The sequence below is a fragment of the Lissotriton vulgaris genome, chromosome 8 (assembly GCF_964263255.1).
Source record: "Lissotriton vulgaris chromosome 8, aLisVul1.2, whole genome shotgun sequence".
In the NCBI taxonomy this organism is placed as follows: Eukaryota; Metazoa; Chordata; class Amphibia; order Caudata; family Salamandridae; genus Lissotriton; species Lissotriton vulgaris.
The window spans coordinates 1,423,703,784-1,423,775,872 of record NC_141696.1 but is presented as its reverse complement, the minus strand read 5'-3'; the positions used below and the strand labels follow the sequence as shown (position 1 = coordinate 1,423,775,872).

Below are 72,089 nucleotides of genomic sequence, written 5' to 3'. Positions count from 1 at the left end.
TTCTGGGGTTTCCTTCCCACAGCGGACCCGGAGCCAGCACCCTTTCCCGAAGCTCTCTGGTCTCTCGGTGCCCCGAGCTTCGTAACCTCGTGGGAGAGAGTTTAGCACCCAGGACGAGGAAGGCATATGAAGGGGCGTTCCTTTCCTATTTAGCCTTTTTGGGGACTGCTAGAGGGGACCTTTGGGAGCAGGAGGAATGGGTAGTGAACTTTTTGATGTCTTTACATCGGGCAGGGAAATCGGTGGCCACGGCCCAGAGGCATCGGGCTGCCATTTCTTTTGTTGCTAGGGCTCATGGGATACAGGACCCGACAGCGTCTTTCACTGTGCAAAAAGCGCTACGAGGGTGGCAACGCCTTGAGGGTCGCAGAGTAGACGAGAGGCGCCCGATAGGTTTGGACAGGTTAGCACAGTTATTATCCAGACTCCCTACAACATGTTCATCTCACTTTGAGACAGTGTTATTCCGAGCTGCTTTTACGCTAGCATTTCATGGAGCTATGCGGGTAAGCGAATTAGTGGCGAGGAACAAGCAGGATGTTACGGGAGGGTTGTGCGCAGAGCACGTTCAAATCAGAGGGGAGACGATGACTGTCTCTTTTGTAAGGTCCAAGACCGATCAAAGCGGGATGGGCGACTGCATAATTATACACAGGATTCCCGGGTCGTCCATGTGCCCAGTGAAGTGTTTAGAGGATTATTTGACACAAAGGGTGGCATCATGGGGGGGGGACCTTGTTGAGACACGCAGACGCCGCCCCACTGACAAGGTTTCAGTTTCAGCGGGTGCTTGCGATGTCAATTACAGCTGCGGGCTTGAACCCGGGCGAGTTTGGGACCCATTCCTTTCGGATAGGGGCTGCTACAGAGGCTACAGCCAGGGGTCTGAATATGGAACAAGTTAAACGTGTGGGGCGTTGGTCCTCCAATTGTTATAAAAGGTATGTGCGTTTGCACATGTTGTGAAGCTGTAATGATGTACTCACGCTTCTTGTTTTTGTTTGGTTTTCAGTTACGCAAGCCTACGAGGCGGGGCGGACTATGCAGTCGACCCTACACCGGGCCAGCGGTCAGACATCACCGGCTGTTAAAAAGGAGGTGTGGGTCGTGGGCCACTCATACGTGAGGCGTGCCGCGGACGTATTCAAGGCAGGTGACATGGTGCACGTGGCTGGGGAATACGGGTACAGTGTGTCCTTCTACGGAAAGGGCGGTCTCTGTATTGACCAGTTTCAATCATTTTTCGAGGGTTTTCTAGGGCGGACGAGGTCACCGCCGTCTGTAGTCATAGTACATCTTGGGGGCAATGATTTGGTCACCACTGGTAGACGACTTCTCCTGGAGGCGATGCTTTCCACTGTAAGTTGGTTAGCGAGGAGAGTTCCAGGGTGCACAATTGGGTGGTCCCATATGATCCCACGAAAAGTGTGGCGGGGGGCTTTTTCTGTTTCTGCTGTAAATCACTCTGTGAGGAAAATTAATAAAAAAGTAAGTAGGTTGTTCCGTTCCAATGCACTGCATTCTATCGCGCATGGATGTATTAATGATGACAGTATGTACTTGGGGGACGGTGTTCATTTGTCTCGGATGGGGAATGAGTTACTCATAGGAGACTTCATAGCTTGGCTGAAGACGTTAAAACATGACCTTTAGGTAGGAGTGTGGTGGGGGGTCCGGATAGCCGGTCAACTATCCGAACCTGTGGCGGTAAGGTCATGATCGGTGAGCACTAATTGGAAGATCCCTATGAGTGGGCGTCACCCATTACGGATGGGGGCGCTCGGGGGAGGTGGCCATTGGCCCCTCAACGGGGAGGCGGTCCCTTCTAAGGATGGGTCGCCGAAAGGAAAGGGAAGGCGGTCAAGGCCCCTTCATGGGTAGGAGGGGTTACAGCCCCCTCCTGGGGAATTTCCCGGGGCCAGGACGTCTGCGACGGCAGATGTGGTAAGTTGTGTGGGGTTTGGGGGGGGTCTACGCTACCTTCTAGATACCTCACACGAGTCCTCGTACGACCTTTAAGTGGCGTCGAGTTTTATTGGGGCCCCGTCAAGTCAAGGGAAATTGGTAGTTGCACTTGAGGTATGCCTCCGTGCCGCCCCTCTCAAGTGAGGGGGATATGTCTGGGTTAGGGATCTTGACACCGGTTACGACCTTGCCGTTGGCCCTTAAACGTTAGGATGTACAATTTCAAAAGTTAAGTAAATGTTTGGTAGGATGTTAGTTCGGCTAGGAGAACCTTTGTATTAGAGGATATGTTAAGGTTAGCCAAACATCACAATGTGGTAATGAAATTGTACATAATATGAAACTGTTGATTTAATGTTTTAATTTTGTTTCATATTTTAATAAATACGGCCCGGGAGGGTCACTCCCTCCCGTCTCCAAAAAACTTCAGAACTGTTTCCGGTTTCCCATCCTTGGGGATTGTGTTGAGAGTGGGTGGCGGGTATCTCAGCCATATTACAACGCATGTTTGTCAACACAAAGATATTATTAAGATTGTGTGTTTAACATGTGTGGTAAATGCATACTAGTTGTAAAAGCAAGTGTGGTAAAGACATATGCATACTAATGGCTTTGTTGTGACGATCACACGTGGTTATGACCGCGTTGTAATGGCTGTTTCCCCCCAGGACACTGCAGGAACCGGGTCTGGGCGTGGTGGACTCCAGGGCACCAGGCAGAGGGCACGCAGTCCCTCTCATACAATATAGAAATTTTTGTGGGGTGATTGTTTCTGTGGTTTGAGAGACGTCATTGAGACCCACACTAAGGGCCTTATTAGGATCGCGGTTTTCCCGCATCCTCCGGACCGGTGGAAGCCACCGCCGGCCCGGAGGATGCGGGAAAACCGCTGCGGAGGCACAGAAGCCCCACCGCCAAATTAGGATGGCGGTGGGTCTCAAAATCCGTCCGCTGCTTTTCCGCCGCTGTCGCCTTCCGACCCCGGCGGAAAAGCTCTAACACCGCCAGCCATATTAGGATAGCGGAAAACAAATGCTTTTCCACGGCGGCTTTTCCGCCGTGGAAAAGCATACAGAGATTGCCTTCGGGGACCCTTTGCGGGCCCCCTTGGTGACGGGGGTTGGGGGTACACATGGGGGGTACCTATGGTACCCCCCTGCATTTGCGTGGACAAAGCGGCGGGCACCGCGTGGTGCCTGCTGCTTTGTGCACGCAAATGCCGTGCATGCTTTTTTAACATTGCGGCGGGTGCAGCTTGAAGCTGCACCCGCCGCAATGTTGAAGATTGAGGATGTGACCGCCACACTGGCGGTCACATCCTAATCTGCACGGAGGGACCTCCGCAGCCCCTGCGGACGGTCGCTCCTACTCTATGGTGGCGGACGGACTCAGGTCCATCCGCCATCATGATCGGCCCCTTAATTTTGTAGGGTGGTAGGTTTGCATGGGAAAATGTCGCAAGAGGTTTGTAAATGCGGTACACATTGTTTCGTATTAGTTTGATTTCTTTACCATGTTGTAGTGTGCCCAGAGAAAATATAAGTCAGTACTTTTCAATCTTACCCTTGAACATCTTACTATAGTACTTGAACATTATAAATATTATTTTTATTGTGGACCGTCAACCCCCCCCCAAAAAAAAGAAGTATGTAGTTTTTTTAATTAACTTTTATTAAAAGAATATCTGTAAACAAAACTTAATGATAACTATATTATAAAGAACTAGAAAAATAACTTTAAAAAAAAATATTATAAACAAATTGTGAAGTGGACTCCAAAGGACGTTGAATTGGTAATCTGCAAAATAAAAAAGAAAATTTGAGTTTAGAAATATGTAGATGTGAGTAAATGAGATGAAGCATAGCAAGTCAAGGTAACAGTACAATTTTACGTGTGCAGTGTGCCTGGTACATTTTACTTCTGTTATAGTGCCGCGTTCAAGTGATGTCTATATGGAAGTGCCTACTGCGTCACTGACACAAAAGTGGCACAACAGGATTGTAAATATGGCGACTTATTTCTAATGCATTGTAATGAAGGCATTTATTATCTAGGCCTCTGTGCTTATCGTTGTATAAACACTGCGGCCAGTGGAATTCAAAACTTGAAGACTTCTTTGCTTTTGTATGTGAAAGCAGACAGCATTTTCTATATCTTTAAAAGAGAAAGAGAAATGATGTCACAGAGAGTAAGAGAGAGAAAACAACATTAAAACTGTCTTGCAGAGTCTGGAGTTGAGATTTTTTCTTGAGAAGTTAGACGTAGATTTACAAGCTTCTTGCGTCACTTTTCCCATGTTCAAAGTGACACAAAAGAGGTGAAATAAGCTTGTAGATCTGTTTGTCAGACTGTTGTAACCTATCTGTTGTCACTGCTCGGAGGTAATTATACATTTTAGACAGTGAAGCTGCTGTACACTACCCACTGTCTCCTTTCACAAATGAAGGTAACACTACAGTTTTACGTGTGTAGTGTGCCTAGTACATTTCAGTTCTGTTACAGTGCCGCGATCAAGTGGTGTCTGTATGGAAGTGCCTACTGCGTTACTGACACAAAAGTGGCAGAACGGTATTGTAAATATGCAAACTTATTTATAATGCATTGTAATGAAGGCATTGTATATCTAGGCCTCTGTGCTTACCGTTGAATAAACACTGTTGCCACCGGAGTTCACAACTTGAATTCAACTGTTGTTCTAGACGTCAAAGCAGACAGCAGTGTCTATAAGTTTAAAAGAGAAAGAGAAGAGAAATGATGTCACAGAGAGTGAGAGAGAGAAAGAAAGAGAGAAAACAACATTAAAACTGTCTCGCAGAGGCTGGAGTTGAGATTTTTTCTTGAAGTAGATTTACAAGCTCCTTGCGTCACTTTTCCTATGTCAAAAGTGGCGTAATAAGCTTGTAGATCTGTTTGTCAGACTTGTAATCTATGTGTTGTCACTGTTTGGAGCTAATTTATCCTTTTAGACAGTGAAGCTGGTGCACACTACCCACTCACTCCTCTCACAGATAATTTGTTGTTGTTTCGGAAACAAAATTGTTTGTCACCTAGTGCCATTGGCGTGATTGAAACATGGTGCTCTACGTGTGGAAGAAGCCTTCACTGTAATCAAGAGAGTTAATCATTTTAATTTAGATAAGGTTGTATACAGCAGAGTGGAGATATCAGCATCCAAATCTTTAAAAAATAAAGAGAAATGATGTGAGAGAGTAAGAAAGAGAAAGGGAAAAAAGGATATTAAAACGTGGGATAGACACACACGACAGGGGAGGGGTATGTGAAGCCAGAGGCGCAACCAGTCAAAAATAACGGGGGTTGGGGATAGAAAAAATTTGGGGTCGGGACTTAAGTTCAAGCAAAAAGAAGAGTGGAGCTACAGGGGCTGTAAGCGGGGGGGATTATCAAAGCCTCATTAACAAGCAAAATGTCTTTAAAAGTCCTACCAGCTATCTCATCCTTGCTGAAGCCCCGTTAGCCCAATGGTTTTTTTTGCGCCTGCTGAATACTACATATTCTCTCCTTTGACAGATAACTTGTCGTTGTTTCAGAAACAAGCTTGTTTGCTCACCTTGTGCTATTGCTGTTGTCCGTGTTACATAATCCATCCTGAAGCTGTACATCTAAAAGATATTAAAAGAAAGATGTTATGATTGGTAATTTTTGCTATATCAATTTGGAGTTTGATAATATCGCGCTTTTATAGACGTTTGATTGTCAGATTTCTACGAACTGTGTGTATTGTGAATATATTCTGGACATTTCAGCGATTATAAAAATGTTACTGCTATTGGGGAATAAAATTAAACATGTAAATTAATACATTATGTAGGAGTGTGTTTGTCTAAAATGCTAAGTCGCATTTTTGTATGTAGTTAGCTACAACCCTTTGACTCATTCCGATGCGTACTGAAGCCTCACTGCTCACCTTTTAGTGGAAAAGACACCTTCTTCATGAGGTAGTTCCGATCTCCAACAAAGAAGTCTCATATATGATGCCGAGTCTTGAAATCTCTATGGCTAACGACATATTTGTGATCCTATCATCATCATCACAGGTTCTTCACCCGCTCAGTGCTTCGGTCACCACTAACTCAGTGACAAAAGAGGCCACGCATGTGGTAGTGGGCCCCTTGTTCGGTGCTTTGGGAACAACTCTAAAATGATGTAGAACATGTGCGCCTTGTCTTTTTTATACATAGGGTCACGTGTGTAGTGACTGATGTGCTGGATAGATGTGGTGTGGGTGTATACCAGCCATGAGAGAGTGTGTGTCGATCTGACAACTAGACCTGCAACTAAGAAATCACTACAATGGAAATCTGGGCTTTGTACTGTTGTTGTGTTTTTCTGTTAGCGTAAGAGTGGACTGTACTAACGTATTCAGTCTCGATTAATTTATCACCTCCCCCAGGGGCTTTTAAATGTTGGGAGAGGGGTCAATATTTGTGTTGACTTTTCTTCTTTAGTGTGCAGTGCTATATTGTTTTATAAAATGTATAAGTCTTCAAACTATCTTTACTCTTACGATGTACGTGTGATATTTCGGTAATTGACTTTAAAAGTAATATACGCTTTTTTACAGTTTTAAAAAACTATTTTTATGATTATCCCAGATAATGTCTTCTCTTAATATGTACATTAAATACATAAATATATGTTTTTGAATAATTAGAATCTTACATGGAGTACGTGTATGGGGCGCCGTATATGACGTCACGCGAGATATTTTTTTTATTAAAAAAACGCAGGGTATGCGTTTTGGATGAAAAAGAAAAAAAAATGTTAAGCCCGCTTTATTGTTAATTAGCCTCCGGGGGGGGTCAAATCTCCGGAGCTATTTGTTTTTCATAATGGGGGGCCTAGAGGGTCTCACCTGCGTGGGGATCGCTACCCCCCCGGATGTTTAACTATATGTATGCGGGTGGACTAATGGCCTCCCGGAGTTCCGGGGACCGCTTTCTCCTGCACTCGATTCCCTCCTCCCTCCCCCACTTCCGGGTCCTCTTTTTATAAAAAAAAACTGTGCAAAGGTGTTGCAAATGTGGTATTTTGGTTTTGTTTCTGTCTTGTAGAGGATCCAAGAGAAATATAACGTTTTTTTGTACAGCCACTACTTTTCTGCCTGTTACTATAGTAACAGTTAATGGATCAGTTGTGTGAGTACAGAGGTTAGAAGTTCACTACAATATGTTGGTAATTGAAATACTTACTGTGCTGGAGATTTATATTTATTTTTTTCATAGGAACCGTTAGTCGTAGAAGAAGTTTGTGGAAAAGGTTTATTAAGGATTCCTGTTCGGGGAGTATTAGGGTAACGTGCTCCAAGCGGGACTTTACGAAGTTTAATGTTCATTGGCTGTAAAGTATAAAAAGTAGAAGGCTTAGCAGTCATTCCTTGCTCGTCTTTGGAGAACATGGACATTTTATTAGCTAAAGTGTTCCGAACACAAGTTTGCTCCTTATTGGGTGGGAACGGTTCACTGTTGTCAGTGATATTGTGATGCATTTTCCAAAGGAGTATGGGGAAAGAAAGTAGTAGAGGGTAGGTTAGGAAAACTATTAGCTGTGTACAATGCCCATAAGGTGGTGGAGAGGAATTATGAGGTAAACTATTTTTTATATATGTTTCAAGGGCCATTTATATCATTGCTGTGTGGTGTATAAATCACGGCGGAAAAATTACAGTGTTTTGCGCTGTTTTCTTTTATCAAGTTTGTAAGTGATATACTTCTTAGTACTAATGTGGTGTTTACTTTCATGATAGTCAGGTGTGGTTGTGCAGCAAAAAATTCAGTCTAGGTTTGAAACAGTTTTTATTAAGCAAATACAAATAAACTTTCTTCAGAAACTGTTGCAGTATATATGAAAGGGGTGACAATTAAAAATGGAATTTCATAAAATATCAGTTAAGCGTGGCTATATAGTTCATTTTTGTGCTACAGTTTGTAAAAGTGTTGCCCCACAATCTTGTTGATGTAAGAGGGCATCAGTTACTTTTAGATAAAGAATAGAAGTGCTACAACAAACACTACCGCACTACAGTATCTCAGATCAAGAGCACAAGTAAAACATTAAAATCTAAATTGTTTAATATTACATAGAAATGCATGCATTATTATTTTTAAAATTTGTATTCTGTACAATTCAGAAACATGCTGTCGTAGTGTTTACAAGTTGCAGGCTGTTCTGCTAGTAAATCACATACTCACCAAAGAATATATAGAATGTTACTCTTATAATATATAGTACAGGTCCTATATATTATTTAGGGAGAAGGTGAATAGGAATCGCAAATAAGAATAGAAATTAGAAAATAACATTCAGAAATGTAGGGTTTATTAAATATTTAAAATAACAAAGTATGCATGATAGCTATGTTTTAATATATGTAAAAATATCTGATCAAGTTTTTAAAAATATTTGATAATTATATTACAGATGGCTCTGAAAAATCTCCCATTCCTGTTCTGTAGCAATAGGACAATCTATTATAATATAACGATTGATACCATTGTTTCAGTGAAAAGAAAAGGAAAATAAAGTTATGTATTTAACAGAACATCCATAATGAAATAGTTTCGAGCGGTAATTATTTACTGAACTTCTTATCTCCGGGAGGTGAAAACATTAGATCTTCATGGCGACGGGTCATAAACTCCTCTGAGATCATGACGTTGATAATAATAATATGAATATATTCTCACAGCATATGATCACAAGGGGAAAATAGACTGAAAGCCGCAAGCCGGTAACGTTGCTTACTTATCGTTACTGTTTGTGACGATGGATTGTGAATTCCGCTAGGATCACTAAGACTGTTGATGTTATAATGTACATATTAACAGTATGTGATCTCTAGGGGAAAACATAATAACAAGTGTATCATTGTCACGTTGATTGTAAATGTTTAGGGTTTGCGTCGACGGGTTAGCAACAGCTCTCGAGCGAAGTACAGTATCAATATTATAATATAAAAAGTCACTATATATAAGATAAAAGGAGCCAGAAAAGGAGTAATATTTGTTATAACATATCTGTTTCTAAGAACAAGCTGCTGACGTTACAGAGAAAAAGGGAAAAACATGCAATAACATTTTTTTCTACATATAAATGTTTAAATATTGACAAATAGTCACAATTTATAACCAAGTACTATGCCTATGCCATCTTGATACAACTTACAACTCCGGAATATGTTTGTTGATGCAAAAAGAGAATCTGATGCTGGAGAACTGAACCTGCAACAGAGATTGGCGATTCAGAAATAGTTTTTTGTTGTTTAGTAGTCTATGGAAGGAAGATGTGGCTCCGCCTATGTAGATGGCACATTTTGCAGTTTACACGTGGTCACGTTTTAACAGTTTTTCGTCTGCACCTGTTTGGAAAAGTTTCAAACTGGGAAGTTGTAAAGATTTCGATTTTGATAGTAACACGTATAAGGTATTATTATCTACATACGTTGGAGAGTTTAAAAGTGTTATTCAGTAAACTGTGTTCTTTGCATTCTCATGATGAAAAGCATCTAAATAGAAGATGTATAAAACAATAGCGTTATCATTAGAAGACAAAAAAGGTTTAATATTTGTTATTTTTATGGTTCTTAATATAAAAAATGCTAGCATTTGTAGATCGTAATCCTACCCTCGGAAAGGTGTGCTGGCGCTTGGGGCTTTGGGAAGGTTATTAAATAATAAATGCCCTTTTCTATGCACCTGTAGACTTGGCTTTTAAACTTTCAATTGCCTAGTCTGTATATTTACACTTCCTCCAAACATTTTGGTACTGCTATTTTAGTATTGCAGTGAGCCATTCAGCAGTATGTGTTTATGTATACACTGTTCTAAATGTGAAGCTGCTGGACATTTTGCCAGACACTGTCCTTGCAGAATTGTAATAATTCAGCCAGTACCCAAGTAGTCATGGTGCAAAGTGGACCTTAGGGCATGGACTGCTTCAAAGTCCTATACTCTATGCATGCACTCTTCTATGCACGGGCAAACTTGTCTTTTATAGCTTTTATTATCCAGTCTATATTCTTACACTTCCAGCAAACTCTTTGTTATTGCTGATTCAGTATTGTAGTGAGCTATTCAGCAGGGTGCCCTTATGTATGCACTGTGCTAAAAATGAAGCTCTTTTAAATTCAGACAGACACTCTAATTTCAGAACTGTAATTATCCAGTCAGTACTCAAGTAATCATGGTGCAAAATAGGCCTTAGGCCATGCTTTAAACCTGTATAAACTATGCATGCAGTCTTCTATGTAGCTGCACATTTGTGTTTTATACATTCAATTCCCCAATCTGTATCATTAGACTTTCACAATCACTCTCTCTCTACTGTTTCAATATTGTAGTGAGCCATTCAGTAGTATTTCCTCATATATGTATGGTGGTAAAACTGAAGCTCTTATAAATTCAGTCATGCACTCTCTTTGCAGAACTGTAACCATGCAGTCAGTACCCAAGTAATTATGGAGCAAAGTAGGCATTAGTATATGGACTGTTAAAACTCCTATTTACTATGCATGTACTGTTCTATGCACCTCCAAATTTACCTTTTATATTTTGAATTCCTCAGTCTTTATCTTTACACTTCCACCAAGCACTCTGTCATTCCTGTTATAGTTTTGTAGTGACTCATTGATCAGTGTGTAGTAATCCATTCACTACATTCAAACAGTAATCAGCAGATGTACAATGAGTGGTACATCCCTAGAGATATGCCAGTTATTGTGCACTGTGATATCACCACATAGGCTGCACCATATTTACAATTTGGTGTATTATAGAGCAAAAACAGCACAGATATGTTATGTATTTGTGTTGTGAAGATGGTGCATTGCTTGACTTGCATTCCAAGCGCAAAGCAGCTCCAGCAATGCTCGGTTCTATGCTCACAATGCTGTGTCAATCCTTACACCTGTTTCAAGCAGGTGCAGGGTTTTGACGTAGCATAGGCCTAAAAGTGACTGAATGAAATCTTAAATATTTCACTCAGTCACTTTTAGGAGGCGTTCCTATGCCAGAACACCTCCACTCCCTTCCCCTCCCCCCCCCACTCTCTGCGCAGGAAAGCCTCTTTTTGGTGCAGGGCTTTAGAATGTGATGCGCCTTCCATATGCATCACATTGTAATTATTAGACACCATGGCACATCTTTTGCACCACCACTGCATCACAAAAGTGATGAAAAAGATGTGTAAAAGAGGCACAAGGGGGTTGTAAATCCGCTCCTAACACATACAAATTTACCCAGGCAGTTTCACTAGCAGTGCAAATTGAAGTATAGACTTCTAACATATGGATGTGTTACATTGAAGTGCTTTGGAGGCACTACAGTAAAGTATAGGTAAACACCTTATACATTTATGCTATAGCACTCGCTTATAGTTTTGCACTTTCACATTCACCATACACTACTAATTCATTCATTCATTTATGCACTACACATTCATTCTGACAAACTTTTACATACTAATGTAGAAATATAGTTCTTTCTTAAGCCAGTGGAGGTAGTTCTGAACAGTACTGGTTTTTTTCTTTTTTGTACTTTTTCAGCAAGTTTTTAGTTGTTTTTTTTAAACCAAAGAAATGAAACTGGAAACAAAAAAACAGTGGAACAGGAACAAAAAAGAAAAAAAATATTATTGTTTTGGGCAACGGTGCTCTTCTTTCCTCTTTACAATGAGGTGAATAGACTGCTCACCGTAACAAAGGAGTTCTCTGCAAAATTTACAATGAATTGTAAGTTCCGCAAACTGAGGCACAATAATAGGATGCGGACTGCTCGGAGGAGGTGGTGGTGCAGTTGATGTAGAAGGAACTGCTGGTTGAGGGTTCTCCTGGAACCTTTGTGTTGCCATCTTTGCATAATTATTTGGATGCAAATTTTTGACATGGCAAACCATTGAGGCTGTCCCGAAAGAGTACTTTTTAGTGGGGTCACCCCCAGAAAGTGTAACCTCACAGATCTTGAACGTTACTTTCGGCGCATTCACCTTTTTCTGTCCCTCCGGATATGAAAAAAACTTCCAAATGAAAGCTTCTTTTCTCTTTTTCTGAGTTCTAAAAGACTACAGCTCCACTGAATAGATGTTTCTCCTGGGAAAGTCCAAGTAGGATGATCAAAATGAGAGGGGTCTTTCAACAGTTGGAACAGGAAGTATTATGAACCAATCAAAACTCTCCTTTTATGGTCACGTGACTTTGCGTACGCTTGCAGTGCTCTTACGGTGCTCTTAAGATGCGAGTCTGTATGACATGCCTCTGCGATTTGCGTAATTGCTTTTAAAAGTAATAATCGCTTATTAAAAGTTAAAAAAAACTATTTTCATGATTCTCCTAGATAATGTCTTCCCTTAATATGTACATTAAATACATAAATATATGTTTTTGAACAATTAGAGACTTTCACGCCGTACGCTTACGGGGCGCCATACATGACGTCACGCAGAAGCGTTGATGGGATGCGCAAGGTCAAAGCGTATCTGTAACGAGTGCGCGGCTACGCGCAGAGGACCATTTACCGTACAAAGTGTGGTACGATAACTTGCGATTACCCAAAAAAATTGACATTTCACTCATACAAAACCATTGAAATTCCCCCGTTATAGTTAGTTCAGCTAACTATAACTTGCGTGCCCGCAATGCACTGCTGATGACGTCATATACTACATCACTCATGACATGGTCAGTGACATCACTCATGACATCACTGATGACATCTCAAATGACATCACTGATGACCTCACTGATGACATCATCCTTGTGAAAGAGTGGCAGACCTCCTCGCACCCTAATATTACCTTTGATACACAAATTCAAAAGTAGAACCTAAAATTTTCAAAAAAATGGATACCAATACCAGTTAGAACAATCTATTCAGTAATTCCTAAAATCTACATACACATCCACTCATTTACCAATAGTTCTATATAGTCACTCATACATGTACTCACTCATCATATGTACTCATGCACCTATACATCATGTAACTCACACCTACACTTATACGTAGAGTTATTCACACATATACTCACACATGCAAATAAACTACCAAACATCCATTTACTTGCATATACAGCTCTACACACACTACTACACTTATTTCTACAGAAACGTACGCATACTTACTCTTTTAAACAATCAGTTATAAAAACACATACTTATTTATACAGGAACTCTTCCAATCTGTCACTGTCATATATCCTTACTTATATATCAATACTCACATATACTAGTTTAAAACATATGTACTTACTCATAAAGACAACATTGAGGCAGTCATTCACTCACTAACACACCCATACACACAATCATCCACCCATACAGTCCTGCACACATGCTGTCTTCAAAACACATACAAACAGTGAGTCAGTCATTCATGCATCTGTGTGCTAAGTAATACCCCCACCAAACCATACAGACACTCATTCTGATACTCAAAAAACCAACTAATAACCCATATAGACACTCATGTAGCTACTCACTCACCCTTGCAGCCACTTATACACAAAGTGAGACACTGATACAGATATTTACATATTTAAACATTACTCGCTAATACATGTATTCACTAAGATATACTTAATAAGTCAGTTATATAATCAATTTTACGAAAAAAACCATTTAGACACTTATTTACCCATTTATTCTTCCATCGACCTTGACATATACATATCTAAAACATATTTAAATTTCAGAAAAACACACATTCACTGGGTGATGTTAACAGTGATGTCATCAGTGATGTCATTTGAGATGTCATCAGTGATGTCATGAGTGATGTCACTGACCATGGCATGAGTGATGTAGTATGTGACATCATCAGCAGTGCATTGCTGGCGCGCGAGTTATAGTTAGCTGAACTAACTATAATGGGGGAATTTCAATGGTTTTGTATGAGTGAAATGTCCAACTAACTATAACATGTGTGAAACCTTTGGTTTTTTCAGTGAATTTCTATGGTTTTTTAAATGCTAATTCCTAACTATAACGTGGCTGAAACTTATGTTTTTTTCAGTGAATATATATATATATATATATATATATATATATATATATATATATATATATATATATATATATATATATATATATATATATTCACTGAAAAAACCATAGGTTAGAGACCATATATAGTTAGCTGGACATTTTATTGACATAAAACCAATGAAATTCCATATATAGTTAGTTGCACTAACTATATATCGCGCACCCGCAATCCACTGCTGATGATGTCACATATTACATCATTCATGACATGGTCAGTGACATCACTGATGACATCACTGATGACATCTCAAATGACATCACTGATGACATCACTGATGACATCTCAAATGACATCACTGATGACATCATCTAGTGTCTGTGTGTTTTTGTAAAGTTTAAATATGTTTTACATATTGAAGAATGAGTGGATGTATGGAAGACTGAGTGTGTGTGTGGCTGGCTGGGAGGTGTGTGACTCTGTGCATATCAATGTGTACTTGTATCAGTGATTGTATAAGAGAGTAAGTATGTGTTAGTATATGTGTGAAAAGTATGGTGTTCTGTGTTTAACTGTATAGATGAGGAAATCGAAGTGTGATTGATTCTTCACAGGACTGACTAGGTGTATGAGTGCATATGATAGTGTTGTAATAATGAGTGACTGTATGTATGAGTGATTGTATGGGTGAATGAGTGAATGTGTGTGTAGACGTAGGAATCAGTGAGTGCGTATGTAGTAACTGGTATTGGTGTGTCATGATGTCATCAGTGATGTCATTTGAGATGTCATCAGTGATGTCATTTGAGATGTCATCAGTGATGTCATCAGTGATGTCACTGAAGTATGGTGTTCTGTGTTTAACTGTATAGATGAGGAAATGGAAGTGTGATTGATTCTTTACAGGACTGACTAGGTGTGTGAGTAACTCCATGGATGAGTGGCAGTGTGTGAGTGTCTGCATAGGTGTATGAGTGCATATGATAGTGTTGTAATAATGAGTGACTGTATGTATGAGTGATTGTATGGGTGAATGAGTGAATGTGTGTGTAGACGTAGGAATCAGTGAGTGCGTATGTAGTAACTGGTATTGGTGTGTCATGATGTCATCACTGATGTCATTTGAGATGTCATCAGTGATGTCATCAGTGATGTCATTTGAGATGTCATCAGTGATGTCATCAGTGATGTCACTGACCATGTCATGAATGATGTAATATGTGACATCATCAGCAGTGGATTGCGGGTGCGCGATATATAGTTAGTGCAACTAACTATATATGGAATTTCATTGGTTTTATGTCAATAAAATGTCCAGCTAACTATATATGGTCTCTAACCTATGGTTTTTTCAGTGAATTTTCAAGGTTTTGTAAATGCAAATTCCTAACTATATATGGTCTATAACCTATGGTTTTTTCAGTGAATTTCATTGGTTTTTTAAAAGCTAATATCTATAGCTGTAAAATATATTCTTTATTACGTGACGTATCACGTAGCCACGTGAGACGCCTCATGACGCGTCGCATAACCGTGACGTATCGGTTCTGCAGCGCAAACAAAACCCGTAACGTAAGCGTGCCGGAGCACGCTTACAGATATATATATTTTTTTTAACCTTAATTAGACAAAATCCACACGTGCACATATCTTGAGGCCTTGCAAAGGCACATCAAACAAACAGTCCCAACAATTTTGCCAAGTTTGCTGGAAATCTATTCCCTTAATTTTTTTTTTTATGTTTCTCTTGGTTTTCCCCTTGTTACGCTTACCGGGACGCTACCCGGTACGCGAACCGGACGCTCCAAAAACACAAGATGGCGGACTCCCGTTACGCTGCCCGTTAGCTGCCCGGTTCGCGTACCGGGAAGCGCCTCTACCGCGAAAAATCGCGGGGGACTTTAATATCCCCCTCATCAATCCTAGGGGGTCAGGAGGGGTTTACCTTGCCCCCTTTCCTTCATTTCCCCCTTCTTTTTTCACCACATCTTGTCTCTCGAACCTACCGAGAGACAAGATGGCGGCCGCTCCGGACTGTTTACAATGTTGACAGCTACGCTGCCGGTTAGCTGCCCGGTTAGCTGCCCGGTGAGCTGCCCGGTTCGCGTACCGGGACGCGCCTCTACGGCGTAAAATCGCAAAATTTTTTGCCCCGCGGGGCACTTTAATATCCCCCTCATCAATCCTAGGGGGTCAGGAGTGGTCTACCTTGCCCCCTTTCCTTCATTTCCCTTCATTTTCATATATATATCTGTGAGCGCTGTCACAGATATATATATTTTTTTAAACGTTAATTTCTCAAAATCCACTGGAGCACATATATTGAGACATAGCAAAGGCACGTCGGGCAAACCATATCTACAATTTTGCCAAGTTTCATGTAAATCTATTCAGCCGTTCGAGCTAAAAGTGAGTCCAACCGCCCTATGGAAAAATGAATGGGAAAAACGCGTTTTGGGACCCCCTTTGTTCTCGGCCCCCCCTTGACGAAACCCCACCAAATTATTAGGGGCTGCTCAGAAAAAAAATGTGCCATTTTCCTGAAAATTTCAGCCAATTCCGTCCACAAACGCCAAAGTTATTAGACATAGAATTTTCAGAAATCCCATAGAGAAAAAATCCTAACTATATATACCCACTGGCTATCGCCAGTAGGTAATATACATATATAAACATATGTAATCTGCATATCTATATAAATATAAATGCATGCATACATATACATATATGCATACATATGCATGTTATTTACATGAAAGTTTTAAAAACACTAATAAAAGCAAAGCTAAAAAGCCACCTCATTACAAACAGAATGGCTTTAACTTAAACGAGGGCGAGATCTATTGCATTTTCAATGCTTGTTTACTTTGGTTCTATCAAGAAGGCATTCAGATGTGTCACACATTTGCCATAAATTCTGAATGTTAGCACTCTAGTTGCTCATTAGATCACTGTAGTAAAGCTAGTGCTCACCAGGGAAGTCTGCTGCTAATCATGGTTTGCAGCCATTTTCCCGCATTTTTTATCCCGCAGACTTTCAGTCTGCATACCATTATCCCGCAAGGTAATTGAGCTCGCATACCATTATCCCGCATTTTTTCAAAACGCATGTGCATTTATCGCGCATGCCTTTACAAAGAATTACGTTTTAAAGGCATGTATGGTAAATGCATTTGCGTTGTGAAAACCACGATGACGAGAGAGGTAAGTGAGTTTGTGTTAATTTTTTCGTGGGTTAGTGATTGTGTAGTGTAGTGTAGTGTTGTGTAGTGTAGTGTTGTGTTAGTGTAGTGTAGAGTTGTGGTGGTTGTTTAGTGTAGGGTCATGCTGGGGGTAGTGTTTTAGGGTTTAGGGTTGTGTTGTAGTGTTTGCGTAGTGTAGGGTCATGCTGGGGGTAGTGTTTTAGGGTTCAGGGTAGTGTTGTAGTGTTTGCGTAGTGTAGGGTCATGCTGGGGGTAGTGTTTTAGGGTTTTGGGTAGTGTTGTAGTGATTGCGTAGTGTAGGGTCATGCTGGGGGTAGTGTTTTAGGGTTTTGGGTAGTGTTGTAGTGTTTGCGTAGTGTAGGGTCATGCTGGGGGGTAGCGTTTTAGGGTTTTGGGTAGTGTTGTAGTGTTTGCGTAGTGTAGGGTCATGCTGGGGGTAGTGTGTTAGGGTTTTGGGTAGTGTTGTAGTGTTTGCGTAGTGTAGGGTCATGCTGAGGGTAGTGTTTTAGGGTTTAGGGTTGTGTTGTAGTGTTTGCGTAGTGTAGGGTCATGCTGGGGGTAGTGTTTTAGGGTTTAGGGTAGTGTTGTAGTGTTTGCGTAGTGTAGGGTCATGCTGGGGGTAGTGTTTTAGGGTTTAGGGTAGTGTTGTAGTGTTTGCGTAGTGTAGGGTCATGCTGGGGGTAGTGTTTTAGGGTTTAGGGTAGTGTTGTAGTGTTTGCGTAGTGTAGGGTCATGCTGGGGGTAGTGTTTTAGGGTTTAGGGTAGTGTTGTAGTGTTTGCGTAGTGTAGGGTCATGCTGGGGTGTAGTGTTTTAGGGTTTTGGGTAGTGTTGTAGTGTTTGCGTAGTGTAGGGTCATGCTGGGGGTAGTGTTTTAGGGTTTAGGGTAGTGTTGTAGTGTTTGCGTAGTGTAGGGTCATGCTGGGGTGTAGTGTTTTAGGGTTTTGGGTAGTGTTGTAGTGTTTGCGTAGTGTAGGGTCATGCTGGGGGTAGTGTTTTAGGATTTAGGGTAGTGTTGTAGTGTTTGCGTAGTGTAGGGTCATGCTGGGGGTAGTGTTTTAGGGTTTTGGGTAGTGTTGTAGTGTTTGCGTAGTGTAGGGTGATGCTGGGGGGTAGTGTTTTAGGGTTTTGGGTAGTGTTGTAGTGTTTGCGTAGTGTAGGGTCATGCTGGGGGTAGTGTTTTAGGGTTTTGGGTAGTGTTGTAGTGTTTGCGTAGTGTAGGGTCATGCTGAGGGTAGTGTTTTAGGGTTTAGGGTAGTGTTGTAGTGTTTGCGTAGTGTAGGGTCATGCTGGGGGTCGTGTTTTAGGGTTTAGGGTAGTGTTGTAGTGTTTGCGTAGTGTAGGGTCATGCTGGGGGTAGTGTTTTAGGGTTTAGGGTAGTGTTGTTGTGTTTGCGTAGTGTAGGGTCATGCTGGGGGTAGTGTTTTAGGGTTTAGGGTAGTGTTGTAGTGTTTGCGTAGTGTAGGGTCATGCTGGGGTGTAGTGTTTTAGGGTTTTGGGTAGTGTTGTAGTGTTTGCGTAGTGTAGGGTCATGCTGGGGGTAGTGTTTTAGGGTTTAGGGTAGTGTTGTAGTGTTTGCGTAGTGTAGGGTCATGCTGGGGTGTAGTGTTTTAGGGTTTTGGGTAGTGTTGTAGTGTTTGCGTAGTGTAGGGTCATGCTGGGGGTAGTGTTTTAGGATTTAGGGTTGTGTTGTAGTGTTTGCGTAGTGTAGGGTCATGCTGGGGGTAGTGTTTTAGGGTTTAGGGTTGTGTTGTAGTGTTTGTGTAGTGTAGGGTCATGCTGGGGGTAGTGTTTTAGGGTTTAGGGTAGTGTTGTAGTGTTTGCGTAGTGTAGGGTCATGCTGGGGTGTAGTGTTTTAGGGTTTTGGGTAGTGTTGTAGTGTTTGCGTAGTGTAGGGTCATGCTGGGGGTAGTGTTTTAGGGTTTAGGGTAGTGTTGTAGTGTTTGTGTAGTGTAGGGTCATGCTGGGGGTAGTGTTTTAGGGTTTAGGGTAGTGTTGTAGTGTTTGTGTAGTGTAGGGTCATGCTGGGGGTAGTGTTTTAGGGTTTAGTGTAGTGTTGTAGTGTTTGTGTAGTGTAGGGTCATGCTGGGGGTAGTGTTTTAGGGTTTAGGGTAGTGTTGTAGTGTTTGTGTAGTGTAGGGTCATGCTGGGGGTAGTGTTTTAGGGTTTAGGGTAGTTTAGTTGTTTAGTGTATGCTAAAGGCATATTCGTTCTAAAAGTTTTCGTTATTTTAATTTGCGGCCTAATAGTACATGCAGGATTTTTTTTGCGGACTGATGGTATGCGGGATTTCGTCATATATTCGCTAATCATACTTTCTATGGCAAAATGAACCCCCTCATTTTGTTCCTTTTTAAATTAAATGTTTTAAGAGTTACCACTTTATTCCAATCAAGATGGCTTCAGGTGTGCCATACCTTTGTAATAAGTAGGACTGTTAGCACTCTAGTTGTTCTTTAGAACACTCTGGGACAATCGGTCATTGGGCTATAGTTGGGCTACATCTGGCTGATATTTGGGCTACATTTGTTTTTTTTGTCTCTGGCGGCCATCTTTGGGCTGCATTGGGCTACATTGGGCTACATTGGGCTACATTTGGGCTCCAACATATATATAGCCCAATGTAGCCCAATATATATTTTTCAAAGTTAATTTTCGTAAAAACCACTGGAGCCTATATCTTGAGACATAGCAAAGGCACATCGGGCTACCAGTCCCTACAATTTTGCCAAGTTTGGTGTAAATCCATTCAGCCGTTCAGGCTAAAAGTGAGGCCAACCGCCCTATGGAAAATTGCATGGGAAAAACACGTTTTGGGACCCCCCTTTTTTCTCGGCCCCCCCTTGACGAAACCCCCCCAAATTTTCAGGGGCTGCTCAGAAACAAAATGTTCCATTTTCCTGAAAATTTCAGCCAATTCTGTCCTCATAAGCCAAAGTTATTCGACATAGAATTTTCAAAAATCCCATAGGAAAAAAATCCTAACTATATATACCTACTGGCTATCGCCAGTAGGTAATATATATATATATATATATATATTCACTGAAAAAACCATAGGTTTCACACCAGTTATAGTTAGGAATTAGCATTTAAAAAACCTATTAAACTCACTTAAAACACCATAGGTTTCACAGCAATTATAGTTAGCAGGAAGTTTTACTCGCATAACACCATTGAAATTCCCACGTTATAGTTAGTAGGACTCACTATAACTTGCGCGTGCAATGCACTGCTGATGACGTCACATATTACATCACTCATGACATGGTCAGTGACATCACTCATGACACCACTGATGACATCTCAAATGACATCACTGATGACATCACTGTTAACATCACCCAGTGAATGTGTGTTTTTCTGAAATTTAAATATGTTTTATATATGCATATGTCAAGGTCGATGGAAGAATAAATGGGTAAATAAGTGTCTAAATGGATGTTTTTTTTATAAAAATTGATTAGTTAACTGACTAATTAAGTGTTTCCTAGTGAATACATATATTAGTGAGTAATGTTTAAATATTTATATATATTTATTAGTGTTTCACTTTGTGTCTAAGTGGCTGCATGGGTTAGTGAGTAGGTACATGTGTAGGTATATGGGTTATTAGATCTTTTTTTAGTATCAGTATGACTGTTTTTATGGTTTCGTGGGGGTAATACTTATCAGATAGATGCACGAATGACTAACGCTCTCTTTGTATGTGTTTTGAAGACAGCATATGTGCAGGACTGTATGGGTGGTTGAGTGTGTATATGTGTGTGTTAGTGAGTGAATGACTGTCTCACTAGTGTCTTTATCAGTAACTACATATGTTTTATTCTAGTATATGTGAGTATTGATGTATATAAGTGAGTATATGTGAGAGTGAGATATTGAAAGAGTTCCTGTTTAAATAATTATGTGTTTCTATAAGTGATTATTTAAGAGGGTAAGTATGTGTAAGTTTCCTTAGACGTACGGTGGTAGTGTGTGTATAGCTGTATATGCAAATAAATGGATGTTCAATCGTTTACTTGCATGTGTGAGTATGTGTGAGAGTAACTTTTGGATGACTGTCGGTGTGTAGCAGGATGTATAGGTGAATCACTACATATGATGAGTGAGTATATGTATGAGTGGCTATATAGAACTGTTGGTGAATGAGTGGATGTGTATATAGATGGTGGAATTATTGAATTGGTTGTTGTTACTGGTATGGGTATCTCCATTTTTTTAAAAATTATAATTTATATTTTTCAATATGTGTTTCATGGGTTACATTACAGTGAAATTAGGTCTGTCACTCTGTCACAAGGATGGTGTCATCAGTGATGTCACTGACCATGTCATGAGTGATGTAATATGTGACGTCATCAGCAGTGCATTGCACGTGCAAGTTATAGTGAGTCCAACTAACTATAACGTGGGAATTTCAATGGTTTTATGCGAGTAAAACTTCCTGCTAACTATAACTGCTGTGAAACCTATGTTTTTTTCAGTGAATTTAATAGATTTTTTAAATGCTAATTCCTAACTACGACTGGTGTGAAACCTATGGTTTTTTCAGTGAATTTCATAGGTTTTTTAAATGCTAATTCCTAACTATATATAGGGCCTCAAAGCTATGAAATGTAATATTTTTTATAATGAATCCTATATTGTACATTTATACATATATATATATTTTTTTGCCCTGGTGCGCTCCCGGTGCGCGCCCCGGTGTGCGCACTGGAAAGCGCATTTTTTCAGAGCCCCCCGGGTCGCGCACCGGTGAGCGTCCCGTTAGCGCTATTGCCGCGAACTAAAACATCATGACGTATCGCGTATCCGCATCCGCGTAATACGCACGGCGTAAGCGCACCCGGAAATACTCGAGCGAATACGATCGTGCAACATAATCATCTGACGCGCTTACGCGACGCCCCCCGGGCGCGCCCGTGGGCGCGTCGCGTAAGCGCGTCAGGTCATGTGACCTAAAAGTAACACTTTTCATTGCTGCAGAACAGTTTTGGTTTCTAAATGATGAAAGCCCGGGTCATGTAACCTGAAAATAACACTTTTCATTGGTTCAGGACAGTTTTTTTTTCCAAATGATGAAAGACCCCACCTTTTTTCCTTATTCTGACTTTGTCCTTTGACTGAGGAAGACCTGTTTGAACATCTTTGTGCAAAATTTTGTACTTTAAAATGGCTACAGTAGCAGCAGCAGCTGGAGCATCTGCACCACCACCACCACCAGCAAAAGGACCCCCACAACATTACATTGGTGGTCAAGAAGAGGAGGAGGAGGAGGAGGAGGAAGGGAGAAGGTGGCTGCCAGAAGACAATACCCCATACAAGCCAAGGCCACACATTGTATGGGAGTTTTTTTCTATCCCAGAGGGCAAGAAGAAAGTCAATGCGCCCAAGGTGACTTGCCTAATCTGTGACATGGAACTTTCAAGGGGGAACCCAAACAAAAAATATTCTTTTGGTAATAATACCATGATTAGGCACATGCAGCGCAAGCATCCAAACAACAATTCTGCTGCAGCGATGAGAGAACTGGCCAGTAACCCTCGCCAATCTTCAACCACCACATCCAAAAGAAAGCAACCGACTCCATCGGGACCAGAGACAAGGGAGACAATCCCTTGCATACAACCACGGTTTGGGGAATACAGAATTACATGTATTTTTTGTGGGCAGACCATCTCCTATGGTGAACAGAGCATCAAGCTCATCCTCCATGCTGGTGACAACCACAATTGCCCCAAAAACCCTATTTTTTTCCTTTTTTTTTTTTGCTCCAGTTGAGCCATATACAATTCCCTGTTTTTTGTTTCTCCCCATAAAAATAACAAAAAATATATAAAATAGTTCATAAAAGCCAAATAAAGTACAAAATGTTCAAAAAACATTAAAAAAATATAAAACAACAAAAAGAAGAAAAAAAACAGTTCTTTTAAGAACTACCTCCAATTTATAAAAAAGGCTACATTTTTTAAAAACTCTATCATTCTTTTTACCCCATTGTACGCTCCCCGGTACGCTCCGCGGTGCGCGTACCGGGCGCTCCCCCGCGCAAATAAAATTAAAAAAATATTTTTTTTGCCCCTCGGGGCCCTTTTATAGCCCCCACATCAAACCTAGGGGGTCAGGGGGGGTCTACTCTGCCCCCTTATGGTCATTTCCCCCTTTGTTTTTGCCACCTATTGTGTCTCGATCCTACCGAGACCCCAAATGGCGGCTGCTCCGGACTGTTAGGAATATTGAAAGACACCTGAGAGCCAATCAGCTTTCCGCACGCGAACTCGCCTAGCACGCTGGTTAGCGCCCCGGTGCGCGTACCGGGGCGCTGCAATAGATATATATATTTTTTTAACCTAAATTACTCATAATCCACTGGAGCACATATCTTGAGACATAGAAAAGGCACATCGGGTTACCAGTCCCTACAATTTTGCCAAGTTTGGAGGAAATCCATTCAGCCGTTCAGGCTAAAAGTGAGGTTGACCGCCCTATGGAAATTAACATGGGGAAAACACGTTTTGGGACCCTCCTTTTCTCTCGGCCCCCGCTTGACGAATCCCCCCCAAACTTTCATGGAAGGACTGGAGCACAGCGAGGCAAATGTGAGGAAATTTTCAGGCAGATTCCCCAACCGGCGCCAAAGTTATTCACAATAGAATGTTGAGATTTTGCATTGAAAATAATCCTAACTATAACTACCTACTGGCGACCGCCAGTAGGTAATATATATTTATGTGACCAAGACCATGGACGTGGTTGAAACGCGTCGTCCTTGTCTGCAAGTTTGAAAATAAACTTACCTGCAACCTTGATCGTGTGGGCTCGAGCAATCTTTTTTTTGGATTTTTAATCCTTCAGAGATATATTATATATATATATATATATATATATATATATATATATATATATATATATATATATATATATATATATATATATATATATATATATTATATATATATATATATATATATATATTTATATATTTATATGTGTGTGTGTGATCAAGGCCCTCAAGGGCTGAAACACGTAATGCCTTGACAACAAATAAAGAAATCTGCAGGCACTTACTTGATGGTACTTGCTCCAGTTCTTGTTAAGGATTTGAAAGCGGTGGTTGGTGTGCATTATATATATATATATATATAATTTATAACAAAGATAAAACTCTTAATATGAACTATATTAATTGGCCAGAGTTTTATCTTTGTTATGCATTAATCGGGTTATGAAGAAAATCACATAAAGCTGGTATGTGTTCCTCTGATCCATATGTACAGTAAACATAAGGTGAATGCAGTTTAAAATGTGGTCTAAAGCTGCTTTAACCCGTTCCCAGCGTCGAACGTTCAGCGCCCAGTGCTGAACGTTCGGAGAACGAATGCAGGCCCGTCGGCCAACGGTCGTGCGCAGCACTGGGGAGGTAGCGCTCGTGACGACCGTTGGCCGATGGCAGCAATTAAAGGGTTAATGATCCGTGACAGATAGTTAACACTAAGCAAAGGTAGAAAAGCTATGTCAAGAAGGAATACAGACATTTTTATTATTGTATCAAGAATCCTCTATCGTTACTATGTTACTATGTCCCAGCCTTTACAGGCTCTTAAAACATGAGCAAACAAAAGATTTTTTATTTGAAGTTTTATATAGCATGAACTAGGCCGAAGGGCAGCGATTACATGAGCACCAGTCACATTACAGAAGATCACATTCATTTTTATTATAGGCCTTGGGCAATTAAGTCAATTGCCTAGCATTATGAGATGTGGAGCTTAGGCTGGGACTCAAACCTATTTGCATAGTTCCAAATTCGGCTACTCTGACCGTAGCATTAGAGCCTCTCGATTTTCCACTCTGGAAAAGGTGCCTCACAGCAAGACCTATACAAATGTACACCTCCCTCTACTAAGGCTTGAAAGACTCTGGAGCCAAGGAGCCAACAACAGGCCCTTTGCAGAGACTGGTTCACTTACTCCTCCCCCTCCTCAGCCTGCTATAGCTTCAGGGCGATGGCCTGGCAGTGGCATGGGAGTCCGCAGAACTTTTTCCAGGGGGGGAGGCAAAATGTTAACGTCATCACCATTCTCCGACATGATGTGTGCCAGGTGGGGCACAAGAAACACTAGGGCACAGGAGGAGCCATGAGGGGCAGGGAGCAGGATGCATAAGATCTCATACACCATAGGGTTTTTGTGCCACAGCCATCTCTTTCTTTTGTGGCTTTTGGTAGATATCATTCACACCTTCTAGCAGTTGGCATCAGAAAATGTACCGGATTGCGCTGTAGCTTATTTTTGCTGCATAATTTAGTTAACACTGCAAAATAATTTTATCCTCCATTGCTACACAATTCTGTGACCCCAAAGCAGACAGCACATGTTAAAAGTGCTTGTGCATGAAGCAAAGACCCTAAAGCTTGCAAACTTAGTTTGGTGTGCGTGCAAATCCTGCATTGACGATCCCTGGTGAGTTGCACTACTTCTGCAGAAACAAGGCCAACTGAGGTACCAATGGGTGAGGCGGACTAGCTCAGGGTCCTGTGACCCCAGTGACAGAGTCACTCTCGCTCTACCGTGTGCTGCTTCGTAGGCCTGCCCAGAAGACTGAAGGTGAACTTCGGTATGGATTGTGGGGGACAGACCTTCAAGGTTAACCCACTCTTGCCAAAGCTAGGAACATGCTGGTGCTGAGACACCAGGGCTTCTAAGGTCTAGCGAGGCCTTCTAAGGTCTAGCATGAGAATGCGCTCCCTTAGGAGAGAAGGCTGAACCTGGTTCCCCAGTTCCAAATTTGGCAGCTCTGGCTATAGGGCCACATCTTCTCCCCCACTGAACACTGTACTTTTCCACTAAAAGAAACTTTAGATGCAATCCAATTGTGTTCCGCTATAAAAGCCTGAAAACAACTCAATTCAAATTATGCACTAGACAAGAGTAATATTCTGTCTGAAAAAAAACAGTAACAACCTCCTGGAAAAAGCAAACACTCACATGGAATGCAGGACTGAGTAAAGTATGTGAAATGTAAGCAGGAACAACATGCTTACCTTAATGCTTGTGCACTCGTTATTCAGAAATCAATGAGTGTTTTTGCCTGAAAAGCTAAGGACATGACTACAGGGCCTGGAGGGGACCCGTTTCAATGTCCATTACTTAAATCCTTACAAAACATAAGGAGTATGGTTTTAAAGTACCACATTCATGAACATAAAGCTGCAGTACACTACACATTTCATAAACTAATAAAAGGAAAACAGCTGATAAGGACCACATGAAACATTTTTTACACCGTGCATCAACCAGATATTGCAGTACCTCCAGGAATGGTGAACTTCCTCACCTGAGGAGAAAAATGCTACTCAAAGACGAGAAAAAATGAAAGTAGTGCTTCAATGGGAAAGTCTGTAACGTGGAGCTAATGTTTTTGGGTGTGAATAAAACCAATCTAGCAACTTTGTGACCACTCTGTCTTGCTTTAAATTATTTAGTTTAAGATACTACATCTGTGGGTTGAGGTTCAGCCTATAAATAATAGTTTTGGTCTTGTGTGCGAGCTGGAGGTATGATCCAACACTGATGAGGCAGGGGTATGGCAGCACATTATTGCATAAGGTGAACTGTGAAGGTGTGTGAGAGGCAGGGTCTCAATTTGCTTAAACAATCCAGTACACTTTGTAGCTGAAATCACTTGAAATTATAATGTAGAGAATAACCTGGTGTTTATTATTTTTAGTAGGAAAGGTGTTCCAGAGATTAAATGTTAGTCAATTGAGGTATACGCATTTGAACCTAGAAGCACCTCGAACACTGAAAAAGCTCTACAACATCTGCACTGCTTGTTTTTTTTTAAATTGTAGTTTTATATAGCGTGAACTCGACCTAATGGTATCAGAGCACTTCACATGAGCACCAATTGCATTACAGACGGACACGTTCATTTTTTTTTCATCAATAATATATAGTATACTTTTTGAGGAAAAATAAACTTCACAATGTATGTCAGTTAATACAAGCATCGTCATTGCATATTGTTGTTGAAACTTCATTTCGATAGCGCTGCAGTTATTTTTGCTGAAAATGTAGTTTATGAATTTGGCATCGACCACAAATGGGGTAAAGTGTACTTAGATTTTACTAAACCATGTGAATGCCAATAGTGAGAGTGAGAGTGAGTGAGTGAGTTATTTATCTGGTGAGGCAAATACTTCCAATTATGAGTTTTCTTCATATAAATGAGTAATTACGTGTGGAATTTGGGGCTTTCCACTTAGTGGCGGCTAGTGACATTTGAAAGTGGCGAGGCGAATCACGGCAGCAGGTCTCTGGGTTCACGGCTAACGGGAACAACCCTGTAGCCCCGTACCCAATGTCTCTGCATTTCACTGCCACACATATCTTAATTTAAACAAGCCCAGGTTGTAACAAGAAATGGATCGAGGGCAAATGAGACACAGTGAGACGTGAGACTCAAGGTCCTTGCTATGTGGCATCAAGATCTGCAAATTTGAACACAAACGCTGGTGCAACTTAAACCACAACTGAAATCTAATACTCAAAAGGGAAGTTCATGAAAGACATTCCATAAGATTCAGCAGAGACATAATCGTGAAAGGTATCTGGTCCAAATTGTTTCTCCCAATGGCTCTGTTGCCTCTTGTACACAGTACTGCCTGCTCCCTCCCCCAGATGAAGTGAGTTGCCCAAGGTCACACAAAGCTAAGAGGTATAAATGAGACTACAGTAATGGTGTCTTGAGCTGTAGGCAGCAACCTGACCAATAGACCGCCTGCCCAGCTTTATGTGGCTTCAATACATCAATAAAAAAAATGTACACATTTCAACCTTACTTTCAAACGTACCCAATGTGTCGTTGAAGCTTGTGTAGTACTAGTTTCCAACAAACGAGCTTCCCATCTTGCAGAGCAATGGAGGATCTAAAAAGCAGCTAATTTATTTTCTAATTGCAGATAATATACCTTGCTCAAAAAGACCTACATTCTTTTTGGGCCAGAGGCTGTTAAACAAAAGTGTAAGCTTTTAAAGAAATAATTATTAAAATAGTCGATCTGCGTACCAGACAGTGGTACTAGCCTGTATGAATACTGGTAACTATTAATGCGCTGAGGTGAAGGTCCCGGTTTACACGCCAGCCACGTCACACCATAATTTCACAATATCTGATTCCCTAATGCTGAAGTGTTAGGAAATCATTCGCTCTGTGTCTGGAAATCTGGCATGAACATAACGATCTGGGGTTTTCCAGAACACACGCTGATGTTATATGAAACACTCCACTCCAGTTTCCGAATGTGCATTGCGACTTGCAGCATCCTTCCATCCAGTGAATTTCGTCAGACAAGGCTGGCCTTTGCTCAGAAAGCGCACTGAACGAAAACAAATGTCACTTTCCTACTCGTCCTCGAGATAGACAGAGACAGAAAACAGGAGAGGTAAAGACTTACTTCAAGCTGTGGGAGCTGTGGGAGCAGTCTGGTGATCTTGCCGATCAGCAGCAGTTTTCCCATTCTTAATATTTTATTTATGGCCCTGCACACTAACACCACTGTCCCTATGTGCGGTTCTTTACAGCGTAAGATAGGTGGTGCAGCACTCGTCATGATGCCATATGGATTTGGTGCTGCTGGCCTAAAATTATTAATGAATAGGCCTGCTCACAAAATTAAAAGATCCATCCATTCTTACAAATGAGAGAAAAATGCCACTAGGTACACAAATGCATTTTAAAACACACCACGGCAGCAGCAGTACGGTGGGCCAGGTGATCCAGGCAGGCCCGGCTCTAGGATCCTTGCATAGGAAGGGCAATGAACAAGGATGGGTGGGCCAGGCAGATTAAATGGGCAGTGGTACAACGTATTGCAGGGATCTGATATTTTAGGTCCAGGCGTTGTCGACCTTTGACATAACATCATACCCACCAACCAACGAGGTACCTATTTTGCTTTCCCTGCTGCGCTTGCGCCTTTGTTGAAAGGGAGGGATGCAGCATGACGATGGGCTGCAGCCTGCTCCTGGTCATGTGAAGAAACAATCCTGCTGCCATATATTTCTTGCATACATACAAACTGAGTTGTGGTTTTGGCATAACTGCAAAACCCCCTCAACTGAGACTGGGTCTTTCTCCTATCTGTTTTGTGGCCATCCACGTATTTTTCTGAAATATTGCCTTTTTGACCATTATGGCCTCTAGCAGTCTTCCCTGTAGTGGTAATACTTCCAGCATTCACAACTCCCTCTTTATGGAAGAAGTAACAACATGCTTGAACTGCTAGTATTGATTTGTCTGGTTGTTTTGTAGCGTGTCTTTGGTTTGCAATGTGTAAATGGTAATTAATGTGTACCAAGTAATAAAAGAAGCTTTACTCAGGAAAACCATACTGTAGTGCCCTATACTAAACAAACATGCTCGGAATAGACAACTCTACAATATGCACTACAGAGCTCTGCTAAGCCACTTATGTAATAAAAAAGACTGCCACAGGAGGTAAGGGTAAAAAGGGTGTGCACAATGAACCTTAAAACACCGACCTTTAAGGCACTGAAATACATCAGGTCCAAGTAAACCCTGGTCATTCTTATGTATCCTTGCTTGATCCTCACCGACATGATCCCGAAAGTTCAGCGTATCCTCTTGTCTGTAGACTTCTGTTCACACTTAAGAATCCATAGGTGCTGCTCATCCTAAGACATTCAGACTCTTGCTCACCATCAGTTGGCCTCTTAACGACCCACTTTTTAACAAGACCCTGAAGTTAATTTCCACTCTCTGGTCCTCTGAGACTCCTGCTCGTGCTCATGTCCTTAAGGTTCCAGCTCACTCATCATCTAGTCACCTGATTTCCCTGTTTACTAAGACCCTGTAGCTCTTGTTTACTCTTACCTGAAAGCTCTGGGACAGCCTCATTTCCCTAAGGACCAAGTTTGCCATAAGATTCCACATTACTTATATATCCGTATAGTTTCCTTGATGTTTTGCTCACCCTAAGGGCATGAAGTGAGTGTACTATCACAACCAGACGAATGAAGCTCTTGCTCACCTTCAGTCCTCACAGCGGGCATTGGGGGTGAACATATACTTCGGGGACATTGCTCAGTTCAGGTCCCTGAGCCTCAAGGTCACCCTCAGGGTCCTGAGGTGTAAGCTCACTTCAAGGTTTTCAATGCTCCTGCATGTCCCAATGGTTCTTGCACACCAAGGGGTACCAAGGCTCATGCTAAGTGTCATTTACTTGTGTCTTCTTGACCCACTCAAGTAAACAGACGTTCCATCTCAGGGACATTATTCATTGGATTTCCGGTCCACCTTATGCCCATGGGGCACATGGCATCCTCAAGTTTCCAAGTCCTCTAAATTTCACATACCAGAAGATCCTGTTTCCCTTCAGATCACTGAATTTCCCAGTCACCCTGAGGTCTCCTGATATAATAAGTCCGAAAACTCACTGCTAAACTTCAGGCTTCAGTGGCAGTACACATCCACATCTTTCATGGACCCTTTTGCCACATAGAAGTATTTCTGAGTGTGATATCTTAGGGTGTGTAACAGAGCTTAGTACTTGTTGACTTTTATACTGTGGGAAGAGACATGATCTGAATCTGCTTGAAATGCTGAAAGAAACCCCTTCAACTACAACCATTCTTTTTATTGTATGTATATTACCTGCGCCCTTGCTCTGTCTTTCACACCCCCACGCGTATGGCCAGTCCTTCACTCCTCCTGCTAGTGTTTATCCCTCTCCTCCATTTCTTTCCTCTCATTTCACCTGCACTCTAACGTTCTCAACCACCACATCAATTAGATTTTCTATGTTTCTGTATGTCTTTCCATATATCCTACAAACGTTTCATTCTGTCTCCCACCCTCTGTCTTTCTGTCATTCTACAAAACCCTCTTTTTTAATACCTTCCTATATCATTTTCCCTCCCATTATTCTGCCTCTCTTGTTTTCCACTTCTTCTTTCTTGTCTCTCTTTCTCTGTAGTTGCCCTGATTTTCCCTCTCTCTCTGTTAGTCTGTAAACCACCCCTCTTTCTCACTCCTCTGTCTCCCACATACACTCTGTCCTTCATTCTTGTTCTACCTCCCATGTCCTTATTCCCACTCTCTCAATTTCTATCGTCTTTTTGGCTTTTACTTCAGTTGTTTTTCCAGTCCGAAAAATTCTCAGATTCTCCAATTGTGTTTTCTCATGCCAGTTACCCTCATTTCCCTACACCTGTTTTATTTCCTTGTGGCCAATTTACTGACTTGTTGCTGTCAGAAACAACTTTTTTTATCAAACCTTGATATTTGCAAAAAACGTTTTCTGGAGACATTAAATAGATTGCTGTCCTTGTAAGTGTTTACAGGTCTGCAGCTTCCAAAGGTTTTTCAGGAAAGTGTAGGGGCCTTATTCTAACTCAAGTAGCGATCAGACCAAAAGTATGCTTTATTTTTGAGTGGTAAAGGAAAATCCACCTATTTCTCGAGAAATTGTTAGAAACAGTGGAGAATCCACTGGTGTCATTTCTTTTGCTATACAATCCCTTTCTTGAATGGGTAGTTCCATATTGTCCCTTTCTTGGGTTTTCCTCTAGATTTGGTATTGCCAACCTCTAAGTCAGGCTGTGGGCTGCTGGGATGTCAGAATAAAAAGTGTTTGTGAGGCCTTGCCCCACCCTTTTCTTATTACTGACCAGGAAACTTCTAACACCCTCTTCTGCATCCATCCTTCACTTTGTCATTCAGTGTTCTGTTTCTCCCTTTGCCATCGCCCTTCTCTCCCCTTTTGTTTCCTTCCCTACCTTTTCCAAACTCTTGTTTCACCCTATTTTCCCCTTAGTTTGTCCTCACTTCATCTTTTCCTTTGTTGTTTCCCTCTCTTTCTCCTTCTCCCTAATGTGCTTATCTAGAACTATTTCCCTCCCCCCTCCTCTCTCGTCAATCATTTCCCCCTCTTTTCTCTCCCCTCTACATGTGTCTCTACTCCCCACTCTGTCTCTTATTTCCTTTTCCTTTTCTCTTTCTTTTTATCTCTCCTTTCCTCTCGCCTCTCCTTTTGCCACAACATAGGTTAATTAATGATTTCACTGAAACATTGTCAAAATAGAATTTTCCTTTTACCCATTTCTAGTCATGTTTTTCTCCAAATGTAAAGTTATCTGATATAACTTTCATTTGAAAAAAAATTATGACCAGAAATGGGAAAAAGGAAAATTCGATTTAGACAAAGTGTGTTTGATTTATTTTTGAGGTGCACATCACCCTCCCCATTTCATAAACAGATGGAATTTCATTAGAATGAAACTTACAATCTACATCTGGTATCTACAGCTGGCACTAGCCCTCCCACCCCCCAAACTCCCGCTGTGGCTTTACCGATCGTTGTGGCCTGCTGCGAGGGACCAAAGCCAACGTCCCTCCCCTGTACTGCTCAAAAGCACCAGCAGCTCCCCGAGGACTCCATCACCTCCGGAGGCCTGGGATGGGAGGAAATGCACCATGCTGTGCCTCCTCTGTTGGTCCATTGTCATTCTGCCCATGACACTGACCGTGGCTTGCTAAAAGTCACAGCCAATCTGCATCAGCCTTTCGGGTTGTGCGCCAGCAGGAAAGTCGGCGCTGGTATGTGGACCTGCTTTTCCACTTCTGGATGGCCTTGGGGGGCCTGGCCTACCTGGCCCACCCTCTAGAACCTGGCCTGGATCTAGGGGGGGAAAGCACCTCTACTTGCCCCCCCCTGCATATGCCCATGGGCAGTGGATGGGTGAAGAGAAGCCCAGAGCTGTGCACCAGAGGTGCTGAGGTGATGATAGCCCAATGGCCACATAACCTGCCGACAGCCAGGTCCCTCAGTTTAAGAGCGTGGTAGGGGAGTGGGTGGGACACTGATTCTGGGCGTCTGCACCGGCCCCAGTGTAATGATGTGTGCATTCTAGTAGTTGGGCGTGGGCGGAGCTAAAGGGTTGGGGGAAGAGGAGGAGCGAACACAGGAAAAGGCGGATAGAGTAGGGACAGGGACAAGAGAGAATCAGTGAATAAAGCTCCTGTGAAACATTAATAAGTGTCTGTCATTATTACGACCAGGACACTACAGCTGGCGACGAGGGTGGGATGGTGCAGTCTGCCACCCGTAAACCCCTGAGAATAAGCGTCCCGTCCCTGGGCAACACGAGAGAAAGGTTCGCCGACGCGACACGTGTGCCCTGCTGAAGCCGCCGCCGAAAGCCAAAGGCCAGCGGTAATTGCCCCGACTCCGCGATTGATCAGTCGTGTAGAGCCCTGCCTGGTCAGCGTGGTCGAGTGCGGAAGGTGACTGGAAGGGAGAGCTGTTTCGCGCCAAAACCGGGAGCTCGCACCGAATGTGTACATGGCAGCGCGCACTTGAAGAAGAGATCGGGAACCTACCCCGATTCTACTGTTTTGCTCCGGTAACCAAGGAGAGTGTGGGCATCACTGGAGCCTCGTGGAAGTGCATGCAGAGGAGCGCTGATACGCGCCGAAGCTGAGAGCTCACCCCAGATGCGTGCAAAACGGCACGCGAGTAAAGAAACAAAGTTGGGGGGTCACCCCGATCCTACCTGGATGTCTGAGTGGCCCAGGAGTGCATAAGATGTCGATAGAACACTGCTGCCTCAAAAACTGGCCATCGGTGAGTGCCGAGTGAATCCCTGTGTGCCTGCAGATTGAATGAAACCAAATCTCGGGGAACACGAGATTTCAGACTGGCAGCCATCTTGGAGTCGGGCAGCCTTGAGGGACAAACCCCTGTGTGATCCATAAGCGGCCATTTTGAGGTCAGAGTGAGCTAAGAATCAACGAGCATTGATCGATTCAAGAAGAAGAATAAACAAGCCCGAGTAAATACAAAAGGGAAATAACAAACAAGCACGAGCTATTGCAAGAGTGAGCTAAGACTCAACAAGCATTCATCGATTCAAGGAGAAGAATAAACAAGCCCAAGCAAATACAAAAGTGAAATAACAAACAAGCACGAGCTAATGCAAGAGTGAAATAACAACAAGCACAAGCAAGTGGAAAAGTGACACCAGTAAACACGTGCAGAGACAAAGAAGGGACGAAAGCTTGTTGTGAAGATGTCGAATTCACCGGGCCGGAATATTGACGGGGAAGCAGCGACCGCGCCAATTGTGACTGGAGTGTCACATCTGCGCTCCCCGGAACCACTGACCCTGATAGCTGGAAGGAGCATGGGCCCCAGATGGCAGGAGTGGTTCCAGGATTTTGAGGACTATGTTAAAGGATCAAAAGTCACGGGAGATGAAGATAAACGAATTGCTTTGCGCAATCTCGTTGGGAAAGAAGTCAGCAAATTGATCAAAGAATTGCCAACAGAAGATACAGGATCATATGACAAGGTGCGAGATGCGTTAAATAAAAAGTTTTTACACAAAAGAAATGTGGACTATGAAAGATACATCTGTCACCAGGCCAGTCAAGAAAAGGAGGAAATGATGAGCACATTCATAACAAGACTACGCCGACTGTCTCGGTATTGCAACTTTAACGCGTTTTCAACGGAGGATGCTATCCGACTGCGAATCATTGATGGTTGTCACTCAGAGACTCTCCGAAGGCGGTTGTTAAGGAACAGCCATAATCTCGATGAGATTGAAGAGATGACCCGGGTGCATGATCAAGTGGAGGAACATGTCAAAAGAATGATGATGGGGCGTAGTGAAAGAAGGGAACAAGCATATCGGATGCAAGCCAACAGCACTCGCAGATGCTCGAGAGAACACAGAGAAGGTCCCGGCCGGCATCCCGGCACCAATAAACAGGATGCATACGCCATGACTCTGGCCGGAGAGACAAGAAACAAGATCGCTCAAGAAAATTTTATCGGTGTGGATATGACTTCCCACACATAGATGCTTGTCCGGCAATGGGTCAACAATGTCGAAAGTGTGGACGAAAAAATCACTTTGAGGCGATGTGTGGAGAATATCGCAAAGAAAGAATGAATGAACCAACAAGGTTGTCTCGCCCTGACACAAGGCGACATCATGTGAAAGCAGTACAAGATCGAGCAAAGTCATCCTCCGGCTCTTCACACTCCAGCCGAGAATCTCGCAAGTCACAATGGATGAGAAGGTCGCCGTCGAGAGAATCTAGATCAGCATCTCTGGAATCAGAGTACACGGATGAGTATGTCAGCATGGTAGCTGATCCTGATCAACTAAAGAAATACCCCCGACTTGATATAAGTGTTGGAAATCATGCGACCAAGTTTGCATTAGACAGTGGGGCTTCACTGATTTATATCCCTGGGACTGAATACAACAAAATGAAGCCATCACCCCCCTTGAGCCCGGCATATGTTAGAGTGTTCACCTGGATGTCGAAGAAGCCCCTTCCCTGTCTCGGCAAATTTGCAACGACACTCAAACACAAAACCACCTCTGTGCCGCCGTACATTCACGTTATTGAAGGCCCGGAGGCTGATTGTCTCCTCAGTTTACCTACTGCGGAGCGTCTTCGGTTGGTTGAGATCTTATACAGAGTCAGTGATGATCCGGACATTATACACAAGTTCCCCAAGCTATTCACTGGACTTGGAAGGATGACCAAATGCCTGATCGACTACATATTAATGAGCAAGTGCGTCCTGTAGCGCAACATCCTAGGCGAGTACCTTTTCATCTTCAGCAAGCGGTGGAGGATGAAATTTAGGAGTTATTGAAAACGGACATTATTGAACGAACTGACGGTCCCACACCCTGGGTGTCACCTGTAGTCATCGTGCCAAAGAAAGGCACACCCGAAAAGGTGCGCCTATGTGTGGACATGAGGCTTCCCAACACTGCCATCGAAAGGGAGCGTCATCCAGGACCTCACCTGAGTGACATGATTATTATCCATGAAATGGAGCAAGAGTCTTCTCCAAACTCGATTTGAATAAGGGGTACCATCAGCTGGAACTACATGAGAAGTCGCGGTACATAACAACATTCGCCACTCATTTGGGGTTGTTTCGATATAAACGTCTGAGTTTTGGCATCTCCTCTGCTGCGGAAATATTTCAAGAAGTCATTTGTCAGACCATCCGGCACATACCCAACACGCTGAATTATAGTGATGACATTCTAGTGTATGGGTCCAATGTCCAGGAGCATGACAAAGCATTGGATCGGGTGTGTCATGCTGTCCTAGAAGCCAACCTTACCCTCAACAAGGACAAGTGTGAGTTTCATCAATCCTCCCTTAAATTCTTTGGACATGTGTTCTCTGGAGCCGGATGAAGCCCAACCCCGAGAAAGTGACAGCACTCAATGACACCAAGAGCCCACAAGATGTGAGTGACATTCGATCTTTTCTGGGCATGGCGAGTTATTGCGCCAGATACATAAAGGATTACGCCACCATCATTCACCCGCTACGGGCCCTTACTAAGCAAGGGTAAACACTCGTTTGGACCCCCCAGTGTGAGCGGGCCTTTCAAGAAATCAAACGAGCTGTTGAGTCAGCGGACAAATTAGCCTACTTAAGTCCCAAGAGAAAGACAGAGATAACTGTTGATGCTAGTCCGGTGGGACTGGGTGCAATACTGGCTCAGTATGACAATGACACTGATCAACAGCACGTTGTGGCTTATGCCAGTCGCAGTTTATCGGACACTGAGAAGGCCTATTCCCAACCCGAAAAAGAGAGCCTCGCGGTTGTATGGGCCTACGAACATTTTCATGTATTTATCTATGGCAAACATTTTACCATGGTGACTGATCACCAGGCACTTGTCACCATCTTTGGAAATGCTAGAGCCAAGATGCCGCCTCGAATTGAACGTTGGGGTTTGCGTCTGCAGGAATACACCTACACAATATTACACAAACCGGGAAAATCAGCGAATCCCGCGGATTATATGTCAAGACACCCTCAAGCATCTCAGGTCTCACATCCATCGATAGCTGAAGAATATATACATTTTGTAGTGGACCTAGCCCGGCCACCGTCGGTTCCCTTGGAAGCAATACAGGAAGCCACTGCGCAAGATGACATCCTTCAGAAAGTGGTGCGCCGACTGCGGACACATCGTTGGAGACACGACAGGAAAGGAGCGATCCTCAAGTCTGCCAAGAGATGCAGGCCTTCAAGCATGTCAGTGAAGAGTTATCTGCCACCTCAGAGGGGCTCCTACTGAGAGATCATCGGATCGTCATCCCGAGGCAGTTACGCCAAGGTGTCATCAACTTAGCCCATGAGGGCCACCGTGGAGTGGTCGCGACAAAAAGAGCTCTCAGAGAGCGAGTGTGGTTTCCACTGCTTGATCAAATGGTGGAGCTCACCCTAAAGGACTGTCCCCAGTGCCAACTGGTCAATCAAGGAGATCCTCCAGCTCCTTTACAGATGACCAGACTACCCAGTGGGGTATGGCAAGAACTTGCCATGGACTTTTATGGACCCCTTCGGTCAGGCAAATATGTCCTAGCATAATGGATGAATATTCGAGGTTTCCAAAAGCACAGTTTGTATCATCCACCAATGCCTCTAGCACTATTGCTGTGCTAGATGAAGTATTCGCTGCTGGGGTGTCCCCAAGGACTCAAAACAGATAATGGCCCTCCTTTTAACGGACATGAGTTTGGCGAGTTTGCGAAGCATCTCAACTTCAGGCATTGCAGGATTACGCCTCTATGGCCACAGGCCAATGGTACTATTGAGAGATTTATGGCAACTTTAAAAAAGACATTTCAACAAGCTACCCTTGACAAAAAGGATTTTCAAGTGGCTCTCAATGAGGTTCTGAAAGCGTATCGAATGGCACCCCGTGCCACCACAGACAAGTGTCCTGCCACACTGATGTTGGGGCGACCCATCAGAACGCGGATACCTACCTGGGAAGGAGCGTTGCGACCAGTATCTCCCACACGCGCCCATCAGGAAATAGTAGTGGCTGATCGGGCTGGCAAGAGCAAAATGAAGTCCTATGCAGATACTCGGAGAAGAGCAAAATCTCCATCCCTTCACGAAGGAGACTATGTGGTAGTCAAACAAGATCAGCTGAAGAAGACAGACTGTAAATTCAAAGCTGAACCTTTGGTCATCACTCAGCAGAAGGGTATAATGATTACTTCAGAGTCAGAGATCAGACGGATTACCCGAAATGTCTCGCACTTTCAAAAGTGTACTCCTGCTATGAAGGAGGCTCTAGACAGAACAATGGAACAACGAACTGACGAGAGGCCTGATCAAGCAGTTGCAGTACAGAGACCTGAAACTCAGGCAGAAGCTGAGTCTGAAGATGTAGGTGTAAGTCTCCACCCTCGACGGAACATTCAGAAGCCCAGACGGCTAATTGAAGAAATCTGATCAAGTCAGTTGTTTAATTTGTTAACAAACGGGGAGATGTAATGTTGTGTGCATTCTAGTAGTCGGGCGTGGGCGGAGCTAAAGGTTTGGGGGAAGATAGCTTCGGACTGGATGCGGAGCATGGGGGCCTCCTGCATGTACCTTGCGGGGGGGATGTTAGAGTTTCGTTAAGCCACCGCCCCTCTGAGCCTGCCTGCCCATGATGCTGGCCCCGCATTGCAGTGGCCGAGTGGGGAAGAGATAGAAAGGCTCTGTGGCCGGTTGACAGAGATCCTAACAAAAAACAGCCAGCAGGTGACCCTTAGGCACCGGCCCATCATCCAATGACCGGCTGCCATCCCCCTGCCTATTCAATGCCACCTCATAGTTACCTCTTTCATCCTACCAAAGGCGGGGTACAGCTAGCAGACCGCAACAAGCTTTCATTCAAAATTCACTCTCACAGTGAAAGAAAAAGGAAGGAAAAAGATGAAATTATATGAGTTCACCAGCAGTCCGAAGTTGAAAAGAATCTTTTAACAAACAGCCCCACAAGGAATAATATATGGAGATCACATGATCTACATTCTATGATGAATATAAGTAATGGCAGTAATTGGTTTAAAAAACAAAATAGTGGCAAGTTGATAGTCCAAGTGCAGGCATTGTTCTCTTCTTTCGTGCTCTAACAGTGATGTGCATTTGCCTCTGAAAGTAAATCATATCCCCTTTTATTTCAGTTTTATCATCAATGTCATGCGTGTTTGGATTTTTGTGCTTCACATGCTCAGAATAAGGTTGTGTTCATTGCAATATGTTTTTCTGTGTGTTGAGTGTTTTGAGTAAACCTCATTGTGGGCGTGTTTTTTGCCTAAAGGGGTACATTCACCGGTGTTGTGGCCTAAGGGCTAGGGCGGTCGACCTAGAATCTGGAGAACTGGGGGGCATATTACCAAGGGGGGCGATAGGCAATTATCGCCAATTTAGTGGTCGTTTTTGGCCGCTAAGCTGCGATAATTCTATCGCCCTATTAGCAAGCTGTCGCTAACTGATCTTAGCGACAGCTTTTAGGCGAGCAGTTTGGGGCCCGCTTTGCATGTCAGCGATGTTTATCGCTAATGACATGCAAAGTGGGCGTACCCAACGAGTTAGCGACTGAAAGCAGTCGCTAACGTCGCTATCGCCTATTAGCAAGGCAGGCGTAGCGTTGGAAATATTGGCGCTAAGCGTGAATATCTCCAAATACTAACACCTGCCCAGACCAGTTCTTAGCCATGTTATCCAATGGGAGGTGGATAACATGGCTAAGAGCATTTCGTCACTAATGCGTGAATATCGCTGTATTCTCAGCGATATTCACGCATTTCGCGCTATCGCTGGATATTTTAGCACAATCGAGAAAAACTTTGCTAATAGCATGTTTTCTCCGCTAACATATCCAGCGATAGGCAGCGATAAAAAAATTGCTGCTAAGCCTATTTAGCGATAATTATCGCTACTTGTTGGCAATATGCCCCTGGGTTAGTGTCTCAGCAATGATGCTGAACATTCTGTGATTCTGGGCAAATCACTTAATCTCCCCGTGCCTAACAAAAAAATGAATGTGTCGTCATGTAACGTAACTGGTGCTATGTAAAGCGCTCTGGTACCCGATACATGTGCAAGCATCACTTCCTTTTTAGGCTCTGCTTTCGGTCAGCTGGGAAAAGGATGAGATATTGATCTCATCTGATAAATTCCAAAGCTGCAGCAATCAGGATTTATAGGGCAATAAATATCCCCTATTTCCAAATAGCTTATGTTCACAATTAATGAGGTGACAATAATCGGAGAGAAAGGTGTCACTCCTGTTTTGCATTTATCTTCGAACCCGTTTTTCTGATTTTTAAAACTTTTTAATCATTAGTTTGAGACCCATCGGGCCTTTAATATATACTTTATGTATCTTGTCATTGGCATTTACCCTATGTAGTGTTTTCCTTGAAACTAACTGTATTGTGCCCGGATGTGCATTGAACCTTGTAACACTTCTTTATTTAGTTATGCAATTTTTTTTATCATCTGCACTTTTAGCGATGTGATTGTCCGAATAAAGTTTTTGTGTCTGGCTGACTTTTCATTTTACTTTTTCACTTTACTCAATAGCACGAACTTGGGCTGCACTTGCACAAGTTCAGATGTATAGCTGTGAATACCTTTTATTCATGCAACACTTGAGGTCTGAGAGGCACCCCCCCCGCGCCTAGGGGAGGGGGGCCTTTAGTGGGAATTCCGGGCCTGGTGAAATGGTTTCGTTTCTCCACGTCTAGTCATGGGGAGGGTCTCGAAGTAACTTGAGATGCCAGGGTAGGCGTCTGCGAGCCCTCCCCCAAGATGATAAAAATGCGGCTCCCCACGGAGTAGCCCTCTTTGTCTCTCTCCTCTGGGGATCGCCGGAAGGGCTCAGCTGGAGCAACAGTTGCCCACCCACCCATCCCTAAGTTTAATAGTTGAGTGGCGGGGTCCCGGATAAGAGAAAAGGCCGGGGGACTCTTTTTGGGCGGAAAATAGATGACCCTACAGCAGGGAGGCAGTAATGGCGGCTCTGGGCTGGCGGGAGAGGGGGCCGTCCTGCTGGTGGTCCTGGACTCTCTGGCCATACCCTAGTAGCCGGTGCTTGGAAAAGGGGGGGTGGTGTTGTGTCCTGCTGGTACAACACGCCTCCAGAGATGCCGAATTGTAAATACATGTTAACCTGTGGCGCATATGCCGGTGCTTGAAAAAGGGGGGGTGGTGTTGTGTCCTGCTGGTACAACACGCCTCCAGAGATGCCGAATTGTAAATACATGTTAACCTGTGGCGCATATGTATGGAGTGCATCATTTATATGTGAATTTAATAAAATGGTCAATGTGGAAGGTTTTACCCACAAATAAAATGGTGTTTTGGGCAAATAATAAAGCTATGCAGTGGACACCATTCAGTTGTAAGCGTTTCACTGGGGGAGGGGTGATCAAAGGGTGGTGAGCGAATAGCACGGATATCCCCACTATGGGTTCTGCCATCTCTACGTGGTATTAGGGGTCTGGGGAGCACGATTGATGAATTGTCGTTATTTTTTTTTTTTGAGTTGTATATAGCGTGAACTCGACCAGAAGGCTATCCGAGCGCTTTACTGAGCACCAGTTGTATTACTGACGGGAATATTCATTTATTATTATATTTTTCTTTTCGGCACGGGAAGATAGTGTGGCAGATTTACAAGGAACTGAAGCATCTGCATAGATCCGTCAGTTTCCTTGTGTCACCTCCAAATGTCCTTGCGCCACCATGGATGCGCTGTATTTACAATACAGTACACCATGGCGCGAGGAGTTACAGATGTGTCAGAAATACTGATGCACCTGTTTGAGGAAAAGTGACGCATTGTTGGAGTTTGGCACAAGAGTGACGCAACTCCAGCAATGCGCCAGAAAACATAGGTAGGTCCCATGTAAAATGCCCTGCGTCAATCCTTAAGCCTGGTCTGAGCAGGCGTAGAGATTTTGACGCAGTGAAGGCGAAGAGTGACCCAGTGAAATCTTGTAAATTTCACTACGCCAGTTCTACGTGGCTTTTTGTATGGGAATGCCTACCCTGCATACATCATACCTGATGCAGGTATAATGTGACGCAGGGCTTTACAACGTGACGCATCTCCCTAGATGCTTTACGTTGTAAATGGGCCTCAACTTTTACGCCACCGCTGCGTCACAAAAGTAACGCAACGGCAGCGCAAAAGTGACGGAAAGGGCTTGTAAACTGCCTCCAAGTGATTTTCCCAAAATCACAGGATGCTTGTGCCTCCCACCAGACTCGAACCTGGCTCCACAGCTTCAAGGTCGGCCGCCATAGCCGTTAAGCCACATCTTCTCCCATTGCTGAGATTCAAACTCTTACAGATGACAGCACGTGCCAGCGGCGAGTGTGCGGCTAATCCTGCTGAGTGCAGATTTGCACGCCTGCAGTAACCTACCTTTGGGAGTTGGCTCCTTCTGCGGTTCACATAACACCGCGTGTGTTCTGCATCTGAGTATTCCACGGTGTGCACGGTATGTGAGGCAGGGACGGGGGCTCGGAGGATGGAATGTGACCTTTTCACCAACACTCCCTTCATCCCTCCCAGCACCTCAGCGTCTGACTCATAATCCTCTGCGCCTTTACAGACAGCAGCAAAAGGACTGGGAGGGGTCGGACATTGGACAGTGCGCCCTTTAGGTAAATATTGCCCCAAACAGAAGCCAAACATTGCTTGCCATATAAGTGTGAGTCCGCGAGGATTCCTTTACATCTTTGTCACTGTGAGAGAAGCTGCAGCTGCCATGGGGTCCACGATGCTCTGGTTCTTGGCCTTTGCTCTCCTTCTACAGCATCACGAAGCCGCAGCAGGCGACACTGCAAAGGGTAAGTGCTTCCATCTCATGGTACCTTATATGCTGATCAGATTTAGGCAGATCAATTCTCAGCTCTTTGAACTCCCTGAAATGTGTGATATAATTCATGACAAAACGATCAATCAATCAATAATTAAGGAAATAAAGAAATAAATGTATGGGAACATACAAAAATAAAAAAGTAAGCAAAGGAATGAAAAATAAATATTAGTACATTATTACATTCATACATTTAAAAAGTAAGTAATGAAATGAATAACTTAATACATGCATATATAAATAAAAAAGGTAATAAAGGAGTGTGTAAATGAATGCATACATACATACAAAACTCAAAAGGGAAGTGAGGGATGAATAATACATAAATTACTTAATGCATGCATACATACTAAAATAAATGAATGAATAAATAAGTAAATGGATACTTATGTAAATAAATAAGAAAGTAAATAAATACATGAATAGACAAATGCATAAAAACATTATTGTGAAAGAAGAGCTGTGATACATTTATCATAAAGAGGTCAGGTATCCGCTGTTTCAGAGGTTCTGTGATCTTGGAAGTTGGCAAAAATGGGAGCTGCATGTCAGCTGGGGTTCCGGTTATAAGTGCACCCGAGGGATGTGTGTCTAATAACCTGAGTTACAGATGGGCGGTGAGGTGATGGCTCCTCTGATTCCCTAACGAAGGGTTAAGCCATCAGGTAGTTTCCTCCAGGTCTGTGGTGGAAAAAAATAAATCAGTTGATTGTCCTGATTTAGAATTAGAGGATTTCCCATGGTCGCCCAACTCAAAATCAGGGTACTAGATTTCATGCAGAGGTATAGATGCTCCAGAGGGTTAGAGAAAAGGAACAAAAGTGGTGTGAGGAGCTACATTCCAGAAATGGAACAAAAGGGTCAGGGAGCAGGAATTGTAAGCATGTGTCTACGGAGGGGTCAGTAGAAAAGGAATAGTGAGTAGGTGCAGGGTGCCTCAGAAGGGTCAGACCTCGAGGGCCACAAGGGGAGCAAGGCAGGTGCAGGTTTCTCCGAGGCTTCAGGGAGCTACAGAAGAGTCAGATGTTTGTGTAGATGTAAGATCGGGTGGAACAAAGGAATAAGAGGTATATATGTCAAAGACTGGATGGAGGTGAGGCGCTACAGAAGCATCTGGACCACCATGCTGGGGCGCCGTTCTACAGAGGGGTGAGGAGTTAGGCGCTAATATGATATCATGATAAGTGCACAACCAAGTGTACAACAGAGGACACCAGGTCTGCGACCAGTGGCCAAAAAAGCGTTGATACAGTACTATGCAATGTTACCGGGCAACTTTCCACTGAGGATTCAATGTATAAGAAGTAAAGAATCATTAGAAAGAAGGAGAATGAGCGTCATTAGGGAGTGGTTGCTCTTATGTTATGCTATGTTATGTGTTCTTATGTTATGTTGTTATGTTCTTTTATTTTAAGATAGTTTATGTTAGGCTAAATTACATTATGTTACGATACGCATTGTGTTAAATTGCAACACTTCCGATCACATCTGAGTAATTCTGTGGTGCCAAAGGTCCAACGGGTCAATACAGTGTCTTGTGAGTTTGACTTCCATACAGGCTTCATTATTTGGGCTTGGGATTACAGGTGGTCATAAAGTTTCTCACTCCTTCTTTTCATTGCACCCTCCTTGCGACATGCTGGATGTGTCATATTTACAAAATGACGCATAATGTCGCAAGGAGTTACAGATACATCAGTATTTCTGATGTAGCTGTAGGCGCAAAAATGACGCATTGCTTGAGTGTGTCACAAAAGTGACCCAACTCCAGCAATGGGTCATTACACGTGGGCCAGTCCATGTGCAATGTACCTGCGTCAGTCTTACGCCTGCTGTGAGGCAGGCGTAAGATATTGATGCATTCGCGTCCTAGAAGTGACGCAGTGAAATCTCATAGATTTCACTGCGTCACTTCTACGTGGCTTACTTGCATCAGAATGCCCCCCCCCCCTGCATACATTATACCTGGCGCAGGTATAATGTGGCACAGGGGTTTACAAAGTGACGCATCTACCTAGATGCGTCACTTTGTAAATATGATGCAACATGGCACATTTTTTACCCTGCTGGTTTGTCACAAAAAGAGATGCACAGGCAGCGCAAAAGTGACACGAAGGATCATAAATAAGCCCCACAGGGTATGGTGTAGTGTGATTAATGTGCACATGCTACTACTAAACAACACATCACATCTATAAGACATCACAGGTTTGCTCCCACTGGGCAAACACAGGGTCACTAAAAAAAGCATTGCCATTTAATGAGCTTGTGAGCGCTTAGATAAGCATGTTAAAAGACGAGGTGCATCCACGGGCATTTGTCTTTCTTTGGTTTAAACAGCATCAATGTCCTTGGCTTTTGACACCCTTGGAAATGTATGCTTTTAAAATGACGCCTGGCATCTGCATTTGTGAGAGCAGAAGCAACATTACACAGAATTAATAGTGGTCAAAGAAAAATTGTATGCTACCGCAGTATTCTACACTTTCTCCTGATTAATTTAAGGCAGAGATTTGCTGTCCATGATCTAGTGTTAGATGCAGAATGTGAAATCTTGGTGGAAAGAACAGCTCTGTCTCTGTGGCACACACTTTAAGGTGTCTTTTTCAAATGGGGGTTCTGGTTATCAGAATATGCACCCTGTACCAGCAGGAGCCACCACCCTAATCAGGATAAGCTAGATACACATTTAAAGATAACCTTTGCTCACCCTCCAGTAGCTTGGCATAGGGCTGTCAGGCTTATCTAAAGAGGCAATGTGTAAGTATTTGTTGAACACGCATACACACACAGTAACACAATGAAAACACCCCAAAAAGGGGTTGGGAAAAAACTGATTACATTTTTATGAGTAAAATAAAATCAATATGTTACACAAAAGTGATTGAGTGAAGGATTCAGACCCGCCTGGCCACAACTTGAACACACCAAAAGGAGTGGAGAGTGATAACATATCTGTCTCTGTGGTGGCACGTGCTCTCTGTCAAAATACTGCCCTCACTCACACAATTGTGTGACATGCTTCATCATAGGGCTACTTCAGTACACCCCTGCGCAGACCAACGCCTGGGGTGGAGCAATAGGGTGGGGAAGACAAGACACAGCATATAAAGATGTATAGAAACAGTTTAACTGGGATCACCGAAAGTGAGAGTGCAGTGTGATTTAAAACTAGCTCGGAGGTGTCGCCATGCGTACATTTTATTCCTGGACCCTTCGGCCAGGATTAAAAACGTGAAGGATGGTGGTGACTGGAAGAGATTATGAACTCCTTACACTCCTCCTTAATGCCAATTTGTCGACATGTTTCAGCCGAAGTGATGTGCCCCCAGTATAGGGTCACAATGGCCTTCCTCAGGACTTTTCTGATCCCAAAACCACAGTCACCTCGTTACCTAGAGTGCGGTTGTACATGAACCAATTGGAACACTCTCCCGTAATTCGAGTTTACATTAGAACTCCGCCTATGCCGCGGAACGGAGGTCTACTGGTGCCCAGCTACCATACTTCAGTCATTTCCATCACAATGTCTCTGCTGGAAGTGGACCATGAGCCTGCTCCACGTGCCAGGGAGAAGAGGTGGCATGGACACACAAGAGGCCTGCCATGGAGGCTGACGGAAGAGCAGGTAAGGCAGATACACCCGCATCTGCTGCAGGAACCGTGTTATACCCGAATATCTGCTCCATTCAGCCCGGGCGATTGTGCATAGAGGGGGTGTGGCAGGGCCTCAGGGGGTTTCTTCCAAGTGTCAGGTGTGAACAGACTGGTGCACCTTTGGCCCCCAAGGGGGCTGTCGGAGTAGGTGATAAACAGCACACACACATGTAAGAAAAGAAAGCACAGCCGGATGCACTCATGAAATTATGCCTAAAACCACATTTGTGCATTTGCTGCCCCGAATCCAGCTTAGAAATGCATACAAAATACTATGATGCGTCCTCCCTTCTGGGACACCTGCAGTGCAGGGGTGACAGTGTCTCTGCAAGAGATCCCCAGGCTTGCAGAAAAGTCTGTGGTGAGCTCAGTGGCCATTCCCCACACTGTTGACACAAAGGAAGGACTAGGCTGTGGCACTTTCCTGAAGCCATAGCTCAGCTAGGTCCACCATGATTCACACACATATGGGCGGTACTGCATCAGTTTCAACGTCTTATGTTTTTGCCAAAGCAGACCCGGACAGCAAAACTGCTGTCCGACATGGTATCAAACGGACCACCAGAACTCCAAGGCTGGCAGCAAGTTTTATTTATTTAAAGGTTTTGTAAGTGAACAGCTGACTGATTGGTAGGTGTTCTTCTTCAACTCGAGGGAGACTGTGGTGGTAATTTGTGGGAACTGAAGCTGGCCTTCTGATTTTCGCTTTGCCAGCAACATGCATGCGATAATGCACTCGTGTTTATTATATTTCAGCGGTTTGTTATATTTCAACGGCAGTGGAAAAAACTCCAGCAAAACAGAGACTGGACATGTCTCGGTGGGTATGCGCTCTGCGCATATTTCTAAAAGCCTGCTCTAAGGATATTGGCCATAATTATCTCTACTAACGAGAATGCCAGAGCCTGCCCTAGGCAACTGTCAGCGGCCAATCAATATTCCACTCTCACACGGAACTCTACAGAATTTGGTGGAGCTTTTTGGCAACTCAGCAGAATTCTGCCTAGGCCTAGTCAAGGTGCCATTGCAGGGTTGAAGGAAGTCTTTGATGGCCTTGAGGCTTCAGAAGAGGGAACAAGCCAGCAAGAGCTTGGAGTCACTCCGGGTTCAAGTGAGATGGATCCAGTCCTTGTCCTCAGCAGCGCAGAGATCAGCAGGCTGCAGGACAGCAAAGCAGAAAAGCAATTCTTATAGAGCAGCAGTCAAGCAGAGTGGCAATCTGTGCAGCACAGACGTCTTTACTCCTAGCAGAGTTCTTCACATGTCCAGCAGTGTACTGTCTTGGTAGAGTCAGAGCCCCAGTACTTATACCCAGTTGTGTCTTTGTAGTGAGGATGACATCATAGAAGGATCTTTGAAGTGCATACCGGCTTGGCAAGTGGTTTTAAATTGCAGTAAACCTCACACACAGGCCTTGCAAAGGCACGCCTGAGTCAGGTTTGAAAGGCCACTTGTCTGGGTGGCACAATCAGTGCTTCAGCTCCACTGGTAGCATTTAAGTCACAGGCCCTGAGTATATGGTCTACCAGACTTACAAGTAAATTAAATGTGCCAGTTGTGTATACAGCAATGTTACCGTGTTTAGGGGAGAACACATGCACTTTAGAACTGGTCAGAAGTGGTAAAGTGCACAGAGTCCTAAGACCAACATCAAGAATCAGCAAAAAGAGGAGGAGGAAGGCAAAAACTTTGGGGTGGCGACCCTTCAGGGCGGGCCATTTTCTAACAGTGTTTTTTTTGTGTAGTCAAACAAAGTGGCAAATAGCAATGTACTTAATGAGCGGCTGGCTCGACATAGATTGCCTTCTTGTGAAGGTAAGTCATGAAATATCCATAGACTCTCACAGCCAATGTTTGCTCAACTGAGCCACTGGAAGAATTATGGATTAAAGATGTCCGTGGACCCCCATGGAAGAAGACATACTTTAGCAAAAAAATTCTTGCGAGAGGATGATAAAGAAATCTGTTCATTTCGAAAAGCACCGGTATTGCCTCATCTAATTAACAATTATTTTCCAGTAAATTAGGTATTATACTACAGATGCAACACAGGTATCACGTCACCCATAAAATTAATTCATACTTATGCTGCATGAAGTGGCTCAATGTGGAAAGCACCAGCAAACACCCTTTTTATCCCTGGGTTGTAAATTACTTCACTATGCATACAATTCTAATGTCATTTTGTCCCTTTGACAGCTTAACTCAGTCATCATTTCAACCAAGTTCCTGTATGGTTTTAGGAAAGGTGTGTGAGCCAGTGTTAGACCTGGCATCTTTTGGCGTGTTTCTCCTGTCTTTTTGCTTTCTGACCTCCTGTTTTTAATGGTATGCTGGATTTTGTTTTTGCTGGTTTAGTGTCTCTGCACACTATTTCATAGTTTTTCAGTGCTAAAGTGCAAGTACTCCTACTGTAAATTGTGTCATGATTGGTTATCCATGATTGGCATATTTAATTTATTAGTAAGTCCCTAGTATTGTGCACAGGTGTGCCCGGGGTCTGTAAATCAAGTGCTACTAGTGGTCTTACAGCACTGCTTGTGTCACCCACAAATGTAGCCTTTCAAAGATGTCTCAGACCTGCCACTGCAGCATCTGCGCATAGTTTTACCTGCCATGTCGTCTTGGCAAGTGCACCCACTTGCCAGGCCCCAACCTTCCCTTAACATACATGTAAGGCACCCCAAAGGTAGGCCAAGTTACGCCCCATGGTCAGGATGCAGTGTATGTGAAAGGTAGTGATGTATTTTATATGTCAGGATAGTGAACAACTGTGCATTTCATTTTTCACTATTGCAAGGACTAGCTCCTCCATAGGCTAACATTGGAGCTGCCTTGATTTGGAGTTTAGGCTCTCTGAACTTAATAACACACATTTTAGTAAAGGTGGTTTTAAAATTGTGTGTTTGATAATGCCACTTTTAGAAAGTGGACGCTTTCTTTTTTAACCATCCTGTGTCCCTCTGTCTGTTTGTGTATTCACTGTCTGGTTTTGGAGTGGTGGGAGCTGAGTAATGGCATTCACTATAGACAGTCACAAAGGGGGTTGAGGTGTGCCTTGCCTTTCCTGGGTGACTCATAGTCAGGCTGCATAGACCTTTCTGCATTTAGAGTGGTGGGAGGAGTTTTCACTAGCACCTGAATAAGCTATGTCTGCTCTGCACAGTGCTGTCTCCACCTCCTGTAGTGAAGCTGGACCAGGAAGGACAGGACTGTTTTTACTGAGCAATGGAGAATGTCTGCCAAAGAATTCAAAGAGAAAAGTAGTATAAATGTGGGGGCCCTGACCCCAGAAATGTAGAACCTTTTTGGACTAAGGAACCTGCAAAGAAGAGCTGCCAGAAGGAGCACTGCTCCTTTGCTGTTTGTTGCTTTATTGGGTTGGCCTGCAGTTGCTGCTTTTGTCTTGAGCAGTGAAAGGATTGGACTTTCTGCAACTTATTTTCCTGAGATTCTCGAAGTGCTTGAGGCAGAGATTTACCCTGTCCAAGAAGTCTCTGGAATAACAAAGACTTCAAGATCATCTGCTACCAGCACTGGGAACTTTTTGTTTTATGCTACACAAAAGAAAAATGCCCCAAAGCCATCAACGATGCCGCTGCCGGCTCCATGACCTGTTAGCACCGTCAAGAGCACTGCTCCACTTCACACTACAATCCTGGTCCCACCAACGCCGCCACCTGACACCGCCACGAAGCCACTGCTTCCATTGGGATCTGGGGCACTGCTCGTAAGTTACTGGATGCACAGCTCTGTCCCACACACAGCCTTGGCCCACTGATCCTGGAGCCATCAACTCCAGATTGTTTACTGATGACAGCACTCCTTGCACTGTGACCTGTTAGCACTGCACTGAGCACTGCCCCCCTTCGCACTGCAGCCCTGGTCTCACTGACGCTGCTGGATGCCGTCACCGAGCCACTACCTGCACTTTCACCTGAGTGCACCGCACGCCTTATGGCTCCCGTTCGCACGGCAGCCCCAACACTTGCCAGCGCTCCTGACTTCAACCTCACGGAGTTAGATCTGCAAAACGTGTGACTTCACGGGCCCGATGACTCCTGCACCAAACTCTGGGACGATACTTTGCTGATGCCATCGGCGCCATCTCTTCGGAGCGCATCGCAAGTACAACAACACCCTGCATTTCCAAGGTACTGTTTGCAGGCCTTCCCGATATTGTAGCTGACCAACAACGCAGCGGTCGGCCTGAACTGCTAGATTTGTTTATTCACAACTCTGCGATAGCCCCTGATGGAGCTATTGACTTTAAGGAACTGTATTTTAAGTCTAGTTTTGCATTATTAATATTTTGATAACTGTATGTTGGATTTTTATTAATTTGGTCTTGTTTACAGGGAATAATATTGCCTATTTTTCTAAAACTGGTGTTGTGTCCTTCTGCAGGGTTTTTACTGAATTACTGTGTGTTACGTTCAAAGGCTTTACACATTGCCTCTGAGATAAGCCTGACTCCTCGGGCCAAGCTACCAAGGGGGTGAGCAGGGGTCATTTTAGAAGCATAACCCCCTTATCCTAACTAGAAGGAAGGGTCCCTACATGGACAGAGTATAAACCTGCCAACCAGAGACCCCCATTTCAATTAGTCAGAAACTACAGCATATGTATTTCTTGTTTGTAGGTGTAAAGTAGAATAGGTCAAGCCTCAGCAGGTGTCAGATTGCTTCATAAAAGCTGAGGGAAGGTGCACTGGCAAATCAACTTAGAATAAAGAAGGAAAAACAGAATATTAAAAGTTAAAAAGCACTGACATAGAAAGACATATTTGAAATTAGGTGATGATATTTAAAAAGGAGATGGGAAGTATGAATAAAAGGATTCACATATCAGAGATAGTTTGCACTAGAAACAAATAGGATGAACGATTTGCACCATTTTGCAGTAAGGGAGGTGTGCCTGTAAGAGAATGAGGTTGGAGATCATTTAGAGGTGGTCGCACCAAGGTTCACTCATCTGAATTCCTATGGCTTCTGCGGAAGTGTAGATTTTCCAGCACTTCCCCTTGACGTTAATCCTTAGAATGTATGATACCAGTGACAAGCCTTAGAGGGAAGAACAGCTGGAGAAAGAGAGAGAGTGAGAGCGATGATTCTGGTGTACCTGGAGCCCCTGTGTAAAATATGGCAGGTGGGTGTTAACTCTTCTGAGCAGGACTCCTCAAGTTCTAGTAGCAAAGCACACTTCTTTAGTCTGGAGTGGTGGTGCAAAAAGAGCACAGTCATTACATACAGCCATACAGGAATGATTTACAATCAGCCTGAGGTTTGAGTCTATAATGAAACATACCAAACAAGAATTACTATCTGAAATTCGACTCCATGTGAAAGACCCTTGAGTACTAACCGCTGCACTTAATCCTGAGTGTGTATCCTTTAGTCTCTGCACAGATAATTCCAAAATCTATACTTGTCTATAACACTGTGTTACTTCACTCAACTAGTCCTTTTCTTTTGCAAAGACTTTCTTAGTCAAACTCAAATTGCCTGGTTGTCATTGAAGAAACAGAGGATACCCCAACTATAAGCTCCTGGTTGATACTATAACCTGAGGTCTGTGTAAAGGGCCAGTGTAGCTGTAGCATTAAAACATGAAAAGATAGTCATAGACAAGGCAATGGGGGCAAGGTGGAGTAGGCTGATCAACCAGGTTCAAGATTGTTGGAAGCTGTCTTGAAGTGGCAGATTTCCAAGAGGGGTTGCTGTCCCCCACGTTTTAGGCAAAGATATCCAGGTTATTCTTGTCACTAGCAGGGGAGCTCGGATCCAATGACGCACTGATGGGAGACTCTGTTCCCTCTCAGTGTGGATCTAGTACACCAAGCAGGGGACTGAGTTTGAAAGCAGTATTTATAACCTATCATGCAATTGTTAATCTGGAACCTTCTTGAAGATTACTTAGTGTTTCCTGTCAATTTGAAGACTGTTTCTGGCAGTAGCCTGGGGCAGGAAACAGAAGGTTGAATAAACAAAGGCATTAGGCACTGGAGCCTTCCTGAAGATTCCTGAGTTTTTACTGTTAAGTACAAGGCTGTCTTTGGCAGGAGACTGGGGCAGGAAATGAAAGGATTTAATTTGATGGCAGGGCAGTTGAACAAATAGGCAACAAGCAAGCATGGAAAGCAAATGTGAGGTCTGCAGGAAACAGAGACTTTTAACTATTCAGTGTTACGTTTGTTCAAACTAAAACTCTGAACATTTGCACTTAGTTAAACAGATCTTAAAACAGTGCACCCAAACTATAGTACACAGCATGCCTAAATAAAATGGACAGCAGAGTACATGGCACCTGCCCAACTAGAAAACAGTGAAAAGTGCATGTCAGAGTACATGGCACCTGCACCTGCCCAACTAGAAAACAATGAAAACAATGGAGACCAAACAGCACATGGAGACAGGGGCCTGACATAGGCTGTGCATTATCAGGCATACAGTCAGGCTCTACCTTGTTTAGGAGGCATAGGGAGTTCGAACTTTGCCTAATGACCTACTAGGACTGAGTTGGTGCAGGTCATGCTATGGAGCTGTACATAAGGAGAAGGGGTAAAGAATGACTGTGCATGTTAACATGTTGATGAACCCTGAGGTCAACGGATGAGGGAAGTGTCTTTTTTGTGCAAGATGACATGCTCCTTGAAGACATGTGTTTTTGTCTCATTTGTGAACTGCACAAATTATGAGACAAACCAGAACATCTAGGGCCCGATTCACAGAACTAACTTAAGACAAAATCCTAAGCTTACTGCCATATTGGTATTCACAGAAGGCACTTACTCATTTTGGTATTTACCGAAGGGACTTACTAATTGAGGAATATGTGCCTTCTGTGAATACCAAAATGAGTAAGTGCCCATACTCATTTTGGTATTCACAGAAGGCACTTACTCATCAATGAGTAAGTGCCTTCTGTGAAAACCAAAATGAGAAATTGCCTTCTGTGAATTCCAAAATGAGTAAATGGTAGTAAGTTTAGGATTTTGTCTTAAGTAAGTTCTGTGAATCGGGCCCATAGAGTGCATAGATTAAAGCAAGTCACCTTATCAACCTCTCATTTTTGTGTTTCTTTATTTCAAGTCTGATTATGTGGATCCTTGTTTACGATGGCCTGATGTGTTGGTTAGAATCGGGCAAATACAATGCAGTTTTTACAACAAAAAATCCATTACAACACATTTCATTACAACACAAGCCATTACAACGCATAATCCATTACAACGCAAACTACTATTCTACTATTCTACTATTCTAACTCTGTTGGGGCATTACTTTGGGGAATGCGTTGTAATGGCATGCGCTGTAATGGTATTTGGTGTGATGACATGTGTTGTAATGGATTTTGCGTTATAAATAGTGCGTTGTAATGGCATGCGTTGTAACATGTGCATTGTAAACGATGTTTCCCCTTGGTTAATTTGCCTAGTATATTACTGCCTTCCCCTACATGCAGCAGGCCAAGAAAATATGTAGAGTAGGAGGAGCAAGTAGTGCAGGCCCAACAGGGTTGGAGCTATGCAGTTATAAATATGTGATCCTTTGATGATGCACCTAGAAGCACTTTTTGTGGAAGAGTCTGAGAGGAGTAAGGTATGCTGGCAAGTAACAGGCTGTTGACATGCAAGTAAGATAAGATGAAAACTTGAATTGCTACTCTGAAGTCCTAGGGCCTGATTCACAGAATGAACTTAAGACTCAATCCTAGACGTACTACTATTTTGGTATTCATAGAATACACTTAATACTTTTGGCATTCACAGAACGAACTTATTACTTTTGGTATTCACAGAAGTTAGGATTTTGTCTTAAGTTTGTCTTAAGACAAACTTAAGACAGACTTAAGTTAGGATTTTGTCTTAAGTCTGTCTTAAGTCTGTCTTAAGTTTGTCTGAAGACAAACTTGAGACAACATCCTAACTTCTGTGAATACCAAAAGTAGTAAATTAATTCTGTGAATGCCAAAAGTAGTAAGTGCATTCTGTGAATACCAAAATAGTAGTAAGTTTAGGATTGAGTCTTAAGTTCATTCTGTGAATCGGGCCCCTAGTCTGTAAAGTATAGCTTTTTCTACATACAAGGGTGGTCTAGTATTTGGCTCTCTATGTTTTCTTAGTGAAATAGGTTTTGAAGGACAAGTCCCTATTTACATTAAATCTGAGCTATTTTGCACTTGCAGAGTTGAGTGAGAAACCTTTAGACTTCATGACTGATGCCCATTTCTAGATTTAAACTTGTTCGTAATTGTTAGTGATGAGATGAGAAAGAATTCATCTTTGTTGAGGTCACTTTCAGGCTGGCCCTCAACACCCAGACATGGATGTAAGTGAGGCAACACTTGAGCTGATGAACGTCCTTGACTGTGGAGGCTTTCATGTACAGCTTGTATCAATGGTGTAGCAGTAACTCAAGATGGCATTCTTGGTGAGGAGGACTTTGAAAGACTGAATGTACTTACTGAAGATTATAGGGGAGAGAACAGATACTTGAGGCCATTCACTTGTTACCAATAGCATTTGTGATTTGGGGTGCTCATTTGGATGAGGTGTTATCATGTGGGACAGCAAGGAGAACAACTAGTGCAGTACAGGGTTGAACATCCCATGTGTGTTAACCAGCAACTTCAATAGAGCTTTATGACAGCGGCGTAATGACATTTGAGGGCCCCCCCTGCAAAGTACCCAGTTAAGAGCCAGCGGCCTTCACCATGCACAGTGTCACAGGTTGCCCTCTGGAGCTCAGGCCAGCCCCGCACTGTCAGGGCTACTGTTACGCCATTGCTTTATGGTTGATGATATTGGGCTGGGGGTGCATTATCTTGTATTTGGGAGAGCTGAAAATGTGCACATATGTCTGGTGGATTGTAGGGGCTGCTTGAAATCAGCCACAGCTGAAGGAAGAAGTGCTATTTCTCACCCCCTGCAGTGCTAAATGTATATAGGCAATGAACATTTTTCTTGTCTTATCAGGTAATAACCAATGTCTAGTGCCAGCAAATAAGAGGACAGATTGTGGCTATGGTGGCGTTTCAGCCTCAGTGTGCAGAAGCAAAGGATGCTGCTTTGACTCAAGCATTCCTGAGACGATATGGTGCTTTCATCCTCTCCCAAGTGACGGTAATGAAAAGAAAATATAATTGTTTGTTTGTCTGAAAATAATTGGGGCATTCGACTCCCAAGTGGTGTGTCGGCCAGCATAAAGCGTGAGCCTGGAAACAACCTCTTCATCTCCTCCAGAAGCAGGGCCGGCCTTAGGCATGTGCAAGCTGTGCACCTGCACAGAGCCGCCAAACCCCAGGGGCCGACACGCCAATAGATATCCTTAATATAATAATCCTCTGAGGAGGGATACATATTTGCATGGCGGCCCCAGTAGCAGGGATTTGGCGGCCTCCGGCTCTGTTCCACTTCCAAACACCCTGACCCCCTTCCTGAGCTCCGGGGAGCTCCGCCCCGCCCGAACCCCCTCTTCCGGGGCTCCCTACCTACGCTCCCTGCCCAGGGGGGCCATGAGCCTAGAGCCGCCCCTGCCAGAAGCTATGAAACCCCCTGTCCCCTCGTTGTGGTACTGGACACCCCTAAAAGAATCATTAGTAAGATGTCTATTGATACAACATAGGCTGCCCTGAATTCCTCACAATTATTTAAATAAGATGAAGTGGTATTTGGAATTAATATAAAGTCCAGAATAAAGGAAAGGGTTGTTCTTGTGTTTATAAGCTCACACCGTTCAAAAATATACACCATGTAAAGCATTAGATGTCACATCCACATTTGATACCAGTTCAGTCAAATATGTTATTTTGGTCACCCCTGTTTACGCCTTGAAATGTACACATTTCCTCTATCCGGCGTTGGCTGGTGCTTGATGCAAAAGATCCTTTTGACACAACATGATGACAATATGCCAAAGGAATTAAAAGGTATATTTCTTTGATTGATAAGGAACTGTGGGCTTCACAGATGTGATGGATATCTCCCCCACCATATTACTAGCCCCATAGGATGTTACAGATGGGATATGTATCACATTTGTGACGGAATAAGTTGTCCGTCAAAGTCTAAATCCAAAGTTACATACCTAAAATATAATACCTTTATTTTTTCAGTTTTCCTGCACACACCGCAAGGCAGTCACAGACAAAGAAGGCGATATAAACAACAACAACTTCATACTACAGCTTGCGATTACACAGAGCGCTCGTACAAGTGAAGTAATAATAGCACAGTCACCCACCCCATGCACTCCTATGTAGCAGCCATTCACACTCCTGGATTATTTACTCCATGGAACCCAAAATTTTGGGGTCAAGCTGTGGCAGTGGAAAGGGCGTGGAGCGTCACGAAGGGTAGAGTCATGAAAAGCAAAGACACTCGACTTAAACATTTCGAGGCTTATTTACAAGCCCCTTGCGCCACCCGAACGTCACTTTTCCCATGTTAAAAATGGCGCAAAAGTGGCGCAAGGGGCTTGTCAATTAGCCCCTTAATTTTTTAAAACTCACCTGTAAAGAAATTAGCAACAAGAACAAATGCCTCTTATCTTATGTGGTTGTCACTTGCTTCAGAGATCATTGTGTGCCCAGCAATTTTCAGGGACAGGAAATATGTTGGTTAATGCACTTACTGGAGAGATTTCTATTTTCCCTCAAAGTAGCATAGAGGGTTAAGGTGCCTGCTGCAGAGCACATTGTGTGACATGCAGATCACAGATTCCTCTTTTCTGTCGACACGCAAGTAGTTTACTGCTTTTGATACAGAGATTGTTTTGTTTCTTGCAACTCATAAGTTGCAAGCCTTCTACTATAGCACAGTTACCTCTTACATGTAGCGACTAAAAAAGTAATAAACCTGCCTGCCAATCATAGTTTCTCTTAAGTGCTCGTGAGGTGATAGCAAACTCTGTGCCTTTGATTCCCTTAACGCATTGACATCTAGGTGTTAGGCTCCAGATAGCTTGCAGCCAATCTAATGCTCTAACAAAAGAAGGGCTGATGGTCATTTAAATCAGGCTTTCATTTTGGCCTACCTGGAAGTGACTAATGGTATTATCAAGAACGGCGTTACAAATTATTGCCGGGTGTGAACGTGGGCTACTATTGGAATTCTCCGGGGCATATTATCAAGCCCATTATCGCTGCTTTAGCTGCAGTTTTCTGCTGCTAAACTGGCCATAATTTTAACACCGTTCTTTATAATATGCCCCTAAATAAGCCCTCATAACACCCACAGATTGCTGCGCCGAAAAGAAATCATAGCTCAATAAATAAGGGAGAACCCTGTATTGCTAGGAACCTGGGTACATAACCAAAAAGAAAACAGACAATGTGCGGGCACTGCTGAATGTGTCCCGGTGTTGGCACATTAGACCATGACAAATTCAGCATATTTCACTGGGTCCAGCCCAGTCCGACTCAATAATAGCTTCAGGATCCCCCACACTTCCTGCACTGTTTATCCCTCCATTGTTCACACACAAATTCACACCTCCACCTACCTGCCCACAGTCACATATGCCCCTAAATGCATACACCCATCCACACACCTCGTGACCAATGGATTAACCCACCCACCTATGCATCTGTATCCATACACTAATCCATCCACCCACATTGTGATGCTCACCCACTTATTTGTAAATAGTACAGAATAATATGTGAACGAAATGAGAAATGTTCAGTCACCGAAAGTTATAATATAATATTACCATGGTGGGACTGGCCTATAGGCCAATCAGGTGATGTCTGATTGGCTGGTCTGATAGATCAGTGTGAGGACAAGTTATTTAACAAGTTTGTACCTGTTTTTTGGACAGGAGGGTCATTCTTCTCTGTTGATTTCCGTGATTGTACCACAAATATTTCCTTCAGTATACACAAATTCATAAAGGGCCATATGTATCAAGCCGTTTTTGAATCGCAAAGGCCGAAATTCGCAGAATTTCGGCCTTTGCGACTCGCAAACGGCCGTTTTGCACGTTTTGGAATGTATGAAACATTCCCAAAATAAGGAATTGCAAACTTGTGTGATTCCTTATTTTTCCATAGCATTTAAGAAATCGCAAATTTGCGATTCCTTAAATGCTATGTATGTAGCAATTTTATCTTGCGAATTTAGTTTAAGAATACGCAAATTACCACCAACTTTCAGTTGATGGTAACTTGCAAATTCTTCCAGAAATGCACAAATTGGCATTTTTAAAGGTGGCATATGATGCACACACATGCCCATAGGGCATGTATGTGCGCCATATGTACACACATGTTCTTTTCAGGGGTGCAGCAGGGTGTCTTTGAGACACCCCTGCACCCTTGCAATAATTCTCAAATTGCGATTAGCAAATTGCGAATTCGCATTTTGAGAATTATTTTGCATTCATTCCTATGGGCCTCCTGGCCCATAGGAGTGCATTGGAAATTATTCCTTAATTGCGAATTCGCAAAATGCGAATTCGCAAATAAGGAAGCTTAAGGAATCGCAAATAAAAAGCGATTTTGTTCATACATACCATTTTGCATTTCCTAAATAGCGATTCCCTAAAATTCGCTATTTAGGAAATTCAAAATAGTTTGATGATACATATGGCCCAAAGTCTCTTATACCTTGCAAAATACCCATATACCCTGTCTTTAAAAGTTCAAAACAGGCCTGATTTGCAAATGTGGATCACTTTTTCACCTATACGGTTTGCTAATAGGGGGGCCACTATTAGTGCCCTATTGCTTAGGCCGATTGTTTGTCCAAGTTCAGACGCTGGATACTAATTAGTGATTAGAACAGAAGGAAGTCTTTCCTCATGGGTATTCACCTGCCGTCCTTTCAGTGTGCACTTGCACTCTGCAATTTTGGAAGGAAGAATACAGACATTCTTAGCAAGGTTTCAATACTTTTAAGTGGACCGGCGCCTGCTGCAAAGCTAGGGGCAGATTTACTAGCCCCCTGCACCACCAGTACATAACTTTTTGTGATGTAATGGTGGCGTATTTTACTGCTCCATATTTACGAGGACAGGAAAAGTCAACCTGCGCTGCTTTTCCTGTCCTTGGAAGTATGGCTCCTTTGCACACAGTACTTTGTGTGAAAGGGGCGTTCCATGGGTGTTGCTGTGGGTGTTCCCATGCAACATCCATGGAACAAGACACATTTCCAGATTTACGAGGAATCCTTGACTCCCTTTCTATAAGTAGGCAGGCAGTCAAGGTTTATCTATAGGGATGTATGTGTATGTGGTCAGCATAGCTAAAGCACAGCATATTTATCAAATAGGTTGGATACAAAGCCATGGTGACGTGTGGGGTGTCATGTATTTGTACATGGAATATGTTTACAATAAGCATTCAGCATATACAGTTAAACACATAAAGCAGTATGTGAAGTTACTACAGTGACATGTTCAGGATCAATATAGAAGTGTTGTATGATTCGTGATGTGATCACACTCTTTCAGCAGTGTTTAAGGTTCGCCATCATAGAGGTTCATGAACATCTGAAACAAAGTAAATACAATGACAGTCCAGATGTGGTATCGCTGACCTGTGAAGGAAGGGGACAGTGTCTCAAATTTCGTATGTGTGATAGTGGTCACAAGGGAGGCAGGTTGACTGCAGTTGTCAAGGGACAAAATTGTCACATACCCAAGAGTACTTGGGGCTAACAACAGACCAGGGTCTGACTGGTTGGCAGGGGGGCTAGTCAATGGCTAGATGATGGATCAAATCACATAGTGGGTCAAAATGGGAGAGCAATTAAATTGGATCGAAATATCAAAAATTGGTGCAGGAAGAGTGTGCTTGCCAAGCAGACCTGAACGTCTTAACGGTTGATCTCTTACGGATCACAACTTCATCGGTGTTTAGGTGTTTGAAGGGGTGCAACTGTTTACAGACCCTGGCATTCATGTAAGCCAATTCAGCAGCCTACCAGTAATCTCATGTGATAGGTATAGAAGGCTTGAAGACTTTATTCAACCTTACAGGTATCTATTCTGTAAAGGGCGCTGATACCCTCGGGCCAAGTTCGCATTATATAAAACTCTAAAAATAAATAAATTAAATCTGGGGGCTAGCTTAGGAGTTTCCCACCTTGGAAAATGTCAACACTAACAGTACAGGTCTGGAGAGCTGCTGTAGTGCCTTCACCCTGAGCCTCTGGATTACTTTTCATGGGATATGAACAGCAGGCAGTGTGCATGGGCACTACTGGGTACCTCAAAACTATACATGGAGACCAATCAGGGACTACACCTCTCAAGTTCCACCAAAAGGCTGACCCTGAGGAGCACCGATCGACCATTTGGTGGGTGCCTTGGGCTTAGAGGCCCCTTAAACTAACACCAGATTAAAGAATACAGAGGATACTTTACAAAGGATGGCACAGCTGCACATTGTGCCAGTAACTTTCATCCTTACACCACCCCTCACTTGTTTTCTTTCAGTGTTTCCATAGTTTAAAAAAAACTCAAGTGTATTGTGTTATTTTCTCTTTCAGAATGTTGGTGAGAAGATTCTCCTACATGCACAACGTTTCAGCAGAAGAAATAATTGAAAAGCATTGCCACACTGATAAAGGAAGTGACTGGAACGATGAGAGAGTTCCAAAAATCTAGGATCCATGCTTCCACCGACAAACTAGCCAGTGGCGTTCTATATGCTTTACAGAAAGACACAGAGGTCGATTTGAATGAAAGATTTGTGAAGCCCCCCGTGGAGAACTCTCTCCGGAAGTTCAAAACCTTTTTGTTTAACTCATCCGAATTCACCACCACCATTGATTTACACTTTTGTTGTCATTTCCTGCTAAATATCCATTCCTAATAAAATAAGCAAAAAAAGTGTCATGGTCTTAAATTCCTCAATTCATTTTCATCTATTGTTGTTTTATGTACTACCAGTAACCCAAAGAAGGTGTTTAATCGATCCCAATAGAGTGCTATGGCCGAATCACAAAACATTTTTGGCTTACATGTCTTTAGAGGTAAGTAAGGGAGTGACTATTGCAAAGCCCGTTTACCATTCTAGATTGAAAGAAGATTTGTGGAGGTGGAAAAATGTGACAAGAACATCTGTTAATTTTGAAACACATAGACTGTGGTTAAGGTACATCAACATTATAACAACACCATACTATATTACCATAATGCACCACGACGATAGAAATACAATACAACACAACAAAGAATACCAATCCTAAACTACAACCAACAATAACATCCCAGCAAATTTAGAATAGAACACACCAACACAAGGCAACATATGAAGTCGATTACGAAACAAAAACAACTCAACAATGCGAAGCACCCAGCAGGTCATTTGTTGTCGTGTTGTGATGTTGCGGTTGTGGTGAATTATGTTTTGATTGTTTTGTTGTGTTGTGTTCTGCTCCCTTCTGGCTGTTTACTGTACTTATAATTTAATTTGTGTTATGCTATTCTGTTATATTGTGCTCTTTCCTGCAGTATGTGCATTTAAGATTCCAGTTAGATTCATTTAAGGTTCCAGCTACAAACAACTATTTACCACTGTCTAAAGTTGTAATGCACAGCTGCTCCAGTTCCGAAACTATTTATTAAACCAGCCACCATTACATTATGAAAGGCCAAGCCTTCTTTTTGCACATCCGGTGTTTACTGTCTGTCATCTCACCCCTAGCCTGTATCTTGTGTAGAACGGAACATGTAGATGTTGGAGGTCCCCGCTGCACATACTCCTGATTCTATATCTATTTTCTAATTAAACCCTTCTATTCAACACGCAGGTCCTGGTTTAGATTTTGGTGGAATGGATACCCTCCCACAAACATGAGGGATCCCCATCCGTTGCTTTGCAAGTACCATACGCTATCATGCACTCTACACATTGTCAAAAACACTTTTTAGATACTAAAAACGTAATATATATGTGTCAAATTTCAAGATTACATTTCGTCCATAAGAGCCTAGGAACCTAGGGCCAGATGTAATGAAGGCTAGTTCCAAATACATGATTCTAATTTGTGACCAGAATGGAATTTTATGAGCTAACTAGCAGCCCGTCCCGACGTTGTCCGGGTATGAATTGCTGCCGGCCAGTAGAATATTGTTTTGTAGGATTTCGTTTTGATAGCATTTCTTATCTGTGACAGGCCTGTGAAACGCTCCGATTCACAGTGCACTACTGATGCACTTAAGAGTGTGCGTTCAGTAGTGTGTGAACTCTAGTTTCCCTACTTTATTTTTCCTTGCAATATTATATAGCGCAAACTCGACAACATGGCATGAGCACAATTTACATTACAGAAGAACACTTTCATTTGTGGTAGACATGGGGAGACAAAGCGATTTGCTCAGAATCACAGGATATTGAGCTGATGCCGAGATTCAAACGTAGCTCCCCAGCTCTAAAGTTCGCAATTCTAGAACTTGTGGCAGGAGGTGTGTCTAAAACTGTATGTCGGTGCTGGCCATCAATGAGAGAGACCTGTGCATTTTTCAAATGGGTGGTGAAAAAATATGATTATGTTGCTGGAGATGAGGGCCGCCTTCCCACCAATGTAACTCGCGGGGGAGGGTAAACACCCATTATTCCACAACTTTCCTTCTGCATACCATCACTCTGCGTACTTTCATTATGAAAGTACCATGACTCCGCAATGCCATTATAACGCATGGCATCACATTTTATATGCTTTTACCATGCATACATTTACAAGGAAATTCGTTGTAAATGCATGAATGGTAAAAGCATGTTTTTTTTAATGTTTGGATGAGGTAAGTATGGGTATAGGGGTGTATGTTTTGGGCTACTGAGGTATATGTTTTGGGGTGTTTGGGTATTTTAAGGGTTCAGATATAGTTTCGGGTTATGGGGTACAGGGGTAGTTTAAGGGTTCAGGGCTAGGTTTGGGTTTTGGGGTATAGGGGTATTTTTAGTGTTCAGGGGTAGGTTTGGGTTTTGGGGTACAGGGGTATTTTAAGGGTTCCAGGTTAGGTTTGTTTTTTGGGGTACAGGGGTATTTTATGGGTTCAGGGATAGGTTTGGGTTTTGGGGTACAGGGGTATTTTTAGGGTTATGGGGTGGGTTTGGGTTTTGGGGTACAGTGTTATTTTTAGGGTTCAGGGCTAGGTTTGGGTTTTGGGGTACAGGGGTATTTTAAGGGTTCAGGGCCAGGTTTGGGTTTTGGGGTACAGGGGTATTTTAGGGTTCAGGGGTAGGTGTGGGTTTTGAGGTACAGTGGTATTTTTAGGGTTCAGGGCTAGGTTTGGGTTTTGGGGTACAGGGGCATTTTCAGGGTTCAGGGGTAGGTTTGTTTTTTGAGGTTCAGGGGTATTTATAGGGTTCAGGGCTAGGTTTGGGTTTTGGGGTACGGGGTATTTTTAGGGTTTAGGGATAGATTTGGGTTTTGGGGTACAGGGGTATTTTTAGGGTTTAGGGATAGGTTTGGGTTTTGGGTTACAGGGTATATTTATAGCGTTAAGATGGGTTAGTGTTTAAGGGTGTTGGGGTATTTTAAGGAGTAAGGGTGGGTTATGATTATGGGGTGCAGGGGTATTTAAAGGGAGCAGGGTGGGATTAGCACACGATATGAGACATGTCATGAAGGGCAGAACGTACCACACGCCCCCAAAGTTTGTCACGCCCCCAGCACACGCCCACAGCACAACGCAGACACGCAAGCAAGGAACTACTTTGCTGGCACGGTTCTTTTACCTTTTAAATGTATATGATGGGCGTCTACATAGCCTATGTCCTTCTGCTGCAACTTCCCTTTCCAACGCTGTATTGGGTGTTGTGATTGGTGCTGAGGTTCCTGAGATTACCCGCCTTAAAGGTTTGGGCTCTCTCTTTGAAATTATGTTTTTATTTGTTTCAGAGTGGGTTCTATCTCACCGCTATTTTATTGAGGTGAGTCACAAAGTGCCACTCACACTGATTGAGTGTCTTCACAGGGATGATGCCCTCTGGGACCAGCAAACCAATATGACTGTGAATGCTTTGTATAAAGATCTTTTATTTTTAACTGCAGGTGGTCCTCCTGAATGGGAATGAGGCTGAGTTTAAAAAATAAGTATTTCATTTTTTTTAAAGTAAGATTGAGAGTTTTTTACATTCACAACAGGGAAGGGACCCTTTCCCTTTTAGGTCGAGCATTAAAGACCTCTTGCATATACTTTAGTATATGCTTATATGTGTCTGTACTTTGTGGGCTCTGGAGATCAGCCCTAGGACTTGTCTGCTTCTGCTTGGGGACTTTTATTTTCTTGTTCAACTGTCGTGATAGAAAACAATCAGTAGAGGTCAGTAAAATACCAGAATCACTATCGCATTCTCTAGATTCCAATCCATAGAAATTGTCTTCCACGAGCACCCATAGACAACAATCTTTTTTTCAAATTTTGTATTTTCAGTGACATGATCACCGAAGGTCCTGCTTTTATATTAAAAACAGAGCTTTCGACTATACCATTTCCAACTGAAAGGCAATATTTCTCTCCATGTGTTCCCATACCTAGCATGGCACGTAGTTTGGTGCTTACTCTTCCCAAAGGCGAGACGGATTGCATTGCAAATGCTTGTTGGAATGGGTGACTACCTCAACTCTGGAGTTGGTATTTTTCCAATATTTTGTGACCAGATTACAGTCACAAAACATTGATACATCACATCATATAAAGATTTAGGGCCAGATGTAGGTAAGTAACATTTACCGATTCTTAATTACCCAAAATTACCGAATTTTACCAATTCGGTAATTAAGAATCGGTAAATGTGAGGGGTGGGTATGTAGGGAATCCAGATGTTCCCTTTTACCGAATCGGTAAAAGTCGGTATTTACCGATTCGGTAAATACCGAATCGGTAAAGGCTATTGATTCCTATGGGCTTCAAAGCCCATAGGAATCAATAGGCTTTACCGATTCGGTAATTACCGAATCGGTAAATACCGATTTTCACAAGGGTGCAGGGGGTGTCACTTTGACACCCCCTGGCACCCCCTAAACAGGATTGGGTGCCATGTGGCAGGCATACAAGCCCTAGGGGCAGGTCTGCCTGCCACATGGCATAGGTGTGCATGCACACATGTGCATGCACACCGGAATCGGTATTTTACCATGAAGTTGGATTTCATGGTAAAATACCGATTAGTTTAGGCCTTTGGGACTCAGAAGAGTCCCACCTACATATGGAATTTACAGAATCGGTAAAATTACCGATTCGGTATTTTACCGAATCGGTAATTTTACCGATTCTGTAAATGTAGATTTACCTACATGTGGCCTTGGATTTAGGCCCCTACATACCGATTGGCCATTTACCGGTCGGTAACGGCCAAAATCGGCCGTTACCGGTCGGTAAATGGCCTGAAACGGCCACCTACATCGGGCCCTAAGTGTGGCCCATTGTAAAAGTAAAATCGAATTTGCTTTCTGACTGAGTAAGAAATCTGGGGCCCTATTATGTATAGGATGCACTTTCCCTGTTTGCACCCGGTGCACCTTAAAACAGGTGCGTCAGTGCAAACAGGGAAAGAGCCCCCTATTCCATATAATGCGCTGCCCCAGGGCAGCCGCAAACTGGTGCTGCTCTGTGGGCAGCACATTCAAGTGAAATACAGAGCGGCTTTAAAGCAGCCGCTCCGTGTTTCACAGTGCAGGTGGCGACATGCCTGCACATTTAAAGGGGTATTAGAGATCCCCTTTCAGGCGTATACAGGGAATAACCGCACCCACCTGCAAGGAGATGTATGGGTGGGTCCAAAGGACCACATTCCCCCCTCCTGAGGGCTTCTATCATGGGGCACACTGACAGTGCAGTTACTGCTTCGGTTATCAGTTTGGTTCAAACCTAAGACTGGCTGAACCGTGTTATTATTAGGGATTGCTTTCACTTGGATTCAATCTGTAAAATTCCTTGGCCGGTAAATCTTAGACCTCCTTTTGTGATTTGGGCCACATGAGTTATATCAAAGGCCAGATCTAATTGTAAAGGAGGACTTGCTTCATACCAAACATGCATTCTTATCAAGTAAACAAGCTGATAGAGAGAGTTAGGAATAATACAAGTCTACTGTAAGCTCCTTTGTCCTGCATGAAGCTGTCCCTATAATTGAACCATATTTATTGTTTGAATCTAAGTATAACCAACGTTTCTTAGTAACCTAATTTTGAATAAATGTGATTGTTTATTAGTTGTTCCTAAAGGTTGGTCTCTAGTTTCTTCTTTACCTCCCTGTGAATGTGCCCTGTTTCACCCCACAAGACACTGTGCACTTAATTTGGTTTTGTAGTTATTATAAGCAATTGCGTAAGCATTTTATTCTCCCCTTGCCTAACCAAAGTTAGAAAGTTAGTCTTGTATTTACAACTTTTATCGATCAGACAGTCTGTTTTTCCCCTGCAGGTTGTTTGAGTGTAGCTGGTAAACTAAGGAAAATTCTCATTTACTGTTAATATGTTATTGATGAATTTCATTGTGATATATGTGTGCTCTTTTATGGTTTTGTCCTGATAAACCAAATAAATATTCGAAAAGAAAGACTATGTGCACTGGGACACTGCCAACCAGGCTTCAGTGCATGTTCTATGATCCCGACTACACGTTCAAACAGGGGCCCTCCTCTAGGGCGGAATAGCGTCGCCCCACTGCTTTCTCATAGTGCCACAAGCAGAAACATAAATTGGTAATAACTACCATTTTATGTTTCTGCTTCTCGCACTGTGAGAAAGCAGAAGGGTTTTGTTGAGGGGTTTCTGCTCTGCAAGCAGGGCTGGGCAGGGGAGCAGTGGTGTGCCCACTCCTGAGTGAGCATGACTGGTTTGGTCGGCCCTCTGGGGCTGCCCAAACCAATCAAACGCACTCTGACCTTTCTTCATGTAGGCTTCATGGAGAAAATGGCCTCCTCATAAGCCCCTGGCTAGGCAGCATCCCCACCAATCACAACGCTGCCATTGCTCTGTTGTGATTGGCTATGGGGAGGGGAGGGAGGCTGCCAGCTTCCTGTTCCTGCCTGAGGCAGGAGAGCAGGAGCAGGAGTAGGAGCCAGAGCTGAGAAAACACTGAACCTGCCGGCAGACAGGTACATTTTTTAAAATTAATGATTAAATGTAACTCCTCACCGCGTGACCCTCCGCATGCAACCCCCCAAAGCCCCCACCTGCAATTAATGCCCGCCACGACTGTGTTCAAATAGGCTAAACTCCTAACTGTCATATTTATTTTTCCATAGTAATAGTGCCTGAAGTACACCCATGTCATGGAAAGTTAAGTGTCACCTATGGGCTAATGCACTACTGTACTATCCATTAGTTTGACAAGACAAACAAAACTTCAGGCCTGCCACTGTAGCCTGGCTGTTGCAGAGAGACGTTTTAAGGCATGGGCAAAGTGTGGAATCGACCTAAGCCCCTATTGGCCACTACCTTCCAAAAGTAAACTTTATTCTTCTCAAGTTCTCCTCTCTCTATTTCGGTATCTCAACCTCTTTCCTTCTCTATGCCTACAACTACTTGCGACTCGGGATTTCTTTGCCCAGTGTCTTCCTAAGGATATTTGAGGACCCCATAAAGACATTTTCAAATGCTTTTTTTGGAACCCCATTTCAAAACGTTTATTTGTCATCATGTGAGCTCAAATTAGCAGAAAATGAGCAATAGAATTCAAAGTTAATAAGAACAGCGGACACCAAAGTATGTCTTGTCTGGGGCTCCAAAAATCTTCAGGACAAGTACCCTGCTGCTGCAGTTTTAAATGTGTAATCCGAACTGTCAAAATAAGCTGTTTTGACATGTTAAAGCCTCCCTTTTAAATATTAATCAGTCAGCTTTGTACCCTACAAGGTAGGGTGATTGGTATTTAAAAGCAGGACCTCAGTGAGAAGGTATCCAACGTCGTGAAGTCGTCAATGAAGACAGTTCACAGGCTTGCCCTGCAGGAGGATTTTGAGCCCCGAAAGAGACTAAGTGACATAATTATCAAAGTTTAACGTCCCACTTGTACCATAGAAAGTAACGCAAGGATGACGCAAAACATTGATAAGATTTGCCAAGCCATGCAAGACTACCTTGTACAGCCCTTGTTAGAAAGTCACCCTTTTGCCCTGTTCATTTCCATTATTTGTGCTGAATGGAACTGGTGGTAGCTGACTCTGATTGTGTCCTGAGCTCTGCTAGTCAGTCTCAGGGCCAGTGCTATGTTAAACACAAACATAGACATTGAATAATACTTATCAATTGGCCTGACCTACCCCATAAGTCCCAGGTAGATAATAGGGCAATGAGATGGAAATTACCTATAAGTCCCTAGTATGCAATAGGGCATGGCAGTTTCGAGGCCAGCACCCTTTGTTTCACTTGCATTTGTGCACTGATGAGAGCCTTAGGTCATTTTAAAAGCAGCCCTGTGTTGGAGCACTGCTTTTAAAACTAAAATGAACTGCAAACTCGACTTTGGTGGTATTGTGGAAAAAGGTAGGGCCGATGACCTTTTTCAGGGTTGCCCGGCGTTAACGGCCTCTATTACCACTCAAATTACCAAACAAAGAGGCAGGCGCTGGAGACTGGAAGGCAGGAAACAGAAGTTTTTATTCCGACGGAGCAGAACACGTCAAATCAGACAACAGGATATCTTGTCGAGGTGCTCTAACCGCATCTCTGAGGCCTGGCCTCTTATACACAGTTTTACGATCTTTATTACAGTTTATTGCATGTGGCACATTCTTGCAAATGCTTTGAAGTATGAAAGGACATCCTCAGAATCCCCGCTTCAGGCCCGTTCCCACACACATTTACAGTTGAAGTCCCCACCCCGGTCACAACAGGTGATGATTGTCGCACAGCTGGACATTCCGCCGATTCACGGAATGTATGTGGTTGATCGGATCTCATGGGGTGGGGGCTTTGATCAACTCGTGGATCCTTTGATGGGAGAAGCTTCCTACTGTATGGGGGGCAATAAACAGCATCCGCAGGGTCGAGAAAGACAAATGGGCACAGAGGAAAGGGAGGTTTTTATCAAAGGACTCGGGATCATGAAAGGAATGGAGGGAGGTGTTGAGCTGGGGACAGGATGGGGTTCCGAGGCAGAGCTGTGCTGAAGAGGGGTTTATGGCCCAAGGCATGTGAGAGCGGGGGCTGTTAGCGCGGGGGGGGATGTTTGCGAGGTCAGGAGAGAGAGAGAGAGATGCGCTGGCTGTCGGCGACGGGCAGAGAGGCCATGGCATTTTAAAATGGCTGCCGCTTACGCGCACGAATGGGCCCGAAAAGGGGGCAAGATGGCGCCGATAATGTTGACACTGCAGTCTAGGTTTTAACAGTATGAGCACTTTAAAGGTGATAATGTCCCTTTTTTTGTACACCCCAGGGTCCTCCCTAGGTGTTCCTGTATCAGGGGTAAAGTAACTATGAGCAGGGTACCTATAAAAGATATTTTATAAACGCTGGAGAGTGAAAGCTGCCCATTTTATTTTTCCCCGGTGTTGGAAAGTCACTATAAGGTCTACTTAGGTTTTACATATTAGGAATCCCCCAGGTCTAGGTGTTCCAGGGGGAGGGGGTCCTGTAATTATGAGCAGGGACTTTATAAAAGACGTTTTATAAACTCTGGTGAGGAAGAAATTACACAGGAGCAAGACCTCTGACCTGGATATTGTGACTGCTCACCCCCCACACAGCTCCACCACTAAGTGCTGCACCTGGAGCCCTGAGCTTATTGTTGTAGGGTGTTCAAGGCCTTCCTCCACCCACAGGCTCCTGCCTGCGCCTGAACCCTGGTGGTCCGGTGGGACAGCACTCTTCCCTTCTGCTGTTCTGCTTTTGCTCGCTTGCCTCTTTCCTTTTGTGCCCTCTTGTTTTCTTTCCTTTCCTTCTCTTTCTTTCTCTTCCTTCGTCTTGCCGTCTATCACTTTTCTCTTTTCACTCTCTCCTTTGTTTTCCCTTTGTTTTGCCCCTGCCGCTGCTGCACTCGTGGCCCATCCCCCTCCGGTGTGTCCTTCCCGTCTCCCAGCTGTCCCGCCCTCCCCTCTGATCCCTACCTTATAGCGGCTGCTGAGCGGCAAGAAGAGCTAGACCACTGACCTGGTCAGTGTGACTGTTCTCTCCCAGCCAGCTCCACCATTAAGTGCTGCCTCTTGAGCCAGGAGCTCACTGTTGCAGGGTGTTCAAGGCCCTCCTCCACCCACAAGCTCCTGCCTGTGCCTCATCCCTGGTGGTCTAGTGGAAGACCACTCTGCTCTTCTGCCTCTAACTCTCTTGTCTCTTTCTTTTGTGCCAGGTGTTCCTTTCCTTTCCTTTCCTTTCCTTTCCTTTCCTTTCCTTTCCTTTCATTTCCTTCCCCCCTTTCCTTTCTCTTCCTTGGTCTGCTCTTCTGTCACTTTTCTTTTTTCCCTTTCTCCTTTGTTTTTCCCTCGTTTTGTCTTCGCCACTGCTGCCCCAACGGCTCCTCCAGTGTGTCCTTTCCGCTCCCTCCTCCCAGCTGACCCACCCTCTCCCGATCCTACTTAGCGGCGGCCGTTGTGGGGCTGTGCCGCTAGCATACTGAAGGTGCGTCAAAAGCAAGCCTGTCTGAGCCCATCTGCGACCCGACCACAAACCAGCATCTGGGATCCTGGCTCTCTGACACGCCACGGCTACATCTCCTTTTAAGAAAACAAGGAAACCCGAGAGGGGCCTTCGGACCATGGGTCGTATACTTAATAAAAGGAACAAGGGTCCTAAGGAGTTGCAATATAACGGAAGATAGCAATATAGACCACAATCAGTGCTATATTTTCTCCAGACCCAGCCGGGACGAGGAGTATTTTATTTTCAGAAATAACAAAAAGATTAATTGACCTGGAGGGGGTCAAAATACGAACATTAAGATAGGGCACAATCCTGTAACTATCCCAAGAAAATAGAAAAACCATAGATTAAGAGAAGGGGTAAGTGGAAAGAAAAAGGTTTTACAGGCAAGTAGAAATTTCTTTGGAGCCAGAGAGTGGCTTGCGATTTAAGTAAACAATTCCGCAAATCTCAACCAACAGTGTAAACAATTGAATATGTACAATGAGTTACATGTCACACTATTTATAAAGCATCTATAAACAGTGTGACATGTAACTCATTGTACATATTCAATTGTTTACACTGTTGGTTGAGATTTGCGGAAGAAATTTCAACTTGCCTGTAAAACCTTTTTCTTTCCACTTACCCCTTCTCTTAATCTATGGTTTTTCTATTTTCTTGGGATAGGTACAGGATTGTGCCCTATCTTAATGTTCGTATTTTGACCCCCTCCAGGTCAATTAATCTTTTTGTTATTTCTGAAAATAAAATACTCCTCGCCCGGCTGGGTCTGGAGAAAATATAGCACTGATTGTGGTCTATATTGCTATCTTCCGTTATATTGAAACGGCTACATCTCCAGCACCCTCCACCATCTCAACCCTGAACGTAATAATAATAGCCAGCTCTCGACACCGAACCAAACCCATTGCCTCCCCTTCTGTTTACACTGAAGTTGCACCTTCACCGTCCTCCGTACCCCAGCAGCATCTC

At 43.3% G+C, this 72,089-nt stretch overlaps 1 long non-coding RNA gene across 1 annotated transcript; it reads left to right on the top strand.

The window, feature by feature from the left end:
• The first annotated feature begins 42,756 nt into the window (after window positions 1-42,756).
• Window positions 42,757-61,416, top strand: LOC147698859 (uncharacterized). The gene is made up of 3 exons (XR_015299232.1): window positions 42,757-42,890; window positions 55,554-55,700; window positions 61,071-61,416. It is a non-coding gene; the product is annotated as an uncharacterized LOC147698859 (long non-coding RNA).
• The last annotated feature ends 10,673 nt before the right edge of the window (window positions 61,417-72,089 follow it).